Source organism: Hetaerina americana, unplaced genomic scaffold (assembly GCF_022747635.1).
Source record: "Hetaerina americana unplaced genomic scaffold, ioHetAmer1.1.p SCAF_6, whole genome shotgun sequence".
In the NCBI taxonomy this organism is placed as follows: domain Eukaryota; kingdom Metazoa; phylum Arthropoda; class Insecta; order Odonata; family Calopterygidae; genus Hetaerina; species Hetaerina americana.
The window spans coordinates 89,705,002-89,777,090 of NW_027287205.1; the positions used below are offsets into that span (position 1 = coordinate 89,705,002).

Here is a 72,089-nt window from a genome sequence, read left to right on the forward strand (position 1 = left end):
GGGCTGCAAATGTAGAGAGCTCACCTGATGATGAAGTTTTACTTCGAAACCCGGGTCGTGTGAATAAATCGTTTTCGTGTGGAACTACAAAGTTAGTCCTTTCATTTATTTATAATGAATCGGTTCCATAAAGTTATTCCAGAAACCATTAATTATATTATTACTTGATTGTTCTTGTCTGTCTGTCAGTTCTGGCATAATGGCCTCCGTGAGCTCCAAATTGCTGCTTTATGGAATGAGTAATTGTTGAAGGGGGTAATGATAATAATTTATTGTTTTGTTGGTCAAGTACATGACATGGAACATGGCCATAAGGGAATTAGGAGAGAGTGCACTGATAGCTGCTTAAGTTCAGTATAAAAGCAGTCTCAGGAGACTTGCTATTTTATGCCCATGGCTGTAAATGAGTGAGGCTGAGTGATGAGGTCTGTGGCATATCTGGAAATTATATTAGCATGGCCAGTGCTAGGAATACTAATAAATCACACTGAAAATGTTTGAACAAACAGGGGATTCATTCTGTGTGCTATACACAACAGCCCAAGGTCAATGCGGTTAGATATATACCATGGGCACGTCGTGCACAAGAGGGCTCGGCTGGAGTCGTGGCGTGACCTGCCTTCTGCTTGGGTCATGGTTCCTGCCACGTGGGTCTTACATAGGGTGGCATCTCGTGGCACACCCCTGAATCGCACCAACAAATGACAAGTGAAATCCACCGCATCACTGAGAGAAGGAGGCATGAACCGCCGCCAGGCCCCTCCCTCCTTTGATAAAAAGGGAGTGGGTGATTTTTCAGGTGAACATCCTCTTGCCTAGTGACCAAGTCATGGTGGAATCAGGTAAACACCAGCGCTGCTTCTTTTTTACAAGTGAAGAGCAATTAAGAAAGTGTAAACAGGGCAGTGCTGATAGGTTCAATTCCATCCGTGGCCTTCCTGATGGAAGCATTCGCAATTGTTTTTGCAAACCTTATTTGAAAGGAGAGTACCTCAATGACTACACAAGAGCCCTCCCAGAAGGATCTTCATGTATCAAGTAGGCATGAATTTTGGCATGGGATACCACTTTCAAAGTCTCGAGTGAGGCAGTTGGGGAATGTTTCCTGATTGTATGTGTGTGTCCCATTAGCCATTTTTTCGATTATTTTTTCAACATGAGGATACCAGTCAAGAAACTCACTTGTAAATGTCCCCCAAAGGAGCTGGACTAGTGTATTGATTTATGAGATTCTGTTCTGACCTAAAACCATAAACTCAGTGATCAACCGGAAGGTCGGTTTGGTAGGTAATGGTAAAGTTCACCCCGTACTAAGCCCTATACGACGTGTGAAATCCACGCAATTTGCAGGGTAGGGGGGCCAGTTCCTTTCCCTGTGCCGGCTATGGTTACAAGAGACCTAAAATTGGGTGGATTGACTTTATCATGAATTTGTAGAAAAAATGTTTCATTCTCATTCAGCAGTAAGTTTGCCATTTTGGCATGTTTGTTTGATTGTGACCGGCAGAGGTGTTAGCATCTATGACATTTTCTCCCATTATTAATGTACGTGTATCATCATCATAATTTAAAGCTTCACTTTTGGCCGGATAAGTGTGAAGGCCATCAGTGAATGTTACAAATGAAAGTGGGCCTATTCTTGAGTTTGGGAATATTGGATGCAATGCATTAATGTTTGTCTCATTTGTGTAGGCAGTAGTTGGAAATTAATCGAAGGCTTGAAGGAAGGGCAAACGCAAGTGGATGATCCTGCCGTGGGAGACGTCTCCTATTGGTGCCATCCCATCGATGTGCATTTCTCATTGAAGGCGATTCAGGGTACGCCATGCATGCATGTTCATTATAATTTCTTTGCACCCACTCTCTCAGCAATTAAAAAAAATATTTAGGTATAATATTTTGAGAATAAGCATTTAATAATTTGATTGAACTAAAACTTTGCACAGGGTATAATTAAACGGTATACAAGTAAGCTGTTGGGTTGGGCAAATATGTACACCACTAGGTGGATTGAACAATTTAAAATATATTTTTATCCCTCACTGAAAATTCATTTGGATATACTTTCTTCTTAAATGAATATCTTTTGTAACAATCTCAGTCAAGTAGCCATAAGGTAGGTTGCCCTCATGGCTCAACAGCTAGTCTTTTACCTTAATGAAAAACATTATTTGTTTTCTTCAGGCTGGCCTAAGCTTCATCTTCAAGTTTATCACCTGGATGAATTTGGAAGAGTTGAAATATTTGGTTATGGATTTTGTCATATTCCATCATCACCTGGTGTCCATGACATTTCTTGCCTAACTTGGAGGCCTGCAGGTAATTTGGGTCACTTATGCTTTTCTTCCATTGTTTGCCGTAAAACAATTTGGGAAAATGCTGGGAAAAAAACCCATCAATGTGTATTCTTTTATTTAGGACCATTAGCCTATTATTGACATTAGTAAATACATAAATTATTTATCACCAAATAAAATTGACAGAAGGAGAAAATAAAATATTATTTAATCATTAAAAATTTTAAAGCTTTCTGAATGGCTGTTGAATAAAATATCATAAATTTTATATTTATCTAAATTATTATGCAAAGTAAAATTTTATTTTAAATTGTTTAATGCATTTCCCATGGCCTACAACCTTGAAGTGGTGGGGGCTCATGCATTCCGATGACCCCTACAGCTGAGCTAAGGGGTCACGTTAAAGACACTGTTGAGGAAGTTAACGGGCAACCACCTTAATTATTATTCCCAAGGCTATTATGGTGGACGGTATAAAGAATATGAGTCCTGGCAACCACGGGCCTTGGCCCAATCGACCGCGGCCGCGGGGAAGGCAAGGCTTCCGCGGTTGTCATCGCACGAAATCCTTGCAGGGGAAAACTGACAGCAGCCACTCAGAAGAGGCCAAAATAAGTTTTAGGCAGCAGGTTTTAGGTTAGTAATATGGACATGGAATGTTAGGGCAATGTTGGTGGTGGGAAAATTAGAAAATATAAAGGGAGAGAGGAAATATAGATATTTTGGGTCAATGTGAGGTGAGATAGAGAGAGAGAGAGAGGGGATTACTGGAGTGATGGTTATAAAGTAATATACAGCGGAGGGGATGAAAGCCAAAGAGGGGTTGCTATAGTATTGAATAGAGAGGTAGGAAAAAGCTTAGTCAGCATAGAGCAAGCAACGGATAGAATACTGAATTACTAGTAGAGATAAAAGCAGAACCGACGAACTTGCATACCCATGGTTAGGGTGGAATTAATGAATATATTTCAGGAATAAGAAATCAATTGGAGTAATAAGTGACTTATTTGCAACCTGTACATGTCTCAGATTGCCTATGGAATGAGAGTTCGGATGGGCAATGTTAGGAAGAGGTGTGAGGCAGGGTTGTCCATTATCACCGGTGCTGTTCAACGCATAAATGGAGGAAATGATTTAAGAGGAATGGGAAGAACTGGGGGTAGGAATGAAATTCAAAGGGGAAGTGGTTAAATCAGTTAGGTTTGCTGATGACCAAGCTTTAGTTTGTCAGTCAGCCAAGGGTTTGCAAGCATTGCTGAGTGAATCGGAAATTCAGTGCAATGGATACAGGACAAGAATTAATATAAATAAAGCAAAGTTAATGCTTGTCTCTGCATTTCTGGGTTCTCTGTCCACGTTGGTTGTCTTTGGATGACGACAGTTTTGCTGGCCATCCTGCATTCAGGTCAGGGGTATTTTTTGAAGCTTTCTCGTCCACCTTATACACGGCTGGTGGTCAAGTACTGCGCTCTGATTGGATAGTCGTTTTCCATGTATTGTTCAGTGGACATCCATTGTCCATCCATCCATCATCCCTGTTGATATTTAGTGGTATTTTTTAGGATTTCAAGTGCCTCACGGATTCGCCTGGGGAAATAACACTTGGCCTTCCCTATTACTTCTGCCCCCTCGAAATCGATGATGTAACCCGGCTCAATTCAAGCATGCTCTGTGATGACTGTTAAGTTCAATTGTTTCTTTTCCATTGCCCTGTGACGTTCTTTAATCCTTGTTGTAAGTGATCGGCAGGTTTCCCTTATGTAAGATCTACCACTGGGGCATGGCACTGTGTGTACACCTTCTGATAACTCCTTAGGGATGTTGTCTTTTGGTCCATGAAAGAGGCTGTTCATTTTGGTCATGGCATTGTACCTTGTCACCATGTCCTGTTAGTTGAGGATCCTGGCTATCCTTTCAGAGGTCCCCGTGACATATGCAATGGTGACTCGTGCCCTTTGTCATGGGTGGTCAGCTGACGTAATTTATTTTCCACTCTCATGGTCCTTTTTATGGTCATGTCAGTCACGTATCCATTCCTGCATAGTGCAGTCGCCTGGCGCTTTAATTCCGTCTCCAAGGAGTCAGTGTCGGATAAGATGTATGCCAGGTGCATGAGAGTGGACATCAGAGTGGCCTTCTGAGGTGGATGGCGATGCAGGTTGGCTCTGAGGTACCAGTCCGTGTGGTTGCACTTCCTGTAAATGGCATCCCCCAAGTTCCCATTGCTTTTTCTCTCTTTACGATGATGCCAAGAAATGGTATTTGTCCTCCTTTTTCCATCTCCATCATGAACTGGATGCTACTGTGTTGTGTTTCAAGGTATTCCAGAAACCTGTGTGATTCTTCTTCACTGTGAGGCCAGGTGACGAAGATGTCCTCAACGTATTGAAGCCAAAGCATTGCTTTCTTGCCATGAATATTAAGTGCATTCATCTCAAATCGCTCCACGTACAAGTTGGCTACGACTGGTGACCGTGGCGATCACATTGCTGCTCCTTCTGTCTGTTTGTAATAATCAACATTCCACAGGAAGAAAGTATTCCCTGGACAATGTTCCACCAATTTCGGAAAGTCTCCAGTTATGCCCAATTTGGTGAGTCCTCTGGTGATCTCCACAGAGTCTTGGATAGGCATCTTGGTGAATGGTGACAACAAGTCAAAACGGACGATGATGTCTTCCTTATTTACTGAGATTTCCTTCAGGATTTTGACGAAGTGAGCCGAGTTGTTTACGTATGAGGACGTTTTTCCGGCGTGGAATAGTAGTGAGTGGACCAGATGCTTGGCTAGGTGATAGGTTGGCGAGTCAATGTCCTCAATGGTATACCCTCCTTATGTACTTAAGGGCTTTACTTGCGGACTCTGATCGCTGCTCCTACTGCAGGAAACATCAACACCATTGCTGTTGTAGTGCAATAATTTTGTTGAATAACGCTAAGAGGACCAGCAGGAAGATTGAAAATTTCATTGAGTGCCATCCACATGTTGCTTCCAGAGTAGTGGCTCATGGGACACGTTTGTGCACGGTGGGTTCCGAGACGGCTCATTAATATATCCGAATTAGAGGATGCTCATGAGCAGGTTCAGTGTTTGCAGGAGGCTGAGGAGTTTCTTTTTCAAGGTTGCCAATGCCATTTAAACTTGGCTACATTGCTTTTAAGGTGACAGAGCAAATAGCAAAGCTCCAAGAGCAAATCTACATCTACATCATCGCCAACACCAAAAACAGTCAGAGTGATGGGAATTCTAGCTGATACTATTTGTCAAATGGAAAGGAATGGTGTATTCGCACGTCTTATTAGTACAAACAACCGTAAATGGGGCTTGCTATAGTGATGCACTGAGCATTAACTCTCCAAGGCCACATTGCAAAACACCATAGGCTGGATGGTGCACCACGAGATGTTGCTTGAGCGCACATTGCCAACTTTGTTAATGAATGTTTTGCAAAATTCCACATGAAGTGAGTTCCTCTCCCTCTCTGCCCTGTTTGATTTTTCTTCTCTTTCCCAATGTGATGGAAAGTCTTCACGAAAGGCTTTTTTCACCGTGAGAAGCAGGTAAACTGCAGATCTTGCAGCTTGCAATGGCTGCCAGCGATGGAGTCTAATCAGTGAAATTTATACTGTCTACTCTCTCTCCACACTAAGTTGTTAATAAAATATGAAATTAAATTTTTGCCCAATAATTCATGTGAACAAAACTTTCATGATCGGTCATCATTGAACAACCCTTTGATGACTAGCCAACCCATGTGATTGTAATAGCTCAGTATTTGGTGTAAATTGTCTAATTGTGGGTTTTTGCTAAATGGGTATTCATGAAAGAAGAAAGAAATTATAATTAAATTGTCATATCCCACAAATATGAAGTACAGTGAGTATTTAAACTGTATTAAAACTCACTAAAATACATGAAACTAATATAATCCTTTTTATAAATGTGAAGAATTGAGTGCGTATCAAGCATTGTCATCATCAAAGCAAATGTTACTATTGCCACTCTTATAATCTCGAGCGTTCTCTCTAATGTAGTCAGTAAATTACTTAATCACATGATAATGAAGTGCCCTGGATATAATACAAGGTGTGATCAAAAAAAGACAGGACTGATTTTATAACTTGTTTATTTCGACGGATACAGCTTGATGGAACTTGTCGCCCTCAAAGTACATACCTTGGCTGATGACTCACCCTTTGCCAACGTTTCTTCCAGTTTTCAAACCCTGCCTGGTAACCTCCCTTAGGAATCCTCTTCAGGTCCACCGCACAATTAGTTTTTATGTTCCCAATAGAGTTGAATCAGTGCCCTTTCAAGGTTGATTTTAACTTTGGAAGCAATAAAATGTCTGATGGAGCCAGAGTGGGGTGACTGCAGGATCACGGAAGTTCTGGTTCCAGCAAAAACCTCTAAACCACGATCAGCGCCACCCGCGGGATGAATTTTGATGCAACGAGCATCATGCCCAAAATGTCTGTCAAAATTGTCTGACAGGATCCAAAACTAATGTTTACTCACTCCGCTATCTCCCTTAACAGTCCTTAACAGGCGATTTGCCCACACCAAATTGACATGGTTGGGGTTTGTTGAAGTGGGAGGCTGCCCCATTTGCGAATCTTCACCTGTCGAGGTTCTGCCCAGTTTAAAACGACTGTACCACTCAAAACAGTGGCTTCGACTCTTATAGCTTCAATAAACAAAGGCTTGCTGAATCATTTCAAATGTTTCCGTAGCACTCTTGCCAAGTTTGAAAGAAAATTTAACGCACACACGCTGTTCCTCTGGCTCCTTCATTGCTGCTGTTGTACGCAGCGAGGAACAGGTTAAGACACGTACCCCGGCTGTTGCGTAATGACTTGAGGTAAACAAATGCAACACCTCATTTTAGTCATCAGATGTGACGCTAGGTGGAGTACTGTGTCTCGTTTTGATCCATTGAATGGTTTGCGCAGAATAAAATCAGTCCGGTCTTTTTTGATCACACCTTGCACTCCACATTGAAAATTAATTTTACTTGGATAAACCTTTATTTAGCAAAAATAAATAATACTCTGTACATTTGCTGTCATTTTTTTGGAAGCAATACTGCTGTTTTCTATTAAAATGATGAAATCATCTTAGGCTTTCTAACTGTACTAAAATGTATGAAACAAAAATAGGTTTTCCTGCAAGCCTGTGAATGGAACTTCAAGGCATCGTTCTGTTGAATGAGAAGTATTGAGCTGTTGAGTGGTAAAAGGAGAACTTACCAAAGTATTCTTTCAGAAATAGTATGTGTGTGGGGGAAAGGGTTCTCTGCAATGCTTCACAGAGGGTACAATGTGCTTCCAGTGTTCATTTGTGTACCTAAAGTCTATGGAATCTCTTCTTATGATTTAATTCTTTCCAGTTGGCTCTGTGCTTCAGAGGATACGTCGTTATTTCCTTGGTGGTGGGCCGCACCTGAGGAATCCAGACTTGGTCCTGTCAAGTGGCGAGCGTTATCGCCTGAAAACGGAAAGCATGGGAGAAGTGTACATCCAGCTGGGGATCATTATTCGAAACTTCCACACTCTGGGAATCGAGAACTAGCCACAATCAATTCACCTCAAAACAGAGTGAAAGTGCTATGGTCAGGTATGAAAACGTATTTTGTAGCTCTATGATTGTCATTACTTTCAAATTTTCCCAATAATGCCACTGTCACTCCGTTCAACCTTTTTTCAATTCCTATAAATATAAATTTCAATTGGATAATTCACATTTTTATGTTTCATTCTCTGTTTTGAACCTTATTTATATAATGTGATTTAACATTCAACTTAAATCAAATTATTATGAATAATAATGTTTTTGCAGATATTTGTCATGAATTCTGCATTTCTCAGTTAAATAGCTGGAAAATTTTAGCAGTGACACATGGGGTTAATCATGTGTGTATTTAAAAGCAATTTTTGGTGATGTTGGGGGTTTTTCATATGATCCTTGATGGAATTCCAAATTCCATGAACAAATGAAGTAGCATTCAAACTTTAATTAACCTTTAGTCACTAATACTCATTATGACTACATCAGGGTCAAAACAACAAAGACCCATTGATTTTTTCATAACTATTGATTTGTCAGAATCAATGGCTGCACATTCTCCTGTGGCATAGTTCCCACCTTAACGGGCGCACTAGTTCAAATGCATTTGTAAGCCCCAGGGCACGTGAAAGAGGCTATTCTCAGTGGCACTCTTCAGATCCACCTCTAACCTCTTTAGAATGGTCATAGAAGTTACCAAAGGTGACCTTTGAGGCTTGGCTGTGGAGAGGAGGAAATACGTAGGAGAAGAAAAAGGTGTTGAGGGGATTTGTGATATGTATACTGTAGTTGTGCCTTTGTCCTCAAATATTCCAAGTATTCCCTCACGACATGGCCACGCATTAACAGCCAGAGCACTGAACGTACTCCATAGCATTGGCCATGCGCAGATGATGGTGAATAACACACTGAATCTCTCAGAGGTTATTTTTAAGGCTTTAGAAATTCGGCAAAGTTATTTGCTGTATTGATTTCTGGTTTGTTGCGACATTTGCTCAATGTATCTGAACTGCATTCATCCATGCACCTTAGTGCTCCCTGAATTCTTTAAGCCAGTGGTATGCCTTTGCTCCGACCATGTCCTTGTACAATACGCAGCTCTCCATATATTTCCCGAGGCATTGTTTCCTGATAAAACTATAATGTGGTGGTTGAATCCTGATGTGTCTCACTTCCAGGGTGACCACCCAGTCAGCACTAATTGTTGAGTTTCTCAATTGCTCAATATTTCTGAAATACATGAGGAAAAGGGCCAACTATTTTCTAAGAGTCTAGAATTTGACGTGCAAATAGGGAAGAGGATGATGTATGGGAAACACAAATTCCTATCAAGAGTTTCTCCTTTTATGTGTGAGATCAGTTTGTGTGTTCCTGTTTCACGTCAGGGGTGTAAGCTAAGCAAAAACCAAAACTCTAGTCACACCAGCTTTATTGCTATCAACGCAGCATGAAAAACGATCAGTTTTGACCCACAAAAAAATACACCTCAGATTTCAAAAATCTCTGAGAGAAACAATCGGAGAAAATGGTTGTGTGTTTATTGGGAAAGTCAAGAAAAGAATGGGTGTGGGAATGAAAAGGAGATGGAAGTTGTGAATGCGATATGTGTGCAGTGCAGGGGATATGACCCCCTGGAATGCCGGACACATCATCAATATGATGCTCCCCATTTGAAATGGCAGTGCCATCTGATGAGATTATGGACGGAGGCTCATTAAAAATGTTTATTTTTAAAACCTGCACCTTTTGTGGGTTGCTTTCAAAAGAGTCAGCATTGACCTTTTTGTCTAGCCAGTGTACACGTTCAGTGGAATCTTGTAGATCAAGCATAATTTGTCCAGAATCTTTCTTGACCCATGAAACACTTGTTCAGAGAAACAATTTTCCTCGTATGAATTAATTTAAAATACATTAATGCATCCCAAGCCGAAAAAATGCATTCTGTACAAGATTTCTTCAAGGAAATTATGTGTGCATTGCTCAGGATCGGGACTCATCTTCTCTTCTGTCGAGGAATGAGCGAACCTGGAATGCCAATTCTATTTGTAGAAAGCAAAAGAGAATCAAAATACTTAGTTTATTATTTATGATACATTCCTAATTCTTTTTTCATTAGAAATTCATCTGGATACATTTGTTCTTTCCAACCCTTCAAAATTTGGAGAAAATGTGACACAGCATTATCATTAAATGAATTTGTGGCATGCATAGCAAGTGCCTTACTCGATAGATGTTTATCGATATGTGATGCAGCAGTTTCCCGTTACTTCCACATCTCATCTGAACTTGACACTAGAGTGGAGGTTCATGGAGTTACTGAACAGTAAACAAGCAGGCGTAAAATTTCAAGTTGCTGTTTGCATTTGTGCAAAATAGCAGCAGCATAAGGCAGTTCTTCATTGGCTGGGCGATGCATTCCCCTCTGCTTTTATGTAGGTTTCCTTTGGCATATTCTTCAAGGAGAGACCTGTGCTGTCACAAATTTCAATGTCTGGGCCACTTGTGTCAGGCAATGCAAATGACACACTATAGATTGCGAGGAAGTAAGGCAGAATGAAAGAATGGCAGGGAGGGAAAGGGGTTGGATGTAAATGGAAAAGGAGGGAGACGCAGGTCTCAAGTTCAACAATTGTCGAATTTGCAGATGGAAATGTATTCAAGGGGTTTGAGGAGACCTCTTTAGAGGTGTAAGTCTCTGGTGTACATATATAGAGGGGTTGGATTCTATTGAGTGTTCGGCAGTAATAAAATTACCATTTGGCTAAAATTAGTGGTCCTTTCAAATATATTGTGTGGTATGGGGTGTAATGATGTTTTTTGTCGTATCAGTATGAGAGGGTTAGAAGCATAGTGGTGTGCAGTTCCTTGGTCCATCAAAAACCTCCCCCAAGTCAGAGCAAGCAGAGGGTATTTAATTATTTCATGTCTTTTTGGAGCCATTAACAAAGTTTATATGGGGATATATGATCAAAAGCCAAAAAAATCCCCACTTTTAGAAACTTTTCTGTGGTTGCTTAAGTTACATATGGAAATGCATGCATGCATTTCAGTAATTATGATTTGCTCTTTAGCGTCCCTGCATGGAGTCCCATTGCACACATGTGTGCATGCTAGCAATGATGCATTTGTCGTGACACGTATGTATATATCTCTGCACCTCGGGTGCAGGTGTAATAGTCAGTTTCTGATGCATTCACTATTATGATGTTAAACGTGAACATGCTTAATGTTCTCTAACGTAGAGCAGAGCCCGGTTGCGTCCCAGCATGCTGCTGCCCTCGCTGAAAGCATTCACGCTGCCCTGGGTGTGGCTCTTCCTTGTTGTTTCCACGAGAGAAGCTCCAGGCAGTCGGACTGAGAATGGGGCATGCATGGATGAGAAATGTGACCTGTCCACTTATGGCACAGTGCCATCTGGCACCAAAGGGGAAGCAGAATTGGTCAACGTATCCACCTCTTCCATCATAGAAAGTTAGTAAAATGTTAGTTTTCACTTTGTGTTTGTATTTACAGGGAGTTCGGGAATTCAACCATTGAATCAATAGGGGTGGCACAGTGTTGAGTGTATTTAGTCATCACTTGGAAGTGTCCTCTGTTATTCATCGCTGCTTACGACACCACCACCACCACTGATATTACCCCGTGTGGTGGCTTGGTCTAACGTCCTCGTCTGCCAACCCAAAGATCGCGGGTTCGATTCCCGCCTTGATGGGTTTTCCTCCACCTAGGGCTTGGCTGTTTGTAATTGTCTAATTGTTCAAAATCCGATTTAGAGGCCAAAGTGCTGTTTGTGGAATAATGTAGAATAAATAAATCGCAGGGATATCGATCAGGTAAGTTGGAGTTGGAGTCAAATTTTCCACTCGCCTCCTTGTGTAGTCTTGTTTTGAACATGTTATGATTTATGATTTTGTCAATAGAATCAGATAGACATTGTGCTGCTTTGTTCCAGGCCCCAATAGACCTGATTGGAGAATCTTGGATTTTTAAAAATATTTATTTAATGGCTACTTGTGATTATGACTCATCTCCCATAGCCTATATATGGCAGTTAGATGAGTCATTGTTGTTATTTTCATCTGGAGAAGTATTGATAGCTTGAATAGATGCATGAGCCTCAGAAATATTGCTTTATGGATTTGCTGCTGGTGGGAAGGGCATTTGGGATAGGGCCAGGCATTGTTGGAATGGTGTTGGAAGCATCTTTGTAATGATGGTGTGCATTTGATGGTCATTTACCCGCATCCTTTCACTTCCCTCCTAAGACTTGCCAAGGCTTCCATATCTTGAGCAAAACAACAAAGATCTCTCTTATTGTACAACCAAACGTAAGCACATTTTTACGCTCAGTCACCTCTAGAAGATTGTCAGGAGTATTTCCATACACTCCCTTTAAGTAGAAAATGAATTCTTCTATTTAAGAATGGCATTTAGTCAATGCTACCATTGAGTGGAGGCATATTTAAATGATGAATATAAGAACAGCTATTTTATTGCAAATTCCTTAGTTTACCTGTCTTGTTTGTATATTGTAGCTGTATTTTGTCGAATTAGTTTGTAATTATAATGTAAGTATCTTTATTTATTTTCGTACATTGTGGTTTTTCGATGTTATAACAGGTGTTAATCCATGTTCTAATAATTACATGCAGAATTTCTTCAATAATTTTGCTCTTCAGGGACTGACCATTTTTGGATGCATGTTATTATTATTGCAAACTGTTGCCCATGTGAGGGTGAGTAGATGTGCAGTGCAGGGGCCGCCATAGGTGGTGCCCATGACCTCAGGCACCCATGCCCCCGGAAGCGTGGGAACCCTTGATCCCTTTCAGCCGTTTGTCTTGAAGCCTAACCCTTATTCCTTTGGTGTGTGCTAAGGCTGTCTTACTTGTTAGTCATATGGTAGTCATTCGAGTCTTCATTCCCTTCAAATGCTACGTGTTGTCTCACACTCTTCATAAGAAAAGTACTGTACTGCATGCAGCAACCATCTGGAATATGTTTATTTATAAAGGTTGAGGAATTTATGATAGCCCCTTCATCAGCATCCTAAACCCTTAAACCAAAATGGTATACAAGGTGTGTCTGAAAAATTATCCAACCTGCGTTTTTTTAAATTATTTTTTTTGATTGTGAGGGTGTTGTGCTCTGCAAATATGCTGCAAGGGGTCAGGCAACCAACAGAGAATGGCACGTTGAACTATTTAAAAGATTGCGTGATGCCGAGAGAAGGAAATGACCGCTTGAAGAAAATGTGTCTTTGGTCAAGCGAGGTGACTGGCTGGCTTCTTCACCACGATAACGCACCAGCACATTCATCGAACCTTGTGCAGCAATTTTTGGCAAATACAAGATTGTACAGCATTGCCAGCCTCCATACGGTCCCAAAATAGCTCCCTGCATCTTTTGGATGTTGCCAAAATTGAAAATGGTGCTCAGAGGGAAGCGGTTCAACAACAAAGAGACGATTCAGAGTGATGCAATGTGCGAGCTGAAGGCCATTCCAAACTCTGCGTTCGAGGACTGCTTTAAGATGTGGAAGCACCGCTGGGAGCGTGCGGTCCAATCAAATGGGCAAAACTACTTAGCAGGATGCCACGGCCCGGATGACGAAGATTAGCACCAATGTGGAGGAGATTTGAACGCAGGTCGGATAGTTTTCAGACACACCTCGTATCTGTACGCCTGCATTGTTAGTACAGAATTGCCTTGCATTATTCAGTTTCAATGGTGTCAAGAATTGTTTAATTAGTGTCTTCTCATCCTTACTTTGTTACAGGTTACTGGGGCAACATTGAAACCTTTAATTTTTACGATGAGCATTTTGCTCCCTTAAATTTGTAATATTTAAATTATGTTCTATCGGTGACAAATTGTTATTCAGGTACTACAGTCACAACAACCCCAAGTGCAGAGGACACAAGCAGTGAAGTAGTGACGACATCCGACCTTTTCTCGACCACGAGGGACACCAGGGATTTGAGCACCATCTCACCGAATAAATACCCACCCCCAACAGCACCACCTGAATCGCCTTTCCATTCTTCTGTCCCGAGCAAGAGACTCAATCCATTCAATGGGAGCCACCCATTCGGTGATCACTGCCCCTGTGACTTACTGGTGAGTGTAATCTAAGGCGCTCATGATGCTGCATGTCCAACAAAATCTGAGGAGCTGGCAATATTGGGTGGAAATGAACCATGTGAACCAGAGGTCACAAAAAAATGTGCGATTCCACAATTTAAACATTGGTTAGGTTTTGCTTGGATGAGTATCATCAGGGAAGTATGCCGTGTGTTCACGAGTACATGTGCGGAGGTGGGCAGGGAAGGTGATCAAGTGGCCAAGGTGGGTGGGGGTGGAAGGGGAAGTCAGGGTCAACGGGGAACATGAGTGATGGCAAAAGGCACGGTGATTGCCTCGGTAGGGTGAAATCCTCGTGAGGTAACCCAGGGGTCATTGGTTTGATCCCTGCCATGGTGGATTTTCCCCCAGCTAGGGTATGGAATTTTAGGGTTGCCATCTTTTCATGTCAATAGTCTGATGTAAATGTTGAAAATCCGGATGTTTTCAGATTTGTATCAAATAAAAAAAGTATCTTTCACTACTCTTACCTAGGGAATTTCAGCTTAAAAAAGATTTAATTGAAAGCATTGGGACACACACTAGCTCATCTCGTAGCTTCGAGTTACAAGAGTAACTAGTATCTATTGCTTCTCATGCACTAAGCAAAAATAATGTCAGCTTAAGGAAGAGTCTCTTGACGGCAAGGGGATACCAAATTATACAAAGTGCAGCCAAAGGCATGGCATCACAGGAGACTATCACTAATGGATAACTTGGAGCAAATGACGTTAGCCACACGAGGAGTCTATTGATAGCATGGGGATATGCAATACGAGGACAGCACAGACCATTGATTTATCGGGATAGTAAGCCTCCATCAATATTCAGGCACAAGTAGAGCGTGGGGAATTACACCTTATCAAAGTGTCTTTTGACAGCGTGGGGACACCAAGTTGAAGGGCAACAAAGGGGATGGAGTGATTCGCAAGTGTCAATACTCTCAGAGCCCAATGCTTTCATGTTATCAGAGAGGCTCCTGAGAGCACCAGATTACCCAATGGGATTGCAGCACAGGACATCGAGTTGCAGGATACTCGAGTAATAAACGCCACTAATGCTCTCGGAGAGCAAATGGTGTCAGCTTATTGCAATGCATTGACAAAATGGGACCTTTGAATGAGAGGGCTGGAGAGAGCATCGCGTTACAGGAGTCACAAGTATTACTCCAGTATCTCATAAAAATTTGATATTTAATGGATGAGAAAGCAGGTACTGGCAAAACGTAAAGAAGGGAAAAGTATGAATATGTGGCAAAATTGCAACAATATTACTTTTAAAAATCATGTTAACAAATAGAAAAACGTGTTTATTTTTTAACTTGTTGTGAAAAGTACACATTTATAATGAAATTTTGTCATAATATTTATCAAATATGATGTATCACACGCCTCCTGAGTGGCTTGCACAGACATTTTAAAAGATTTTATACTTTTCCATGGACTTAATTTTAAGGTACAATGTGTTTCACCACCTTAGAGCATCACCAGGTACAAACTTTATTTGCAGGCAGCACTGGAATATATATGGCATTATATATATATGTTATTATGGTTGGGGGTGGCATTATATATATATTATTATGGTTGGGGGTGGATGAGGAAGGGTGGGATGTTGAAGGTCTCAGTCTTAATGACTTACTTATTACTCCATCGTTGCCTCAAGCTTTTCAAATGAATTGATCTCTATCATTAAAATTGAAATCAAACAAAATTATTTCAGTTTTAACCACAATTTTTACAACCAAGTAGGTGAACTGGCTTTGGTTTCCCCACTTTTCCCCTCCCAGCCGGACTCTTCCTTAATTCATTATAAGAATATATTTTCAGTATTGCAAATCAACTGCTGAAAAGTGTGGTATATCGGTTCCATTACTGTGATGAAATTCTTTGCCTGTGGATGGGGACATACCACCGGCTAGACTCATTCCTCAATTATCTCAAAGCATTCCATCTGAGTATTTCCTTCTCCATGAAATAAGATGTCAACGGCACGATTAAAGTCCTTGATTTGTCAATTACCTGAATGGATAAAGAGACAAGTTCTCAGTTTACGGAAAGCCCACCCATGTGGATCACATAATTCCCAATGATTCCACCCTCCATTTGTCTCACAAGCATGCAGACCTCCAGTCGACGATCTCCTGCCTCCTATGCTCTTTCCCCCAAAAATTTCAATATAGAACTTATGAAAATTATTAATTTAGCCCCCAACAATGGGTACAACCCTAATCTACCTGATTACACCACATACTGATGAAACCTTGGTTTTTAATAAATATTAGTTGTGTAATGGCTGTGTTTCTCTTATCTATACAATGGAGAAATGCCACCGAGTAATGGTGAATGCAGCATGTAAACTTAATCTAGTTGAAAAATAAATACTCTGTGAAAAGCAGAAAGTAATGGCCATATATATGGAATTGCCTCCTCTCAGTCTGCAGAATCGAAAGACTGCAAGTGGTGCTCGATCCCATTCCTGGGAGATACCTCCTATGAGACTTCCAATCACCCACCCACGTCACTCAAAGTACCCTTTTACCCATCCATTTCTCTCCCCAGACTCATGGGTGAAGACAAATAGTAAAAAACTTCTCAATTCAGGCATTTGTAAACTGAAATGTGGTAGTTGCACCATGTTTACAGGTCATTCAGACAGGAAGAAATTTCATGACACATGCCAGAGAACACGGTAGGTGGCCCAAAAATTAGAATTCCAACTGCCTCTTTGCAAAACCCTTCATAGAACACAACCACAATGGCAGTTCTTCCCTCAAAATGCTGAATATCCTCCTTAAGGGATTAAAAATGGACGCTCTCGAGCGAATTGAGAAAAGGAGGCACTTTGCAGACCCCAAAACGACCCATTGCAATGAGCAATTGTACCCGCAACCCTCCCCACTCCTTTTCAAGAAACCAACCATGAGGGAAAAACAAACCCAACCCCTCAACACTCCTGATCCCACCCTTCCCATGACCCGCCCTGGCACTACCCCCCCACTCTCCTCCCCTGCCCAGGTAACCCTCTCACCTTCAGCATCCCACCCTTCCTCACCCCACACCCACCCACCTCCCTTCTGCCCCTAGTGTATACAAGGTTTGTGTCAAAAGTATCAGTTATAATTTGTTCCTTGCGTGTGCGTGAAGTGCTGAATTCAGACCGTCGGTTAAGTGTGTGCGTGATCACAGGCCATATTAGCTTTGGCAAGAAGGCAGTGCACATCATTATCCCTTAAAATTTGGTGATTGGAAAGATATGCCCTAAACACGTCCTCCTGAAGGTCTTTGGACGGATGACCAAGAGGGCAGAGTCGAGCGTCTGCTTGCGGTGATCTGCAATGGCATCGCGATGATTCCCCAACCCCCTTACAGTCCTGACTTGGCACCAATAAACTATTTCCCATTCCCAAAAGTGAAATCCTCCCTCCCTCAAAGGACACCACCATGGGACCCTAAGTGCCATCAAAGAAACTTGCATGTATGCTCTTAAGGGCCTTCTGGAATGAGCCTACCAGGGAGCCTTAGAGTCGTGGCAAAGCCCCTCTGGCAAAAGTGTACCTGTGCTCAAGGGATGATGCACTTTGAAGATTTTTGAGTCATTGTAGCAATGTGGGAAATAGTACAAACCATGTGTACTCCAGTGCTGCCTGTAAATGAAATTCATACCTGATGATGACGAGATTCTTGGAAATGTATTGTACCTTAACATAAAGTCTGTGGAAAAGTAGAAAATACTTTAATATGGATACCAAATACTTCCATAAAGGGACAACGCAGAGTATATTTCAGAGCAATGTTGTGTATAAGCATTGTGTTTTTCATTTAAAAGATGTTTATCAAAAACACTGATTTCTAAATATGATACATCTGGCAACCTTTGATCGATAATCTGACATTTTTGTGCCCTTATGCCCATTTATGGGTTGCCAACATTCAGTTGTGAATTCATTGATGACATTCAAGTCCAGATTGATGCTAAAGGAAGTAGAATTATATAATAGAAGGCAACAGTGTTCGCAGAACTTTCCCTGTGGGTGGTTTTTATTGTCCTCTGGTTGAGAGCAAGGTGAGGCACGATTGACAGATAACCACACTTGCCTGGACACACATCAGGAAAGTTACCACTGTCCACGTAATGCCAAAAAGCCAAGAGTTTTTATGCCAGGGTTGGTTTGTTTTCCCCCTTGACTTTCATGCGTCAATTAATGCTGATTATTAATTTCTGCATGAATATGAACCTGTGGAAATGTCACGTCAAACATCATTGCTTGCATATGTCATGTTATATATTGATTTATGTTTTATTTATGATTTATATTGTAAGCACATTAAAATTAGTGTGCTAATTATATGCTCGGAGCACACTTCAACATCTTAAATTCTTCTCTTACCCTAATGGCAACCGTGGCCCGGGATTGCCTTCTCTTTGTGTTGACCGATGAGTCATATATATCTCTGATGCTCTTCAAAGGTGGGCCTCTGCGACCCCAACTGCTGCTGTGATGTTCTGGACTGCTCGAATGAGGAGAGGGGGGCATTCTCAGGGTGCTTGCCCCTGCCCTCACCCGTGCCTGACCCCAGGCTCTGCCGCCAATTCAAGTGGGTTGCCAATGCCAACCACACACTTGAGCTGCAGTTGGCCGCAGATGGCCTCCTGGGGGGCCTCCTCTGCATCACCAGGGACAACAACCCTGGTCGCCTGGCGCTCAGCCATAGCACGGTTGGTCCCCATCCTTCTCGGTTCACTTCCATTAGTTCCCATAAGTCTTCTTGATTACTATGTTTAATTAACCTCAAACTCTTACAGTGCTGCTACCTTATGTTCAATATTTATTTGATAATTGGTTTACTGGTAACATCATTAGTATTATTATTATGAATGGTATTTAAGATAGATTTTCAATGGACACAAGCTGTACAAGGATACAATGGTGCATTTTCTTGCCTCCCCTAACGAAGGAACCTGACATCAGACACTTCAAAAAGAAAAACCCATCTTCAATTCAGCATACTTCCTTCCTCCTTACATTCCATCCAACCTCCACATCCTGTTGCTGCCCTTTCCTAGTTTGCCTCACATTCTCCCCTCTGCCACAGTCTTCAACATCCCACTTCCAATCAACATGCTTTTGCATTCAGTTTTCCTGCCTCCTTGTGATTTCTCCCAACAATCCCCTCTCCTCGCCCTCTTCCTCATTTGTTTTTCTTCCTGTCCATTTAAACCTTCTCTCTCTCTACTCACATTTCTTCCATGTTCACCTTTCAAAAGTCTCCAATCTTCGTCTATTATTCTCCTTCAGGGACCATGTTTCCGCACTGGTATAACAACGTTCCATATCAAAGTTTTGATCGACTGTTTCTTAACCTCCTTACTTTACCGAGTATGGACCTCACTGGCTTCATGTTGAGTGCGGATCTGGGTCCCAGAGGACCAAGGATTTTAAAATCAATTTCTGGTGACAATATTTACTACCCAAAAAGAAATAAATAAATATTGAAAAAGGAAAGTAGTTTATACAAAAATGGTTTACATTTCAAAAATGAAATGTGTTAATTGCACATTTGAATGAGCTTTTTGAGAGAGAGAAATTGATTACTTTGAAGGGGACCCTGACCAATAATTCATTAGTTAAGTATTTCCTTTTGTAACAAAAACGTTTGGAAACAATTTGAACAAACATTGTATCAACACCAATCCTGTTAGTATAATAGAAAAAATGTATTCAAGTCTTGAAACTAGTTAATACTTTGAAATGAAATAACTTACTCGGTGTGTGGAATTCCAAAGTAAATTATTTCATTTCAATATGTTATGCAAATTCCATAAAGTTACACCCGAGACAGCAAATAGTTACTAGTTTCCTTGCCTGAAATATCATGCTCATGACGCATGAACAGCATTGACGCATTCAGCATTTATGAAACCAGAGTTAGGTATCTGGTAAACAAGAACAGTCATCTTCTGTGCTGCTGTTGTCGGTTTTCCCTTGCAAAGATTTTGTGAGATGTCACCAACGGAAACCTTGCCTCTCTTATTGGTGGGCACGACACACGGCCAATTGGGCTTAGGGGCCCTTAGTTGCCAGGACTCAAAATCTCTTTAGTGACCATCATATTTTTCTTGGGAATAATAATTGAGGTGGTTTCCCATTGCCTTCCTCAGTGATGTTTTTTACTTAAAACCATCACTCAATGGCAGCCCCACTGGGGTCAGATGCTTTTGCAGTCGCCTCACTGAGGAACAGACGCTGCATGGGCTACCTTTCGTCTGGCTCCTAACCTTTGACCTATCTGGCATGGGTGACCCTACCAGGAGCAATTATTACTATTCCCACCAGCACAGCTCTAGGGGTCATCGGAATGCACAAGGCCTTCCACCGCATCAAGGTTGTAGTCCATGGGAAGGTTCCTGGTATATATCAAGAATTAAAATGTGGCTATAGGCTTTTTTATTTGTTAAATATCCCATGAAAAGTTATAAAAATTAAGTTAAGTTAAATTTTATGAAAATTCATCATTATGTAGTCATTAAATAAATGTTTTTAGAGTGCATTGTAAGAGCTTTTTTTCCTGTGAAATAGAATGTACCTTGATGGAACGTGATTGGTAACCAGTCATGACCTGTGATGTCTTGTGTTTTGGTGATGATAAGACCATTGCCTGCAGCAACAGTTTTGAGAAAATAGAGGTAGAAAGTTATCATTTCATATACCCGCAGTGATATTACGAATACTTGACATATCAGGATTTGTTGTTTGGCATTTATGCAATTGGGCCATGGGTCTCTGTTTATCATAAGTTTCATTTCTCTGAATAACTCAGAATCTGGAAAATATGGCATTGTCCACTGTCAGAACAAAGCCTATTGTATTCGATAAAGGAATTCCCCTGGCAGATGGCCGTTTGTGGTGGGTGCCCATTTTCTTTACTCTGGCTAGTTTGATAAGGGACAAACTTCTTTGTCAATCTTTTCCATATCCTCACACAGCCAGCCAGATCATTGAAAGACTTTCAAGACTTGATTGGGACGGACTCGTTCAGGTGGTCCACTTCTTTGCCCCAGAGATTGCGCTTTGTCGCAAATTCATCCTACAAGGCAGGAGACGTATTGTGGACTGTCCAGAACATGTCACTCACTCCTTTGGGTAAGCATTTGTTTTTCCTGTATAACCACATCCTCTCAGTACTATTCTGCTAGTTGTAGTGGGACCAAGTGCCATTGATGATTGATATCTCCTGATCTTGATAAAACTGGGTAGTACTCAAATGCCCACATTTTCCTGCTCAGATTTGCATTTTTTTACTTAGAGGCAAGGAATAATTTGTTCTTAAATTGTAGAATTCAATTGGCCACAAAAAAATTTTGAATACAGTAATTAAGAGGACTTCTTAAAAAAAAAACAAATTATTTTGTGACCACTTGAAAAATATGACCTTCGGTTGACCATCATTGAGCCAATTATCATTATCATAAAAAAATCTTGCCCAGACCGTTTGGAGTGTTCTGGTTATGAGTGATACTCGGCTGTCAAAACACCTGAATTATGAGAAAAACCTCTAAACAGTCAACATTCAAACATGTCACCCTCAGTATGAATATTTTAATAAATTATTTGGAAGCATTGCCGTTCCTTGAACATCTTGAGGCAAATTATCTTTTTCAAACCCCTCAAGGCTTTACTTTGTTAATTGAGATAATTAAAATACCAGGAATTAGACAAGTAAAGAATAAAGATGATACAAAACTGAAATAAAAATAATTTTAAATAAATGATCAGGAAATGACATGTATTCATTCCTCATATAATTACTTTGAATAAATACCAAACAAAATCAATAGATTGTTTTGGCTGTAATAGTGCTGCCTGTCAATCAAAACAACTGCTTATGACAATGAAAAACTTGGAGAAAAACCTCTCTCCTAAAGAGCATTTGAGCTGGACATCCACCCCCACAGTGCTCATAGCACAGTGGTTGAATATTTGGTGAGTATTTGTGATCTTCGAAAGTATTTTAAACATGAGCATGTCTTTATGAATCCTCTGTCCTTTTATAATAGTATTTTGCAGGGCACTTTTAAAATGTCATGATTTTCAATGATGTCTCCTGAAGACAAATCTCAGTGGTCAGATTCCAAACAGCCTAATATGTATTTTAGGGGATAGTTTAATTGTTTTTAAAATCATTTTTGCTGGATGTCTCCGTCAAGAGAAACTAATTTTACAAATGAATAAGTGGCTGTCAAAACAAGAGAATTAATGATTTTGCTCTGTTGGTTTCCAAGACGTCTCATTGCTGGATCAGTACTTCTTCTGGCGTTGCCATCTGATGCATTGTTTCATGTGGCAACAGTGGAATAGCTTTGAGGAATGTCCGGTGCTATACATTCCTAAAAGAATAATCTGAACATGAAGCAGTGTTTTCATATGCATTCATTTAACTAATTATAACATGGCATTGTTAATAGTAAATTTCTTCTATATTAGTCATGAATTTAAGCAAATGCTTTCCCAATGTTATGCATTTGTGTACAGCTGTTACCTTGGGAAACTTAATTTGTGCATGTAATCATCCTAACTTGAGTTAAATGTAGTGGAATTCAATTGCCACGTCATTATCATATTGTCACATAGAATATCATCAGCCATAATATCCTTAAATATTTCAGAAAATGAGATATATTCATATAAGAATGCTTCTAATGCAGATGGTATAATTTAAACATGCCTGAGAGCAGAGTTTACTGAGCATTTTGTTTACATTATTAAAATTTATTAAAGAAAATGCCCAATTTTCTGAAGTGTAAATTTGATTTATTAGATAAAACCTGATCAACTCCCTTTGTGAGTGCAGATAGATTATTATTATTATTACTTTTTATTTGCCCAGAGATCACAATACAAAAATACCAGGTAGGTGGTGTATGTACATGATATAAGCCACATCAAAAAGGAGTAAAATATATACAGGCTCAATTAAAATACAAAAAAGAAATGATGCTCATAGTTACATGAATGTTTGGCACAAACCCATGAACATTGGCTGTAACATGCACGTGCAATATCAAATTCTGAAAAATCATTGATCACAAACATGAATCAGACCATGACCATTGCTAGAAACTAAAAGTATGAACTTACTGGTCGGGAATATTGTTGAGATATTCGTCAACCTAGTAGAACATATTGCCCTGTAGATATCTTTTTAATTTATGCCTGAATGCAGCAGTTCCCTTTATATCCTTGATACTTTTGGGTAGTTTGTTTTTTATCTGATGCCCGTTTCATTGGGTCCTAATTTCAATGCTTTAGTTCTTATATTCCCACAATGGATGTCATTCCTTCCTCTGGTGTAATGATGATGATAGACAGAGTGAAGAGAATAGTTGCCAATGTTATTTTTTATATATAGCATTAAAAACATAATGTAGATGCACGGCAGTGGTAGCAAATTTAATTCATGGAAAATAGGCTTTGATGGAGCATTGTGAGGTTTCCTGGTGATGATTCTAATAGCTTGCTTCTGCATTTTAAAGATAGTTTGAGAAATAGCAGCTGATCCCCATAATATTATACTGTAGTTTATTTTTGAATACATTTCCCCATAGTATAAATTGAGTGGTACAGTTTTACTTGTAGTTTCATACAGGTGTCTTAATAAGTAGCAAGTTGAACTGAGCTTGTGTTGAAGGGCTTTTACATGAGTATCCCAAGAAATATTTGCACATAGAGAAATACCTAGAAATTTGCATTCTGTCACATGCTCAATTGATTGGTCATTGATTTTTACCAGCAGATCATCTGACACATTCTTATTGAGTGTAAAGTATACTATTTCACTTTTATTTACATTTAAGTCTAGAAGGTTGTCTGTACGCCACTTGTTTATTGCAAGTGTGACAGACTTTGATTTTTCCACAAGGCTTGGATATGTTTGTGTTGATATTATTACATTAGTGCCGTCAGCGTACAACACTGGTATTATTCCATCACTATTCTATAAGCAGTTAGGTAGGTCATTGATGTATATCAGACAGAGGAGTGGGCCAAGGGTTGAGCCTTGTGGAACACCTTTGTTAACTTGGTATGCTTCGGATGAATATTTTGACCCTTCAACTGATAACACCACTTTCTGAGTGCAGTTGTGAATATAGGACTTCATCCAATTTAGAGGAATTCCTTTAATTCCTATTCTATTGAGTTTAATTAGTTGTCTATCATGGTTTACATTATCAAAAGCCTTTGACTAGTCAAAAAACCTTCCAAGAGTTTTGTGTTTAGCATCTAATGAGTTAAGTATGCTGTCAATTGCCTGACACATAGCAGTTGTGGTAGACCTTTCATATCTAAATCCACACTGAGAATTTGAAAGTAGGAAGTTTTTTCGGGATAAGATGTTATTTGCATAAAATAATTGTTATAATATCACTGAAGTAAAAAAAATTGTATCTTTCCACCAAATTTTTATTAGGTACAACTAGTTTTAACTCATTGGTGTCATCCTCAGGTACAAAGTTACTCTTGGAGATTGGTTATATATAAAAAACTATAAACACAGTAATCAACCTAAAGGTCGGTTTGGTAAGTGATGGTAGAATTCGCCTAGTACTAAGCCCGATAGCATGTGAAATTCACATATCAGAGTAGGGGGCCAGGTCCTTCCCTGGTTATAGTTTCCCAGGAAGATCTGGTGCCCAAAAAATCACATAACTTCGATGGAGCTGCAGGTGGCCAGAGAGGCTTGCCCGGGAATCAAACCCAGGCCCTCCAGCCAGTAGCCCAATGCTCTACCCCTGGACTACCGCGATCCAAGAGTTATATATAAAGGCTAAAAAACTGTTTTGAATTTTCACTATTCTGCAAAGATACCATCACAGATCGCATCAGACCCTTTGACTCCTGCCATCTCTTTCCATGGAAAATGTCCACATTTCATTTCATTTCATGATTAACTGGCTGCTCAGTATTACTCTCTTTAGAGGCAATTATCAGATCAGATCATTACTATTAGATCTCCTCAAATCAACCGATCCATTTGTTGAATCCCCACCCCATCCCAAAGCCACTACCATGCCCTGCAATAAACCTAGATGATAAACATGTCCTATTTTCCAAACCGAAATCCCATCCCTCTCCCACCTGCTTTTTAACTCTCTTCCACCAATTCCTTACTCTTCATGTACGTCCAGCAATGTAGTTTACCTTCTGAAGTGCCCACTTTGCCCTGCCTTTTATATTGAACAGTGTACCACACCCCTTCAATATTAGAATCAATGATCACCGGTTCCTCATGTGAGAATTCTTCCCTGATTGGGATGCTCCCTATCCCAAAAACATGCCTCTAAACACAACGATCCCTTTGATATATGCTATAGTGTATCCATTTTAGCTTTCCTCCCACCTTCTGACCCTCCACTCAAACTCAAAACAATAGAGCGGGCATTTATCTGGCTCCTTGAATCCTGAAATTATCCAGGTATTAACTTTAGACATTTAATAACCCCATTCCCCAGATATTTTCATCCCCTTTCCATTCCTAAAACTTTCCATATTATTCCAACACTTCCAAAAATTCCCCTCCCAACTCTTCCCCTGGAAAACTCCCCCCACCTTCCCCTTCAATCCAACGGCCCCTTCTGTTAAAACCTTGTTCTCAGTTCCTTCCTTCTCTCCCTCAAGAAAGGTGGTTTGACCACCGAAAATTCAATCATGTGAGCTTCTTTTCTTTTTTGTGTGTTTCAGTTTTTGATCGCTAGTTCTATCTATCATATGAGTAACTTTATATCGGAGGATGATGGCAATGCATTGAAACTAGTTGTTCCTAATAAAATATTTGGTGAAAATATATATTGTTGATTTTTACTGCAGTGATAATGGATAACCACAAAGTCAAACCTGAAAACATCAAATATATAGGTAGTAAACTTTATTGTCTCTGGCGTAACTATATGGAATTTGCATTACATATTGAAATGAAGTGATAGAATTGACTTTATAAGTGTACACACTTTATTTAAAAATACCACCCAGGTTTTGACGTTGAACATCATCATGAGGTGGTCCTCATAGAAACAAACTCGGTATATATACCTTCTGATCCAGAGAGGGGGGGTTGGTCAGAGAGGGAGGATCTCATGCAATGATCCACTGTTTAACCACTCCCCCTGCCTAAATTCAATGTAAATAAGGAACTTAATTTAAGTAAAACATTAGCAGTAAACAATGACTATTCAGAAGATGTAATTAATAGACTTTACCGGAAGAAACTTACAAAAATAGTCTTAGGCCTCATTTACAACCCCAAACATTGATCCCCCTGCCAAATGGCAACAAATACCCTATCTAGGGACTATCTCTCAAAAAGTAATTAAAATTTTACCTGAAGAAACATTTAAATGTGCCTTTTACATTGGTTCATGCCTTAAGAACCTGATCGCTCACACTAAAGACTAAGTCCCCAAAAACGAGAGGCGTGGAGTGTATGAGTTAAAGCGCTCAGAATGTAACACAAAGTATATTGGGCAAACAGGACGGGAATTTAAAGAAAGGATTAAAGAACACCAAACATGTGTAAAAAAATAAGAATGTAACATCCCTCTTTGCAAAGCACTTCATCGAAAGTGACCACAAAAGTGACTTTGGGACTAAAATTATTCATTTTGAAAATAAAGTTCAAAGGCTCGATGCTTTGGAGCAGATGGAAAGTTTGAAATTGTCCATAGCAAAGATGAACTTGCCAACGAAATTTTGTATCCCTCCCACTCCTAGACCTACCACTCTGCCAAGTCAACGATTGACGCTGAAAGATGTAATTCTCTTTTCCTCCCAGCTACATTTTAATCTTTTTACCCCTCCACTCCCCCTCCCTCGATCAGCAGGTATTTATACCAAGTTTGCTTCTATGAGGACCACCTCATGATGACATTCAACGTAAACACCTGGGTCGTGTTTCAAATAAAGTGTGTGGAATTTCAAAGTCAATTATTTCATTTCATTTCAATACAGGTAGTAGATACATGTAGCTGACAGTGTAATATCATTTTTTATTGAAGTTACTTAAAGAGTATCCAAGCTGCTGATTTATGAGGACATTCTGCAGTGTATTTTATTCAAAAGGGGTATTGTCAACTTTACATAGACTGATTTTACATTTCCGGCTTCCTCTTCACTCTGTAAATTCATTCAAAGTATTCTGCAAATAAGAAGAAGAGCAATGAAAAATATTCTATGAGGTGACTCAAATCCCAGACTGATGAGGACATCCTCTCTCCCCATATAGCACAGATTAGCAAGGATTTACTGTAATTTGAAGCATAGACAAGTGTCATAATGGATATATTATCATCAAAAGGTTAGATGTAGATATGTAATTGTTTGAGGGTCTCCAAGAGGGGGTTGGGCTCGTAGACCTGTTGGTCCATTGTGCTATCCACCTTACTGTCTTCACCCCCACAATCCCCTTCACCCCCTTCTGAAGGCCAGTGTGTCCCTTTTGGGCAAGTCCCTAATATGCCTAGGCTCCAAGAAGGGTGATCCTATGCAGGGACTCCCTGCCCTGGCAAGATCAAGGCATTCACTCAAAGTATGGGATGTGGTATTATTCCTTTCTTTGTGGCACCTGCACCAATCCTCAATCCCTAGAATGTGATGGTGTCTCTTGACTCGACAGGTAGCATTGTCTCGATCAGTCGTAGTAAGCCTCTATCAAATGAAACTAGTTTTTTGGCACAGCTTGGCCCAGGAATATGGGCTTTGGCCTGCCTTACCAAAATGCAGTGTGCAAGTGATGTACAATGTGATTTGCCAATTGCCTTCTTGTTGTTGAAATGCAGGTCACTGCCGCAGGGCTCTCACTGAAGAGAGCATTTACACTCCTTTTATGAAGGTGGACAGGGACTTAAAACAATTCGCACACATACGTTAGCGCATGAAAAAAACCTAAACATGGATCACCTGAGGACATCTAAAATTGTTTGGTATTAAATGAGTGCAGAGTCCTTGTTTCAATGCAAGGTTTTGTTATTCTTGGTGGAGGCTATTTGATTTTCCAAAAAAAAAGAGGACTTCAATTTATTTATTTGCAGATTTGGTAGCCAGTGGTTTCAACAACCTTTGCCAATCAAAGAAGTTGGTGCGATTTCTGGAAGATTGGAAGTCTTGGTGTGTGCTTCCTGTGCCGTATGTGGGAGTGGAGGAGAGTGGGCCGAGGGATTCCAGCCAGAGGGAGGCTGCGTTGGCGGAGAAATGCTCATCACTCGGTGCGGAGTCGTCTTTCAGAAACGCTGGAATTTTGCGTTCACCCCTCCACTGGCTCAACACCACCTCACCCGTGAGTGCGCCAAATCTCTGGATTTTCGTCCAAGGTTACTTGGAGGGGGTGGGGCAGTAAAGCACTGCAGGACCACTCTGGGCACGTGAAATCTTTGCACCAGATATTCTGTCAACTGGAGGCAGGAAATGAATTACCTCATTTCCAAAGTCTTCTGGCCAGGTTCCTTCCTCATAGATTCCACAAATCTATCTGTATACATAATTTCTCCTGTATTTTCCTAAAGCTTTAAGCAGGTCTGCAGGAATGTGGTCTACCCCAGATTATAATAATATTTTGTAATATATGTCTCACACAAATAAAAATTTTCGCTTACATTTTGAAAAATGGTTGCATTGAAATTGCTGCTTGTCACAACTTGACAGAATATATTCATTTAGATCATAAACACACTTCTTGGTTAAATAAAATATGCTCTTTCTCTCTCATCGTCAAGTATGCCTGGACCCAAGCTATCTTCATCTACGTCATATTCTCTTTCTATTTTTAACCTTGTTGGCCTACGTTCTTTACTATACAGTTCTTTGATATATTCCATCCAACTCTCTTGGATCTTTTCTGTTTCAACTATTATCTTACCCGACTTATCTCATATTATGAACACATCTTCCCTTCTTACCTCTCGATAGTGTTTTAAACTTATTGTATAGTTCACCAATTCCACTCTTCCTCTGCAAACTTTCCATATCTTCGTTTTCAGAAGAAGAGTGAAATTGGTAAGCCCATTTATAACACATGAAATGAACTCTCATATCACATCAACACATTACCTCTGTATGGATGTATAATATAAGAACTCTTCAATAAGGCATACTACGGCATATGAGAATATTTTAGTGGTTAACCTAATTCTCTGCTGGATTCTTGTATTTTAATAATTTTCTTGGCAATGGCTGATCAACTTGCCAAGAGTGGTGCCAATGGTTGAAACCAAGTAAATCTCAAATGTAGCGCCAATGGGAGGGGGTGCCAAGGTGTAAATTTCCCTCCGCTCATTGTGGACTCATATTCTTGGTTTAGAAAAGTACCTGTACTAGTTGAGCCATAGTCCATCTTGAAACCTATGGTGAAATGCATCAATGGCATTTGTGAAACCATGTAATTATGCCATGATTACGAAATTTACCGAACAAGAAAAATCATGGGTATGTTATGAAATTCATGTGAAAGTCAATCTAGAAACTTACCAATTAAGATCCAACCTCCATAACTATTCCACAAGAGGTAAATCGAATCTAAATACTACTTATTGTAGATTGTCATCAACTTACAACACATTTCCCAATATGAACATACGACTGTATAACTATCTGCCTACTCAGTTGAAATCAGATGGTATCCAGAGTTTCAAGAATAGGGTATATACCTGGTTACTTGCTCACCCACTCATTCATTGGATGAATTCTTTTGTGACAATTTTCATCACATTTAAGAAAGTATGTTTATATGTTAAATAATACTTATATTGACGACATTTAATATGGTTGTACCATTTTTAAAATGAATAAAGTATTATTATTATTATTAATGTAACCGATCAATATTTATATTGATTACAGGTGAGACATATTAAAAAGGTAGAAAAAGTTCAAAGAAAGGCCGCGAGATATGGACTCGGAAGGTACAAAAGAACAGATATTGTCACAGAAATGTTAGATATACTGAAATGGGAGAGTTTGAAAAATAGAAGAAAAAGGAGTAGGTTAGGTGCGATGTATAGAATTGTTAAAAAGGGCAAAGCGTGGGAAGATTTATGGAAAGAGATAGGAAAGCCTAACTTCAAGGGAAAAAACAGCCATAGTTTCAAAATAAAAATAAGGATGCAAAAAACAAATAATAAAAAATGCTCTTTTTTAAATAGAACTATTATTAATTGGAACCAGCCACCTGGAGGTTTGTTTGAGCCCTTTCCATCCAATTTTAGAAGTTTTAAGTATAAAAGTAAAGCAGCCACTGGGTCATGGTAGTTATTAAAATATTGTTTGTAGGTGATATGGATGGCATTTTGTATGTAATGTGGAAGTTTGTTTGTATGTGATGTGGAAGTGTCATTTTATGTAAGAATATTTTGTCTCCTATCTGTTTTCCTAGTGCGTGTATGTATGTATTTTTCGTTGTAAGAGTGATCATTGACCAAACTTGACCGTTGGCACTAGGACAATGGCCCAATTGCAATGCAATTCTTAAATAATAATAAAAAAAACATGATATGTGCATGGAAATTAGAATAAATCAATTTAAATTTACTATATTACGGTATATTTCAGATAGGAAACTAAGCAAAGTCACTAAAGCTTTTTCTTAACATTCCTCAAGATTCAATGGTTTTTTTCTGAAAAATTGCAAAGGTAATGTAGTGCATAAGGGAGCCATGTTCATTTCCAGCCGATATTCCATGAGCCAACGGACATCATCTCCACCATCACAGTGGAACCACCTAAAGGTTTATGCGATGGATTGGTATCACCTAATCGTATGTCCTTGACAGTATTCAAAATATACTCATTAATTGAAGTGGTTATTGACAAGAAGGGAGTTCACTTGATCTTCCAATTGTGTGCAAACACGGATTCTCTTGGAAGATGTATTGGCACTTTACTTGGCATGGATTTTTTGATTAATGAAGAAATAATGACTATGATGATGAAAAGACTTGGTAGTTCCATGTTAATTTATATTATTTAAAAAGAATGTGGTTTCATTAAATGAAGGACACAATGCATATTTCCACTGTTCTTTATTTATGTCCCACTAGTTTCAATGCTTGGGCATCATTATCTGGTACCTTATGACGTACCTGATAATGATGCCTAAGCACTGAAACTAGTCGTGCGAAAATAAAGAACAGTGTAAATATACATTGTGTCCTTCATTTAATGAGTATGAACTTCCACAAAGTTGAGCCTGGAACAATTAAATACAGAATGTGGTTTAATTGTGCAATGCTATCTTCTTCCAAGCAGACACTGTGCTGATATGATAATGGGATGACGACAAGCCATTGACAGTGGGAGGATGGAACGGGAATGACATTCACTTGTCATTGTCGCATTAGTATCTTACTACTGTCTATTCTGCAGCTTTTGTTTTTCCTGGTGATGGTGTTATGCATCAAAGCCGAGGCCATAATGAAAACAAAAGTATATGTCGTTCACGTGCCTAAGTCTTTTGATTGGCACGCTGAATCTTCCGCCAAATGATGTCTTATACCATCTATCAATGTTTGAACTGGTGGAACTAATCCAAAGTGTGACTTAATGTGTGTGTGTCATTCAAGACTTGCCCAGCAGAGTCCTGTGTTCGTGCCCAGCAGTGGACGTGCTGGAGCCAGGATTTTGATGACTGTGTTGAAGTGGAGGACATCCCGATTGCTGAGCTACGAGGGGATGAGTGCATCAATGCAGTCACAGCCATTCGTCTGGTAGTTGATGTCCTGGGGGTGAACGTCCACTCGGTCCAGGCTTACTTCGTCCTCAGGAGTGTACCCCTCTCTGGGGAAGTGCCCACCATTTCCCGTGGGCATTCAGTTCTCTTCAAGTGGTGGAGCTCAGAGGACGACATTGGAGCAGAGTATGACAAGGATAAGATAGTGTGGAGGCGGAGTGGTAACCCTGGTTACATCGTGGGGGCCCCAGTGATGGCTGGCTGGAAGGAGGTTGTGGTTAGTCTGAATTTGCTCGCTCTCTGAAAGCAGTAGCTGTTCTATCATTCTTGGAGACATGTTTACTTCTTGATTTACAGTACTTATATTGGTAAAAAAGACAAAAATTCATTTGTTCAGTAGTAAAACTGTTGGACTAGACATTCTCTTTCTTGAATCGAGGAAAAAATTGATTCTAATGCAGGCATCCAGCAGCAAATATGAAGTACTGTGGCATTAGTTCCCCCACCACATGCCCTTGCGGTGGCTTGCGGGGTATCATGTAGATGCAGATGTAGTTTTGTATTTATTATATTAATATTCATTTAATTCTTTAACTTACATGGAGAGGGCCAGATCATTAAGGTTTGAGATTTAGCTGAACATGTGGTGCAAAATTTAAGAATCCCATCTTTGCTATCAAGGAAAAATATGCCAGAGACCGAAAGTGAGAAAATTCATAGAAATTTCCATTAAAGATGGATCAGCTCAAATCTATGCCCATTTTGCTGCAGCAAATATATATCAAATAATTCTTTACCAGTACTGTTTAGTATTTTAATCAATATAATATTATATCTTTACCACTAATTTATCAAACTAATAAATTTTCCTTTAGCTTGTCTTTAGTCTTTCCTCGTATTACATTTAAATGATATGTTATTAGAATATTTCAATGAGTAAATTCATCAAAACACCAAGCATATGTTACATAAATAAATAACCATGGAATTTCCCCAAAACTATTCTTTCATCACCAAAAATGTGGATATATTTTTACAAAATAAGATTAAATTGATGCCATTAAAGGCTAAGTGAAATGCATTGATGGTAGCTGTGCATTAAGTAGGCCATGCAGAAAAGCATTTCAAAATTGGAACACACAAATCCCGCTGTACGAACGATCTCAAAGCTGTGCTTTACTGCCATAAGTGATATGGCTAGACACTATAATGAAGGCTTCTTTACCTAAGACACTTCTCCTTTTCAAGTCTTAAGAATCGCCTCACCTATGTCCATAACACTTCCTGATCAGTTCACCTGCTCTAGTTTATATGCCATCCAATTTTAATGTTTATTGACTGAAACTGAAAGAGAGTATTATCTGTGAAGACCTGCAGATGCGTCTTTATCATTAGCTGGCATGGAAGCCATGCATTTAAGTTTTTCCTGAGTTGTTTGATGATAAGCGATTGTACTGAAACATGTCAATGGCTGTGCCCGAGATATCCGTGACTCGTCTGCAGTCGCACCAACTCGTGAATCAAAGGAGCCTTTTGTGGCGTCGTGCACCTTGATCGGCAGGTGCTGGGTGGCGAGGACTCGGGCGAGGATGGCGTGGAGGGTGGGGGCGTGTTGGAGGCCATTCGCGTCACCCCACACCCCGAGGGGTGGCTCACCCTCCTGGGGCCAGTGGCCGGCACTCGCGGTACCTGTGGTGGGCCACGAAGAGTGGTGCGGTTCGGCCATGCTGCACGATGGAGCTGCTCAGTCGCAGTCCTGCCAAAGGACCTCAGAGACACTGACTGGTGCTTGGTGCTCAAGAGAAAAACCCTGTCCCTGCTGCTTGGCCATGGATCCATGGGGAATCTGTCGGAGAGGTATGAGTGCTCCTCCTCTCGGTCCTTGCCCCACTCAACTTTTAAACCCCTCCGGCAAATCTGAATGGATCACAGTGATTTTCCCTGAAACGAGTTGCCACTAAATAAACCCCCTCCTTCCCAACTCATTGAATCTTATGACAACGAAATGTGCTCGTGCCATAGGAAGGCATGTATGTTGACAGAATGTTGGGAGAGGTGCTTGAGGAGCACAAAGGTAATCCCAAAATTGAGTTCTCCAATTTTGTTTAGAAATAGAGGAAATGTTTATTGAAAATAAGCATTTCTTCTATTTCCAGTAATCACAAAGGAAGGAAAAAATGTTCCCAGCTGGTCTCCTCTGGTGAAACAACTTTTTTTTGATGAAATGAAAATTTGAAAAAAATAATTCATGGTACGCATTGGCAATTCTGGCAATGTGTGCCACAAAATGCACTGTTCCTATCTTGTATGACATTGTATGATTACTTTCCCTTTTATCCTTTCCTCTTGTATCCATGTCCATCTCTCATTTGTTGGGTGAAGTAGCATGAAACTGCCCCCGATGTGAAACATGTCTCCTTATCAGATCTGCTCCCCCCTTCCCACATCCCCTCATTGCCCCCTCACCTCGTTCCCATGCTAATTGCCTGTCTGGAAACATTATGTATCTTTCGTCATGCAAACAGCACTTCAATTTACATAGGCGAATGCATTACCCCCTTGTCCTTTTGAATGAACAATCACTGCTACTCCACTGTTATTCTACCTCACTCTCTACTATTGCATTGTATGTATGTATGCATTGTATACACATACTGCCTAGACATCGTTTACGATCTGATGCTAATTCCTATACATCATATATGGTCATCGCATGCAAATTCCCACAACCTTTCCTTCGACCAGTCTTCCTTCCTAACCATCCTAGAATCCCTACCCAATTCAGCCGCCAATATTAAGGGTAAAAAAGAAACTCTACTCTTCCACAATTAAGACAAAATATTTCACGACCATTGTTTTGATGCTGCGCATGACCATCAGGTAACATACTTCAACACTTTTTCAACTTACATAGTCTTACCAATATAGAGGGAAGAACCTGTGAATACACATACATATTACCTTTCTGATCTTTTGAAATTCCTGGCCTCAACTGTCACCTCTGAATAATCCCTTCCCAGCATACCCTGCACATCCCCTGCCCCAGCCTATGCATTTTATTATAATGTAGATATATAGGGTCACGGTAGTCCAGGGGTAGAGTATTGGACCACTGGCTGGAGGGCCTGGGTTCAATTCCCAGGAAAGCCTCTCTTCGCACCCTGAGCTCCACCTAAGCTATGTAATTTTCCAGGTACCAGATCTTCCTGGGACACCATAACCGGCACAGGGAAAGGAACTGGCCCGCCTACCCTGTTGTGTAAATTTCACATGCCGTTGGCCTTAGCACTGGGTGAACTCTACCATCACCTACCAAACCGACCTTCGGGTTGATTACTCTGTTTATGGTATGGTTGTGTGTGTTTAATATATATATATTAAATACACACAACCATACCATAAACAGAGTAATCAACCCGAATACAAATATATATATATATTAAACACACACAACCATACCATAAACAGAGTAATCAACCCGAAGGTCGGTTTGGTAGGTGATGGTAGAGTTCACCCAGTGCTAAGGCCAACGGCATGTGAAATTTACACAACAGGGTAGGCGGGCCAGTTCCTTTCCCTGTGCCGGTATATATATATATATATATATATATATATATATATATATATATATATATATATATATATATATATATATATATATATATATATATATATTTATTTATTTATTTATTTATTTATTTATTTATTTATATATATATATGTATTACAACAACCCAGGCCGCCCTATAGTCTCCTTGCGTAGCTCTCCGACTGAAAGAATTTCCACCTTCGTGGACTACTATCTCCAACCTTTAGTTCACTCCCTACCCTCGTTTATAAAAGACACCTACCACTTCCTCAGATTGCTCCACTCAACTTCCCTCCCTCCTGATACCCATATTGCTATGGCTACTATCGATGTCACCTCCTTATACACATCCATTCCTCTCCAAGAATGCCTTTCTTCCCTACGTTACTTCCTCTCCAAACGCCCTACCCCTCAAATCCCCAGTACCAATTTTCTCATTGATCTTTCCAATTTCATTCTCACCCGCAACTCCTTTTCTTTCAACAATAACCATTACCTCCAAATAAAGGGCTCTTCCATGGGTAGCAGATTCAGCCCTTCATATGCAAACCTCCACCTCGGTGTCCTGGAAGAGAAATTCCTTTCAAACTATCCTCTGCAACCCCTCCTGTGGCTCCGATACATTGACCACATCTTTCTACTATGGCCACACAGCATAGATTCCCTCAATTCCTTCATCTCCCAACTCAATGATTCCTCATCTTTGTCTTTCACCTCGACCATTTCATCCTCTCAGATTACCTTCCTCGATGTTAATATTTCCCTCGGTAACAACAAATTCCTGGCCTCTGTTCACACCAAACCTACTAATAAGTAGCACTACCTTCATTACAGCAGTTGTCACCCCTCCCATACCAAGCGCTCCCTCCCTTACTCCCTCTCTATCCGCGGTCACCGCATTTGCAACCATCCTGAATCCCTTAACGAATACCTCAACAACCTTCACCACTCCCTCCTCCAATGAGGATACCCTGATTCTCTCCTCCATAAAAAAAATACTCAAACATGGCTACACCCCCAAGCCTGCCTCAACCACAGACTCCCAGCCTCTCTCAATCTGCACTACCTACTTCCCAGGCATTCAGTCTCTCAAATTCATCCTCAAAGACCTATTACCCATCCTCAAAAATCAAAACACTTCATCCAACCTTCTTCCCAAATGCCCCTCTGTCACCTTCAAACAGCCCGCAAACCTAGCAGATATCCTCAAATCCACCAGGCCACTCTGAAAATCTCGGAACTATTAAAATGCTTAGGAAAATGTGGGAGGAAGAGGCTATATTGGCTGATCCGTAGTATGAGGAAGGAATCTGACCGGAAGACTTTGTGAGATCGGTTTTATGGTGAGGGTGAAAGAAAGAGAAAAAACACTTTGCACTTCCACACACTTTTAATATGACACGACCATGGTTTCGATGCTGGGCATCATCGAAACCATGGTCGTGAGATATTAAAAGTGTGTGGAAATGCAAAGTGTTTTTTCTCTTTCTTTCACCCTCACCATGAAAGAATTCCACAAAGTTAAGCCGGAAACTCTTAGCTAGATCAGTTTTAGTTCCTATTCCAAAAAAGGTAAAGGCTACATCATGTGAGGACTACAGGACAATAAGTTTGATATCCCACACAGCTAAAGTTGTTCTCAGGATCATAAACAAAAGGATAGAAAGTAGGGCAAATGATTACTTAGGGGATGATCAGTTAGGGTTTAGGAAGGGGAGAGGTAGGCATGATGCCATTGCAGTAATGAGATTATTAATCGAGAGGAATATAGGACACAACCAGGAGGTATTTGCCTGTTTCGTAGATTTCGAAAAAGCATTTGATAGAGTGAATTAGGAAAACTAATGAGTATATTGCAGAAAATAGGAATAGATTGGAGGGAAAGGAGGCTAATCCGCAACCTGTACATGTCTCAGACTGCTCAGGTGCGGGTGGTAAACGGGGAGTCCGGATAGGCAGTGTTGGGAAGAGGTGTAAGGCAGGGTTGCCCATTATCACCCTTGCTGTTCAACCTGTTTGCAGAGGAAATGATTAAAGAGGCATGAGCAGAACTCGAGGTAGGAATGAAAGTGGGCGGGGAATTCATAAAATCAGTTAGGTGTGCTGATGACCAAGCTTTAGTTTGTCAGTGAGCCAAGGGGTTGCAAGCATTGCCGAGTGAATTGGAAATTCAGTGCGACAGGTATGGGATGAGAATCAATATTAATAAAACAAAGGTTATGCGATTTTCTAGAAAGAAAAAGGCTAAGCTAAACATTAACATAGCAGGGTAAAAATTAGAGCAGGTAGAATAGTTTACGTATCTCGGGAGTGTTTTGGACCAACACTGTCAAAGCAGTAGGGACGGAAGGAGAAGAATTGCGCTAGGCAAAGAGGCTTTCACAAGGAGGGGGGAATTGATGATGGGGACTTTGAGTAAGGATGTTAAGAAAAGACTCGTAAAAACTTTTATATGGAGCGTAGATATGTATGGCGCGGAAACGTGGTCATTGAAGCAGGAGGATAGACGTAGACTGGAGGATTTTGAAATGTTGGTGTGTAGAAGAATGGAGAAGGTGAAATGGAGAGAGAAGAAAACAAATGAGGAAGTACTTGGTATGGTGGGCGAACAGAGGGGTTTGTTGGGAGCAATCCTATGGAGGCAGGAAAAGTGGCTGAAGGGGGTATTGACCGGCAGCGGGATGTTGAAGACTGTAATTGAAGAGAGAATGTTAGGCAAACGAGGATAGGAAAGGAATAGGATAGGGATGTTGGACGGGATGAAGGGAGGAAGAAAGTACTCAGAGCTGAAGAGGGACCTGATGTATAGTAGGATGTTGTGTTTTGCTATGGGTCACAAACTATTTAATTAGTAATTATGTCCATGCAAAACCTACCTTAACGGGTAGATGGGTAGATTACCAAATAATTATAGCATATTTATATATACAGACTCACACACACATACATATACATATACATACACACACACACATATATATATATATATATATATATATATATATATATATATATATATATATATATATATATATATATATATATATATATATATATATATATGCCATGAAACGCACTGTTCCTTTCCTGTATAATGTTGTATGAATTCTAACCCACTGTCCTTTCCTCTTGTCTGGTGTCTATTTCTCCTTTGGTGGGTGAAACAGCCCCCTGATGCCATCTCTTGACTAAAGAATTGGGGCGCTTGTCGACATATTAGACCCACGGATCTCAGTGTAAATTGCGTTTCCTCAATAGCTCAAGTGGTTAAGAGCATCCGCCCGGCAAGTGGAAAGATCCGGTGTTCGAGTCCCGGTCAAGGAATATTTTTACTCTTGTGATCCGTTCGATTCCGCCTTCCCCACCTCTATTGTGTTCGCCCTTTATGTGTTCCTATCCCCTTTCCTTATATCTGTTTCTGTATATACGAGTATTTATTCGCCGTTCGGCAGGATTTCATGTTTGAATGTGTGTATATATATATACTATATATATATATATATATATATATATAAATGCCCATAGATAGCATTTTCATGTTGTTCACTAATGTTTGATGCACTTGTATATTGTATGTATATAGTCTTCCATTCACCTGCTGATGGGTTCCCTCCTCCGAAGGTTCGTCGCCATGTTTGGAGACTCGGCCCCAGAGAGGGTGGGGGAGTGGCTTCCACTGGAGGTCGTCCCACACAAGGGGCAGGAGGTGGTGGGCAACAAGGGCCAGGTGGGTGGGGACTGTACCGGCCTGCATGTGAGCATTCACCTGGAGTTGGCAACGGCTCTAGTCGGTTCGGTTGGTAATCCCCAGGCCAAAGTGGTTGGTGCCCTCCTCCGCATGGGGCCCACCGCCCGCCTGCCCCCATCGGCAGGTATGCGTGGGACCCCCTTGGCCCTGACCCTGGTGTCCTCGGTGGCATGGGTGGATGTTACGGGCCCCCCAGGGGTGGCGGTCGTGCCCCTGCCCACCTACCACGTTCGCCTGCCGCACGACTTCTTCCACCCTTTCCTGTCAAACGGAGCACCACGCCAGGCGCCCCCCGGAAGGCAGCCCTCCATTGCAGGGCGCACCACGGACAGGGAGGCTGCCCATCACCAGGGGGCGCTGCTCACTCACAGGACGATCGTCACTCTGTGCATCGTTCTCTGCCAAATGCTCTCCCTTCCGCCGTGAGTTGCACTTCAATGCAATGAAATGCTTTGATCAAGCGTTTATTCCCCACTCATTAAGCTGCCTCGGCAATACTTTCATCATCATTTGGCCCTCCTAAATTATTACTCTCAGATGTATATTTGTGTGTGTGTGTATATATTTGTCATTATAATTATTATTATTTATTGTGCGGTAAAAAAAACAATTTTACGCATTTATTTTATTTTAAATGTCAAGTAATTTGGAGGAAATCTGTGTTTTCCGTAGAGGTTGCTCAGGGATCGTTTGCTCCCTGGGGTTTGAGTGAGACCCCTGCTCGCAATCTTCTCTCCCTGCACCCCTGCCGCTTCTTCCCTGGTGAAGGAAAGCACGCCGTGTTGATTACGTCCACTGTGGCGGGACTAAGGTCTAAGCGGCCCAGTGGCTGGCAGTGTCCCTCTCTCCCGTGCACTAGTCAAAGGCAATTTGAGAGCAGAGCGTTGCACAATGTAGATGAGACCCACAACGTCGAAAGCAATGAAAACCAAGAGGATTGAAAGAGAGATTCAGCCACGTGGGTGAGGAATAGGAAAGGACTGGGTTTGTGGATTTTTTTAAAGTACCATGATTAATATACCAAGGCAGAAATACATATATTAGGAATAGAACGTGTATGGTTGTATTAATACTTTTCACTAAGGACTTGTGTGCAAAACACTATGTTAAGCAAAAATTCAATTCTGCATCTTGAGCGTTGCAGAAAACATTGTTGTAGCTCCAAAGTGATTTAAAAATATCGATGCTACCATGAATAGTGTGATGATATATCTTCTCTCTTTGGAGTCTTTTCTTCAGTTTCAGCTCTAGTTTCACAAAATAATCCACGTCGTGGAGCTTTCCATTGAAATAGGGTGGTAACTCCTCATAGATGGCACTTTTGGTTAGGGTCATAAGGAAGTTTGTTGATTTGTGACCATAGTTATCAAATCTTCCGTTAGGGATACCACTATAGAGGTGGTATGGGTGAAGGGGTTGTGCTCCTTATCAAGGCTGTAATAATTTTTATTTCTTTCTGCCGAACACCTCAGACACTTGTGACAACAATGCCATTTTTTCATAACACCCTCCTATTATGTTATATGACAATCTGATCTCTTTCCTCCTCTCCTATCTGTCCATCCACATTCCCTTCTTTGATTCTCTTCATTAATGGTCATCTCTAAATATATGTGTCCAAACCCTCCTCGTACTTGTCCTTATCTTTATACTTTTCAACAACTTCTTCTCCGTTTCTTACTCTGTCATCCAATTTTAAATAAGCCCCCAAGTTGATTTCTTTTGAGAAGCTCATTTGACTGGTTTCACCCTAATAAGCCAGAAGATACCACATCAAGGGGAAACTGGTGCTATTTATTTTTGAGAAAAGTGTGGGAAAGTAGCACGCCTGCCACTCTTTGGCTTACCCACGCTACTTGACGTCAGTTAAAGTGACCCTGGCTCAGAAGGGCAGGGCTTGCCGTGGGTGGGAATGAAGCATCACAATTGCACAGCCACTTGCGTTTGAGAATAGCTGCCCTGTTTAGAGTTCCCACTTGTCCAATCCATTAATCAGTGACATCAATGAGACCTTTTTGGTAGACTGACTTTATACTCACTCTGCACAAAGGGCTGCATATTTTATACAATGTTATACACAGGTAAGTATTTTCGCCTTTTGAGGTATTTCATTACCTTGTTTTTCAGTTGTTAGCCTTGCATATTATCAAACATATGATGCAGTTTTTAAAAGTAGTTCAATCGTAAAATGAGATGCAATAGTGTTGGCCGGCCATGTACGTAGTCCCTCCCTCTTCAATCAGCGCACGCTCTCCCCAGTGCCAGATGGTCACTCACCCCTATCTCATTGCTCTCTAAAGATCATGTTTCCTCACTTCCATGCCTCAAGATATTTAAGAGCAACTGATTAAATAAATGCATTGACTTGCAGTCAAGTAAAAGTGATAATTGTTGTGTGGTTAATGATGATAGGAAATGTTTCCCAATGCTATTCCTTAGCTAGGCTCACCATTCATTTATCCCTATGTGTGTGCATTTTTCATGCAAAACAATTTGTCGAGTGTTTTCAGTGATAAGGTTGTAACTGGCAATGTGCTCCTTGTGTTGCCTCTTTGTATCACATTGTGTAAAGGATTACACAAACTGAGAAGCAATGCTTGCTTTGCACGTGAGTAGGTAGTAGATATTTCTTGTCGTATAATTATTTTGCCTGCAGTTTTAATTTTGCTGATCATTTGGTTTGCCTTATTACAGTTTTCAATATTTCATGTGGGCATAGTGTTGTCATTTATATATTTTCAATCGCACCAACAGGGAAGAAAACGGAAGTGTCCCCATGACTCAGTAAGGTTTTCCACATGGTGTTCTCATGTGTAATATATTCTACTCTTTCAGGCTTCACTTCGTGGAAGTCTTTAATATCCATGCTAAAAAGGCTTTGTACTTTTCAACTGATTTTTATTATAAGGTGCATTGCGTTTCACCGACTTGCGGCATCATCAGGTAGAAATATTCTAGTACAAACAGTGCGAGAATATAGCATACGCTGAGGACAGAGTGGGGGGCGGGGAGGGGGGATGGAAGGAGGAGGCTGAGAGGGGAGGGGGCGATCGGGTGCATTGAGGGGTTGATTTGACCAATTCCATGGCTAGTTTCTCAGAAAGGAGTGGGGAGGGGGACGGGAACAGTTGCTCGTTACAAAGTGTCAAGCTGGGGTTTGCTAGGTGCCTCCTTGTCTTCATTTGTTAGAGAGCATCCATTTTTAATCCTTTTGGGAGTGTGTGTAATATTTCTGGGACAAAGTCATTGCTGTGGTCGAATTCTAGTCGGTGCTTAGCAAAGGGAGAGTTGGAATTCCTATTTCTGTGAATCCTTGTGTGTTCCTTGGATCATAAACTTGACATTCCTCCCTGTCTAACCAACATAAAAAGTGTTGCAAATATTGCATTTCAGTTTATAAATGGCTGATTTAAGAAGGCTATCCTGCGTGTCTTTACCATTGACTAGAAAACATTGCAGTTTCAGTTTTAACTTTGTGGAATTCCTTCATTATAAGGGTAAAAAGAAACTTAACATTTCCACCATAAAGCTAAGCATAAATAACCATTTTATGGTGGAAATTTTAAGTTTCTTTTTGCCCTCATTGACTAGAAGTTTTGAGAGGGTTAGGGGTGGGTGAAAGGCTGCTTTGAGTGAGGTGGGTAGGCAGTTAGAGATCCTATATGATATATCTCCCAGAAATGGGATCAAAAACCACCTAAAATCTTTAGAGACTGGGGACTGTGCGGAGGAAATACTATTAATGGCCATTGATTTTTGTTTTTTCCGAGTAATACATCAACTGGCCTAAGGTTTTACCTATTGTTGGTAGCGATATTAGTGATGGTCACGAGTTCAAAGTTGAAGTTTTTGGTGGGAAGGGGGGGATGGGTAGGAGGCGGGGGATCATCGAGTGGAGGGCCGCTTGTTTGTGAGAAAAATGGTGGCCGGAATCATTAGGAATTATGTGGTCTGTATACAAGTGGATTTCCTGTAGATTTCAAACTCGTGTCTTTATTCCCTTAAGGTAATTGACAAGTCGAGAAAGTTAAGTGTGCCATTGATGCATTTTTCCATGGAGGAGGAAATATTCGGATGGCGTGTGTTTATGGAATTGAGGAAGGTGTATAACTGGCAGTTTGTTCCTGTCCAAAGGCATAGAATGTTGTCAGCATAAAGGAATCAACACCCCACGTTTTCTACATGCTGATTCCGCACCCCCACTCTGTCCTGAGCATATACGATATTCTCACACTGGTTCTTAAGAAAATTTGTACCTAATGATGCCGCAAGTCAGTGAAACGCATTGTGCCTTATCATAAAAGTCTGTGGAAAAGTACAAAGTCTTTTAGGATGGATGTGTAATATTTTTATCGCGTGCGTCATCCCTGAGTGCACATAAACGGCATTGAGCGATGAAATAACTAATTTTCTCCTTCAACTTTCACGTTTGGAATGGACTGATACTCCGCCCAGGAATTCGCAACATTTTCCAATTGTGCCTTCCACAAATCATTTGGATCTTGAACTTGTCTCTTGGAGTATTTTGGTAATGTTTCACGCAAATTTCCATGCAAATTTAGAGTGCCTGATGAGGAGGTGGGAGGAAGTGAATTGAATATATAATCAGCCAGTGAAACTGGCAGTATGTATTTTCATCATCATCAATGACTCTTTGTGGCCACTAGAAACAATATGTCATTAAGCTTTAAGTAAAATAATGGAGCCAAATTGAGGAGAGCTGTTAAAAACATGAAAAAAATTAATAAAAATATATTTTACATAATCATGAATGACTCAAATTTGTATGTACTTGTAGTTTGTTGTATATTTAATACTTTTAATAAAGCCATTAGAGAGTATGAAGAATTTCAAGGATGTCATATAATTGCTTAATGGAAGCACACTGATACACCCTCCAGTGGGTGTTTCAAAGTCTAGTAAGAATTCAAACAGAAAGCTAGCCTGAAGCTCATGTTTTGGCTTCAGAGCACGTTGCATTAAAATGGTATTGAGCAATGAAATATATTATTTTTTACTCGCAGTGTTGGAATTGACTGAGAAGCATTCATATTCAAGTGAAACTTGCTTTTGATTAGTATGTGATCACTTTCAAATATTTGCCTTATTGTTAGTGTAAGATATTTTTCAGATGCATTTTACATTACATGTGCTGTCGTGTATTAAATATTCTTGGAGGGCTATGCCAATACTTTCTATTATTTTATTTTATTTTCTACGTCCATCTAAGTCATAGTTATGGTCTGGCACCTGCCGGGGAAAAATGAGTGCCACTGTTAGCCTGAACACTCATCACATGCTGTTTCTGTTCAGGGGAACTGTGCTCCTGTGATTGAGTGAAGTTTACGATACCTTCCCTAAAGGACGCCTGCCAAGTATCCATCCTTCCCAAGTATCATTCAAGGTAGGATAATCCATGCCAATTTGGTTAATGGGTAGGGACCAGACAAAATATAGCTCGTGTGTGTTCCTCAGTCGGATGGCTTCAAAGACATCTGACTCCAGAAATGCTTTTGCGGATGGCAATAGGAAATCATGTCAATGACTCCCCTTCAGCAATTATGGCCATAGACCTGAGTAAGAGTTATGGCAGCCAAAGGACCAAGGCCTTTGGGTTGTGTCTCATGCCCAGCGGTGAGAGAGACGAGGTCTCCTTGCTCATCATCTCGCAAAATGCTTGCAAAGTGGAATGAACAGCAGAAGCAGCCATGGAGAAGGCGTAGAAGAGGACTGAACTAGTTACTCAGCAGGAACTTAAAATGTGAGGAGGACAATAAGGGTTGGGAAATGAGAAAATATTAAGTGGGAGAGAGGGGATATAGGTAATATTTTAGAGTTTTGCAAGGTGGAATGGAATGACATCAGAGATTACTGGAGGGATCATTTTATTAGTGGAGGGGATGAGAACCAGTAAGGGGTGGCATTAGTTTTGGACAAAAAGGTAGGAAGAAGCGTAATAATAATAATAATAATTTTATTTCCCCAATTGACAAGTACATAGTATGGTACAGAATATCATACAATTATGTAATTGTATATGGTACATCAAGAAGTACAGTAACTGGATTACTAGCCAGAGAAAAGAAAAATAAAATTACACCTACACACACAATTAAGAATTTACACAACATAAAATTCAGAATTACCCAGAACTGAAGTAGTCCTTCACACTGTAAAAACATTTTTCATTTAAGTACACAAATACTTTATTTTTAAAAATAGAGAATGATTTCTCATTTTTTAAACTAATGGGAAGCCTATTGAATATTTTGATGCACAGAGAACGAGGTCCCTTGGACATCATTGTCATGCTAGCAGTCACTACTCACAGATAATTTCTTGTCCTAGTCCTATAGGCGTGTATGCCATTATTTGATGGGAATAGATGCATGTTCTTTTATACAAAAATTATCGAATTATAAATAAATACACTAGGGATTGTTAAGATGCCAAGGCTTTGAAAGAGAGGTCTGAAGTGGGCTCTATAGGGTTTATTGCACATGGACCTAAGCAATTTCTTTTGAATAATAAATATTTTATTTAACTCAGTTGATGACCCACTTCCCCAGATTATGATACTGTATGATACAAGAGAAAAAAAAGACCATAGTAGAGTGTTTTTAAAACATCCATACTAACAGTGTGTCAGAATTGAAAGACGATAGTACACAGAATTTAATTTTTTACATAGATTTGTCATGTGCAGGTCCCATTTCAGGTATTTATCAAAATATATTCCCAAAAATTTATACTAGTTAATAATTTTACAGTTATTTGACATAGGCTGAGAAGTACTTTTATCAGAAGGGCAGGTTTTTGCAGAGAAAATCATGGCCTGAGTTTTTGTTTCATTGAGAATAAGGTTATTCCCATAGCACCAGATCTAGATGGAGAAGATAGAAAACCTCTCTCAACAAGTGGCTGCGCTCGCCAACAAGCGCGGCCCACACTCGCATCCCCGTTCCCGCGGCCGATCCCCACCCCGTCACCAGTCCTCCATTAATTCCCAGCGAGACCAAGGAATCTGCTGGTACCACCGCCGTTGGGGGAGTAACGCCACTAAGTGTACGCTTCCCTGTTCATACGACGCGGGGAAACGAAGCGGGCAGTCCTTGGGGGCGGCAGGTCACTGCTTAGACCTATCCAACCGTCTTTTTGCCGAATTCCCGGAGTTAACAATTCCATCGGGAGCTCCCCGGCAAGTCGGCAAAGGGGTGTCAAACCAGCAGCCGTCAGGCAGGTAAATAAGGCCAAGTTCAATGAGAATGAGGGTGGAGATCCCGTTACCTTCGAATGCAATGAGTGTGAGAAGGGCGAGTTGAGCTTGCTGTTGGACACGGGGGCCGTCGTAAGTCTAATTAAGGGGAATTTATTGAGGAAAGGCACCAACTATTTCCCCGAGGAGAGAATAGCTCTAAAAGGAATAACGGATGGTCTCATACCCACCGAAGGGAGAGTGAATTTAACATTAAAGTGCCAGGGTAAGGAATCAAACGTTGAGTTTCACATAATAGATGACTCCCGTTTGTCTCTTAGCTTTGATGGAATCATGGGAAGAGATATGCTTGGGGAATTAGGCGCTGTGGCGTATGTGGAGCCAAAGAAGGTATACATGAGGGGACTGATGATGGAGATGGATCAGCGACCGGGAGCAGAAAAGGAAATGAGAAGGAAGCTGACGATTCCCGCCCGCTGCGAACGATTAGTGAAGATCCCGACCCCATCCACAGGGGAAGGACTATTGACAAGAGAGAAATTACGGGAAGGGGTTTATCTGGCTGAGGCTTTGACCGTTGGAATCTCCGGGGAATGTATAGCCAGCATAATTAACACCGCCGAGGCGCAAGTAGACTGTGAAATACCCCCGAAATTATTGTAAAAGATAGAGGAAGAGCCGCTGGTTGGAATTTCACATGTGAAGAGACTGCGTGGGTATCAACTGAAACTACAACCGGAAAAATGTGAATTTTTACAAAGGGAAGTAAACTACTTAGGGCATGTGATTTCAGACGAAGGTGTAAAACCGGATCCTCTGAAGACTAAGGCGGTAGAGGACTTCCCACGACCTACCAACACCAAGGAGATGAAAAGTTTTTTTGGACTGTGTGGCTACTACAGAAGGTTCATCCCTAGATTTTCCCGAATCGCCGCACCCTTGCATGGATTGCTAAAAAACGCGGTTAATTTCAAATGGGAGGACGCGCAGGAAGACGCCTTTCGAAGCCTAAAGGAATGTTTGGCGGAGGAGCCAATCCTCCAATATCCTGATTTCACGCGTCCTTTCACCCTTACTACGGACACTAGCAACAGGGCTCTGGGGGCCGTTTTATCTCAAGATGCATCAGGAAAGGAATTACCAATCGCTTATGCAAGCCGCACATTAAATAAAGCTGAGATAAATTACTCGACATCTGAAAGAGAACTCTTAGCAATTGTGTGTGGGACACAGTATTTCCGACCGTATTTGTATGGCCGAAAATTCACTGTGGTAACCGACCACAAACCACTGACATGGCTAATGAATGTTAAGGATCCAAGCTCGTGGTTGATGCGGAGGCGGATTAAATTAGAAGAATGCGCTTTTAAGATAGTCCTTAAGAAGGGTTCTATGAACACGAACGCCGATGAACTCAGCAGGATATGTGTTGTAGATTCCGGCCAGGAGACTGCGCATGAAACGAGTAAAAGCGACCAAATTCCAGTATGAAAAAGAAGGAAATTATTGCACGAATTTCATGATTCACCCGTGGGGGGACATCAGGGCATGAACCGCACTTACAACAGTATGAAAATGTATTATGAATGGCCAGGAATGAAGCGTGATGTTGTATGTTCGATCTTGTGAGTCATGTCAGAAAAATAAGGTGACTCAAAGGAAAACCAAAATGCCGTTGGTCATCACCACGACCCCGGAGTTCGTTTTCGAAAAATGTAATGTGGACATCGTGGGCCCTTAAACTGCGACCTCTAGTGCAAATAAGTATCTGCTGACATTTCAAGACGACTTGTCCAAGTATACGGAAGCCATTCCGCCATCAGACCAACAGGCATCAACGGCGGCCAGAGCACTGGTGGAAAGGATAATATTGAAGCATGGAGTCCATAAGTTTCTACTATCCGACAAACTTCCTCAGCGAAGTACAGGGTTCGTCCGGAAAATAAGTGTACTGACTCCTGGGCTGGGCGCGCCGCTCCAGGCGCGCCAAGCACCGCTCTGACGGGCTGCGATTGGAGGTTGGCAAGCGACGCTGAAAAAGGCAGTCGGCTCTGAGCTGTGGTGTAGTGAGGAGCTCTGTTAACGCGAACCTCCACGCTCGACCCACGTAACGGAAGGCGATGCCGAAGCAGCGTTATTCCATCAAATTTGCGGTAAAGCTTGGGAAATCGTCTACCGAAACTGTCGGTATGATTAACCAGGCTTACGGGGAGTCAGCCATGTCCAGAAACATGATCTTTCGGTGGCACAAGATGTTCGTGGAGGGCAGAGAAGACGTCGACGACGAGTCTTCGAGAGGTTCCCGATGATGCCTTCGCGGGAGCGTTCCAGGAATGGGAACGCCGCTGGAACCAGTGTATCGACTCACAAGGGTCCTATTTTGAGGAATATTACCTTAAGATATGTAAAAGTGTAATAAATTTTACTTCCTGAGCTCAGTGCACTTATTTTCCGGACGAACCCTGTACTCAAGAGCACCTGTCGCCAGCTAGGAATAAAGAAACTACAGACGACAGCCTATCGGCTGCAATCAAACGGCGCCTTAGAAAGAAGTCATAGGACACTGACGGAATATCTCAGACATTTCATTTCCTCCGAACAAGATAATTGGGATGTTTGGATCCCATACGCCATTTTTGTGTTTAACACAACACCTCGCTCGTCGACAGGTTTCATTCCTTTCGAGATGATGTTCGGTAGAAAGGCGAATCTTCCTACATCGTTGCAAAAGGAATCCTCAGACATAATCTACACCTGCGACGATTACGTAAGGGAACTAAAACAAAGAATGAATGAAACTCACACTATGGCTAAAGAAGTACTACAAAGGGCCAAGGATTTTCATTCCATTAATGCCCTTTCTAGCTCATCGTCAACTAAGTCTGGGCCTACGCTGCCCTCATCTACGTCACATTCTCTTTCTATGTCGAACCTTGTTGGCCTAAGTTCTTTACCATACGGCTTTTCTATATATTCCTTCCATCATTCTTGGATCTTTCCTGTGTCAACTATTTCCTTACCTGCCTTATCTGTAACCGTTAGCATAGATCTCCCTTTCTTACTTCCCGATAAAGATTTAACCTTGCTGTATAGCGCACCAATTTCACTCTTCCTCTGCAAACGTTCCATATCCTCGCACTACGTCTTCCACCATGCTTATTTTGATTTATTTGTTGCCCGCCTCAATTTATTGTTCAACTCTTTTCACTTCCTTCTGCCTAACTATGTGTTTGCATTTCTCCATTTTCTTCTATCATCCATCTTTGTAATCATCTCATCCGTGATCCATGGTTTCCTTGTCCTTTTTCCGTTAACGGTTCCTATAGTTTCTGAGGCGGTTGTTGACATCCCTTTTTTGATATATTTCCATCTTCCCTCAATAGTACTCAGCTCTTTTCCCTCATCCATATTTTATTAAACAGCCTGCTGGTACATTTTCCTTGTCAATCCATTTAATGCTTCTACATTCCATTTTCTAATCCGCCACCCCTGCCTTATCTTTTTGAAACGGACGCTCCACTTCCAAATTACTGAACTGTGATCGGAGTCCGCTTCATTCCTAGGAAACTGTGCGCATTGATACTGTGCCTAGCTATTATATAATCTCGCTAATACCTTTCTGAGTCACCTGGCATTTTACATGAATTGCTGCGTCTTTTGTGGTGTCTAAGCTAAGGTTTGGTGATGACTAACCCCTGTCTCCTGCAGAACGCAACTGCTTTCTCCCCGCGGTCATTCCTCGTGTCTAAACTGTAGTCCCCCACCTCATCACCATCTCTCCCTTCGCCATCCGTCGCATTCCAATCCCCCATCACTATCAAATATTCCCTGCAGGAACATCCGCGATTATGTCCTCTAACTGATAGTACCTGTAATTTCTTCCTCCCTATTATTTTTTGTGGCTTATATACCCGAACAATGACCCTATTTCTCCAGTTTAGCTTTTACCTCTACTAGTAATATTCTGTCCGTTGCTTGCTCTATGTTTACTACGCATCTTCCTACTTTTCTATGCAATATCATGGCAAACCCTCGTGGACCCTCTTCTCCTTCGCTGTATATTACTCTATGACTATATCCCCAGTTATTCCCGCTATCCTTCCATCTCACCACGAATAGGCCAAAAAAATCTAAGTTTCCTCTTTGTTCCTCTTAGCTTATATTTTTAAAAATTTTTCGGGCCTCTTCCTCGACCTAACATTCCATGTCACTATTCGAACTAACGAGGTCGTCTTCTGTGCTATCACTGTCGATTTCACCTTGCAAGGATCCCGCGAGATGACGACCACAGGAGGCCTGCCTCTCCCGTGGGCACAACACGTGGCTGGTTGGTCAGAATCCCGTAGTTACTAAGACTCATTTTCTTTTTAGTGCCCATCATACAATTCCTAGGATAATAGGTCGAGTTTTTCTCCCCTTGCCTTCTTCAATAGTATTTTTAACGTGAAACTATCACTCAAAGGCCGCCCCACTGGGATCAGACGCCTTTGAAGCCGCCTCACTGAGGAACAGACGCTGCGTGGACTACCTTCCGTCTGGCTCCTAACCTTCGACCCATTGCTGTCCCGACAGCACAGCTCTACGGGTTATCAGAACGCACAAGCCCTCCCACTACATTTAGGTTGTAGCCCATGGGGAGGGCACAGTAAATACAATTATCAAATACCTGTATATAATTGCATCTATTAAGTCGGAACATACTTTTTATTGTAAGTATCGCCGTCACGATAAGGCAAGTAATGCGGTACATGGTTGAGGATATGAAATTAATTATTTATTTAACTTGCGTGACTTTTGTTAACCTTAATAAATGACATAGTTTCAGGCGTCACATGGTAGAGATTCTGGATGATAAAAGAAGACATTTTGCTTTCCCACAAAGGACTTTTTTATTTCGACCTAGGTTTCGTTACAGCGTAACATCTTCTGGTCTGAAGATGTTATGCTATAACGGGACCTAGGTCTTAATAAAAAAATTGTACGTGGAAAAGCAGTGTCTTCTATTATCATCTTTTTTAACCTTGCTTCATTCCAAGGAGTGAGTGTGAAAAGGGACGCCGACTGCACGTCTGGCCTCGTACGTGCCCCCCCCCTCCTCTCCACTCGCTCCCATCAATGGACAGAGTCCACGGCCGCCCCCTCCCCATTGTTCTTCCCTCTCCCGGCGACTGCATTCGTCGTGTCTCCGCATTTGTTTGCTGCTGAGTCTTCTTATCGTCCGAGAATGAATCACACCTCTCTTTATCAATCCTCCACTCTCCTTGGCCGCCGTTCCATCCCTCCTTTTGATCTTCACACAAAAGCAATATTAGCACGGCGATCGGTGGTCATCAACCGCCAAGCTTCACCCTCTCCCCCCTTCCGACGGGCGGGCGCCTCTGAGCACGCATCCTCAGAGACACTCCTTGGCCACGGTGCAATTCGCCGTCCATAGATATTAGGGGTCGCCCCCTCCCATTCATATCCCTTCATTCTCGATTTCCTCTGCCCACACCTCCGGCGATGTTATCGGGAGGGAAAAACCCATCGCCCCCCCCCATCCACCTCCGATTCACCTGACCATGATGCTCGTTGCTTTCATTCCTCTCCCCACTACTATACTATTCTCCAGGGCCGATGATTCCACCGGGTCCAAGGTGGGGAATCCCATAAGCCCTTCCTGAGCTCCCGTGAGCCGTAGCAGTCAGTTACTCCTCAACCTCCTTGAAGATTTGTCAACATCCAGAATAGTTGCCATGTAAGTGTGGTGCGAGTTGTGGTCAGTGTTGGCCATTGTTTCGTTTCACCTCTCGTTTGTGTTCCTTCCTTACGTGTCCTGTCCACGACTGGTGGAATCGATTCCGCAACTTGGAGGACCCACGGCGAGTTTTGCAACCGGGCGAAATATAGCGGATTTCGATCCAAATAGTCGTTCCCAGGTTCCCAATTACAACTGCATCGCGATATAAATAAAGATTGTGTTTCAAAATATTGTTTCGATCGTTTGATGGCGTCTCGCTCATTGGGTCACTTTTCTGTGAACCATTTTGGTAAATATCGTATTAGGGAATCGATACATCGCCGATTGTTCATTATCGACGACAAAGCGAAAGAAATAATATTTTAAAGATTAATGTGTAAACGGTTGAAGTCGATTTTTTGTTATTAACGATGAAGTCTATATATTTCCAATGTAGTCAATATCAACTCACGCACGGATGTTGCCGGGCAGCTTTGTTTATCTCTTTATTTGTTTGCGTTATCAGAACGTAACGAACTGCAGTTTTCCCTCGTGCTGACGAAGTCCAACTTCGTCAACAGTGGGAAAACTGTTTAATATGGATTGCGCATTGTAATGTAATATTTTCCGAGATGTTGAGAGGAAGACCACATTAAAAGACTGATGCTACTTGGCAATATGCCGGAATATTAGTGGCGAGCAATTAGAAGCAATGAGTACCGGTCCGGTAGTATGACCGGTACTCATTGATTCGGTATTCACGTGATTTAAATATATTATGAAATGGGGCGCCGGGACTGCCCCTTGAGCCAGGGAACATGTTCGGTTTCTCCTCCCGCAGGACCCCTTCGCTCCTCTTCCTGCTGACCCTTTCCACCGCGGCCACCCCGACCTCGGAGGTCTGCTCCGAGTGCGGTGACACCCACAACGGATTCTGCTGCCGCTTCTTCGGGCTCTGCTGCAGGGGTGAGCGGCTCACAGAGACTTGAGAACTTATTCATATATCTCCACGGCCCCAGCAGTCTCTCCATTCTTTCACGAATTCGAGGTAGCTGAAGGCGGCGCACGTGCTGGGGCACTCGTTCGTCTAGGCGAGGGGGGTGGGGAACCTATGGCACGCGTGCCCAAAGTGGCACACAGAGCAAGAAGGGTGATGGATGGGCACGCGAGTCGAGGGTGCATACACTCTAATTACCCACTCGATTGCCAAAAGGTTCACCACCCCTGGCCTAGGCAAATGAGGGCATCATGTACTGCCCTTTTGTGTATGCACTGCCGTGTTGTGGTGGCATTTCCTTGAATATTTCAGGTTTCTCACTTCATAATTTTGTGTGTGTTGTGGTGTAACCGGCTGTTTCTCCCTGATTCTCTGCTCTACTACAGATTTTCCTGCACTTCTCTTTTGGTGCATGCCGTACCTTACTTGTTCTTCCCTCGTGGTCTCCCTCTTGCGTAGTATCTCTCTTCCCCCCCAAACACTCTCTTTGACCCTTATCTTTGATGGCCCTAACATTTGAAATCCACGTGCTTCCATTTTCAACTCCTTCCCTCTCCCCATTGTTCCTCTTATTGCAGTCTTTTTATTGTAGTTTCGACACCCTCCTCTTCTTCTCATGAAATTCAACTCCACAACTACTGGTCTTCATCTTTCTCTTAGGGACCATTTAGATGATTGTGCAAATATACTACTATACTCGTACTCGTCTATCTACCTGGTTTTGTTGCGTTTGAGTGTTGCATTAATTAGCCTTACTAGTTCTTAAGTACATTTCTAGAGGTACATACTATAAATATCTATTATTATATATAAATATAGTTTTGTGTCTTCTCTGTGTTTGAGTGCCGCTTCTTCATATATATATATATATATATATATATATATATATATATATATATATATGTATATATATATTTTATATACTAGCCCTTAGTAGATGTAAGTGTATTCCTCGCGGTTTTACACATATAGTTTGACCGCTGTCATTTCTCTTCGAGGGTTACCTCCTACTGTATGCCTGGGGGGTTAATTCCTAACGCCACGGCTGCGGTCCAAGGCACGAACTGCTCCATGCTGCGGTTGGTAGTCCATGTCGGCACCAACGATGCTTCCAGGTACGGGTCCGAAAGGATTTTGGGTGCCTTTAGGGTCCTAAAATCCGAAGTGGATCGTGTGCGGGAGGCATCTGGTGTGGACTTACGGCTGTCCATATGCAGCATTGTGCCGCGGACTGACTGCGGTGCTTGCGTTTGGAGTCGTATTGAGTCTCTAAATGGAAGGCTGTGGAAATTCTGTCGGGACATGGGGGCCGAGTTTGTGACTTGAGACCGGTGCTCGGGTCTTGTCGCACTCCCTTGAACCGCTCTGGGGTACACCACACCCCTGAAGCGTCGGTTCGGCTGGCTCATAGGACCTTCGAGCACTGTAGATATTTTTTAGGCAAATGAGTAGGTTAGGCAGTGGAGTAAATTTAAATTTAAAGATAAATTTCCCTGATAACGATATTATAAAGTGTAGGTCAATTAGTGGGTCTCACAATACTAGGTTGCCTAAAGAGATTTTTCGAAGTACGTACAGTGCTAATGAGACAAAAGAAAGAATCACTTATCAGAATATAGACCGATCGTATATTAAGACACCCAAAAGATTTAAAAATAGCATCACCAGAAAGCGGACCGCAACGAACACAAAGAAGGTTCTAGACGAAGAAATAATTTCCGTAGTAGTAATTAACTGCCGAAGTTTAAAAAATAAGATATATTTCCCAAGTCCCTCACAGTTTATAGAAACGACAGACAGAATAGAGCCGGAGGAGGAGTGCTTATCGCGGTTAAAAACTCTACCATCAGTAGAGCTGAGTTATTTCCTGATAACTGTATAGAAAGTGTCTGGTGCTCAGTAAAAATACCCAGTGCCAAAAGAATATATGTCTGTGCGTATTATAGAGCACCCCATGCTGGCGTTAACTCAATACTAGACCTAGAAAGGCAGATAAAAAGCTGTACATCCCACAACAATGAGCATAGATTAATAATCGGTGGCGATTTTAATGTTCCCACAGTAGATTGGGATTGGAACAGTTTTATAAATGGAGGTAAAGACAAGGATTTATGCGAGTCCTTCTTATTGACGTTCACCTCAAATTCCCTACATCAATTAGTCACTTCACCAACAGGGGGAAAGAACATTCTTGATCTATTAGCTACTAATATACCCGAAAGGGTCTTAAATGTAGGAGTTATTGATGGAATCAGTGATCACAGGGCTGTAAACGCTAAATTTTCCCTAAGCGTAGAAAAAGTTAACAAACTTGCGATAACGCGTTTAGCAATACAGAGATTCATACCTAGTAAATATATAAGAGATAATAAGGAACCCCGTTGGTACAACTCTGAAGTTCGGAAATGAAAGCCGCGGAAAGGCCATGCCAGAATGAAAAACGCAGTTAAAGATTCCTTCCCTGATAAAATCAACGAAACCAAACAGAATTACGAAGCATCTAGGTCCACTGCTAAGAAGGCCTTCCGGAAGGCGCTAGCGGAATCCAAAAGGAAAAAATTAGGTGAACATTTAAACGATAACCCAAAGATGTTTTGGTCCTACGTCAGGGATGTGCAGGGAAAAAAGTCCACCGTAAACTCATTGAACAACGAAAAAGGGGATAAAGTAACAAGTAGTTTAGACAAAGCCAACATATTAAACTCATTCTTCCACAGTGTTTTCAACAAATGCTCCCAGAATATACCAGAGAACCTTCCGAAAACATTTCTACAGTCAATGCATGCAATTGACTTTTCCACCCGCGGAATAGAGTTACTCCTTAAAAACATCGACCCCAACAAATCTCCGGTACCTGATGAGATACCGGTTCGCGTGTATAAAGAACTGTCATCTGAAATTGCTCCTTACCTTGATATAATATGTAAGAAATCATTAGCAGAAGAAAGCGTGCCAAGCGGCTGGAAGATAGCTTCTGTAACGTCCATATTAAAAAACGGAGACCGGGAGGGCCCCAGTAATTATAGGCCAATATCGCTCACCTCCATCTCCTGTAAGATTCTTGAGCACATCATTGTTAGTTCCATGATGAGGTACCTCGATAGCCAAGATTTATTGATTAATAGCCAACACGGGTTCCGCAAACGTAGATCCTGCGAAACTCAACTCCCACTCTTTGTTCATGATGTAATGCATTCCGGTGAAAGTAATATTCCAGTTGATGCGATATTTCTAGATTTTATAAAAGCTTTTGATGAAGTCCCTCATTGCAAGTTACTCGCGAAGTTGGAAACTTATGGAATACACGGGAGTGTTCTTTGCTGGATTAGACAATTTTTTAAAAATCGTGTTCAAACAATCGTCCTGGATGGTGTATCATCCGGTACTGTCAAAATCACGTCGGGTGTACCACAGGGAAGTGTCGTAGGCCCCCTCTTGTTTCTTATTTACATAAATGACCTCAGCACCGTGGTTAATAGCAGGCTCCGTCTTTTTGCTGACGATGAGGTGATTTATGGGGACATTCGAAGTCGCGTTAGCTAACGACCTAAATGCAATCCAGAATTGATGCGATGCATGGCAATTGGAATTAAATTTGAAAAAATGCATAGTAATACGTTTTTGGGAAAAGAGTAACACCCCCCCATTTAGTTACAAAGTGAAGCAAACAGAAATCACGAGGGTAGATTCCTTATGGGGACATTCAAAGTCGCAAAGACAGGGTCACGTTAGCTAACGACCTAAATGCAATCCAGACTTGGTGCGATACATGGCAATTGGAATTATATTTGAAAAAATGTGTAGTAATACATTTTTGGGAAAGGAGTAATTTCTTACCATTTAGTTACAAAGTGAAGCAAACAGAAATTGCGAGGGTAGATTCCTTTAAATACTAGTGTGTAACAATTACTCACGATCTGTCCTGGGGAAAGCACATACAAGAAATATGCGGTCGTGCCAATAAAAATTGGGATTTGTAAAAAGAGTGCTGGGTAAATGTGACAAAAAAGTGAAGGAACAGCGTTTTCTTGCCCTAGTCAGGCCCCACCTAGAGTATGTTGCCAATATATGGGATCCTCAAGATATAAACTTGATTTCGGAATTAAATCGAGTTCAGCGGAGGGGCGCTAGATTTGTCAAAAACTGTTATGACCAACGCAGTAGGGTAACTACTTTGCTAGAAAATTTAGGCTGGGATTCCCTTAAAAAGCGGCGTTTAAAATATAGATTAAACTTATTAAAAACATTTAAAGATGGGTCCTTCTCTAATGACATCAAGAACATAATACATACCCCAACATATTACGGACAGAGGGATCATGAATATAAGATTAGAGAGATTGACTGCAAGACTGACAGGCTTAAATGGTCGTTTTAAAAAACCCCCTCATTCCTTTCCTCCTGGTGCTGCACCCCCTGCCACACACCTTTTTGGTGACTTTCAGGGTATTGATGTAGATGTGGATTAAATTTTTGTTTTTTTTAAACTACTGCTTGAGGTTACTAGGGGCCTATGATTAGCCCAGTAATAGGTCTTTGGTAACTTTTCATTCCTGCTTTGCATTGTATGCATGTTGAATTCATCAGATGTTATGATAACATGATCATGAGCAAATAATCAAGGAAATTGGTAGTCACCATTGAGGTTCATTCTCATTACCTTATGTTTATTCTGCCGTATTTCAGCATTTGATCTATAAATGTATGTTTTAAATAGGATTTGAGATAAGCAGCAACCTTTAGTTTGCTATCTCTGTTCTATTTATTGTGGTTGATGTGTGATTTCCTCTTTCAAATTGTGTTTTCATATTGCTATGAGAGTTTCCTCTTGATGATATACATCATTAATCAATACATTCTGGTCTATTTTCTGATAAAGATTCACGAAAGGATTTATATGAAGTACATTTTAAAGTATATAAATGTGAGGTCAATGCGAGATAATTAACAGGAATAGTATTAATCAAAGCAAGAGCAATTCAGGCAAAATGAAATGAAAACTATAAGTTAGAAATAATGAGATATCATATGAGCATCAGTATCAGAGCTCAAGTCTATTAGGAACTGGTTGATCGAGATGCTGGACGTTCTTGTCCAAGAGCAAAGGAGGTGATTGGTCAAAGGTTCATGGATATGACATTGAAACAAGAGTGCAATCTCCACAGTGGATTCATCAAACATCCCCCAGTCACAATGAAAAGAATGAGTTCATTTAAATGTCAAGCATTGCTTGGTGCATTGGAAAGTCACTATGGACAAAAGTAGAATTCTCTTAAAGAGGAGGAAGTCGATCACAAGGATGTTGTGTATGGAAGTCAAGAAAAGGCTGGTTAAAACTTTTGGAAATGTACAAAGTTTGGTTTTAAATTGCATGGAAACATGGTCATTGAAGCAGGATGATAAAAGTAGATCGGAGGCTTTTGAAATGTGGGTTTGGTGAAGAATGGAGAAGGTGAAATGGACCGAAAGGAAAACAAGTGAGGAAGAACTAGGTATGGTGGGCAAAGAATGGGGGTTGTTGGGATAAATCGAAGAGAGGCAAGAAATATGGATTCAGAGCATTTTGATTGGGAATAGGGCTTTGAAGACTGTAATGGAGGGGAGAATGTTAGGCAAACAAGGAAGGGGATAGGGATGTTGGATCGAATGAAGAATGAAGGTTTGGATTTGAAAAATTGTTTATTTAAGTGCTGGATATTAGGTTGTATTTGGTTAGGAGAGGCAAAGAAATGCTGTTGTAAAGTCTGTGTTCAACGAAAACCTACCTGAAAAACATGAAATCTTGATTTGAGAGATGGTTGAGGCAAATACTTTGTGGAAATCCATTTGTAAAGCATTAAGAAAGAAAAAAATAAATTCCTGTTGAAAGTCTTTGATTCTTTCTTTGGGCTTTGGAAATCTTGATAGTAATAATAATAATGTGAAAACTACCTAGAAGAGAGTCTGCACCATGAAAGGATCAGGAATAACCAGGACTAAAGTTGATTATTTTGCTAATTTAAGTATTTAACATGCTATTTTTTCAAATGGGAGCTTTGAGATTTTTATGAGGCAGCAAAACATTCTTTTGATGTGCTGGTTTGAATTAGTCACAGAGTTGCCATTTCTTATGTAACTCCTCTATGTCACCTGATGTACTGAACCAGTTCAGTAGTATCCTGGTATAGTTTCCTCATCGTCACATTGACTTAAGGATGCATGACAGAAATACCTTTGGCACAAATACCTTATGATAAATGAAAAGCAAGATAGTTATAGATTCTTTAGTGCATAAAAGGGCAACCTTTTTATTACTTGTTTGGGTACATGGTTACAGATAACTCCCACTGCATCACTGCTTGTCATAATAGGTGACTTAAAAGGCAAGGCTCCGATAGGGTAGTATCTGAATAGCCTGAAGACATTCCTCTTGGGAGTGGCCTTACCAGCTCCTCCACAATCTGTGCAAGTATGCCGGTGTGGAAGAAGGAAATTCAGGTGGTTGAATTTCCTTTCACCTTGCTAGGTTTCAAATGCTGGGCAGGGGCATGGGTAAATATCCTAACTTGGCCCTAGATTCTGCAAAATGGGCCACTGGGAGGTAGCCACTCCCAGTTAATCAGCCTCCATCTCATCTGCAGGTTTTGGTGGCAAGTGTGGGAGTGGCCAAGGGGGTATGGAGGGCCAATGCAGTGGAGGTCTAACCTGAAACTGGCCCCCAGAGTTATAGTGCTATATCCATCTATTGGAGGTAGTTCTAGTGTCCACACTCAAATGCAGTGCAGCATATTATAAGTGCAGTTCTGTGAAGGGCGAGGAGCCATGGAATCAATACAATTATAGTATGGGTGAAAAAAAATGTCCTCTCTCCAATCAATGCCTCTGGGATAAGGGAAGGGGATGTAATGTTTATGTCGGGTGAAAGTGCTATCTTTTGATGAGACGCAAGAAAACATGCTTGACGGAGGTGTCTCCCTTCCTCATTTGCAAGGTTTTGTATTCTGCTGTTCCAAGAGAACTAAAGGCTGCTAAGAAACTGTCATATGGTGCACAGCTCATTGAAACAGCAACTGATGTGCATAGCAAAAGAGCTCCCAGGGATGGCAATGAACCATGGCAGCACAGTGTCTGTGGAGGTGCACTGCACCTAGAACATTTCTCATTGAGTCATTATGACCTATTATATGTGGGAGTTGATGAAATGCAGTAAGAAATGGCCTCTGGAGACATGAAGAATTGCTGCAGACTTACCATTAATAGGCACCACCTCTGCCATCCTGGCATTATTCCTCAACAATTTTCATTACAGGGCATTTATGGTTTATGAAGCTATAATACTGTATCTTTTCATCCCATACATGTTTTCAATCACAGTATTTTAACCACATCACCACCAGATGTGAGGGCAAGGACGAACATGAGGTCGAAAAAGGGGCCTCCAAACCATCTTGACGCAATTGTGAGGGGACACTCTCTGTATCCCTCAAGTTACCCAAAGAAGAAGAAGGAATGGTGTCATGTGGATTAAGATGGCCAAAAAAATCTCTTATCTGGAAGCAAGGAAAAAGTTCCATAAACTAGGAGCCCTCCATTCCTTAGGCCCTTTTCATCAGTTGAGAACTCCCTCATCTCAAAGTGTACCCTTCCAGTGCAGAAAGAGAATTTTACAGTGGAAGCAGGATGAACCACGGAAGAAGAGCAAAGTAGATAAGAACATTCTATTTAAGAGGAGAAGAGCCAATGCACTTCTGCGATAAAAACAAAAACATCCATGACCAGAGTCGCAGCCAACAAGCGCAAGGAGACTACCTCCTTTGGATGGTCCCTCTGGGTTAGGGGGAATTCCCTAAACAGAAGTTTGTGGAAGAGGGCAAAAGCCATCTGGGGCCCAAGTCCCCTTGGCAAGAATAAAGGGGAAGATGTTCCACATGAAGCAAAAATAAACGCCACACTGGGGTAGAACTGCACGTTTTTTAAACCTTATCATATTTTATTTTGTATAACTTTTTTACCATGGATTATATGGTATTGAGGGACATCTGACAGTTTTTAACCCTTTGTTTTAATTCCTCTTGTATCTGTCTACTGGGGACCCCTTTTTAAGTTACTGATAGGGACATTTTAAGTGGTTTTCAGGTTTTTAGATTTGAAGACACTGGCAGACAAGGGTGGTGTTGCCGTTCTGGTGGTCAATTATGCGTACGCCTCCCAAGTGCATATCCACCGCACATCGTAAGCAGTGGTGGAGACAGCTTGGAGTGTCACGTTGTGCAAGTGTTACCTCCTGCAGGGTTTCCCTGGTTCCTCAACGCAACTCAAGAAAGGACTCGGCCGTCAGCCGCCCAAGTTTACTAATTAGTGTTAAAGCGATCCTCGATGGGGAATCCCAGGGTCCAACGTAACTGGAGAGGACGAAGTTTTGCCAAATCATCGGAGATTTTCACTTAGTTTAATTGAGTAATAACGAAAGAACCCAATTCGATGCTTCTGCCGGTGACTACTCTGCCATTGAACTTACAATTGGCTTGAGCGGTCTTGGCCACGAACGTTGGCCTATCAATGCACAATTATTCCTCCGGGAACGATCGATTGCCAATTGTGCTCGTCCGGGATTTCTCCCCCGACCCCCACTTCCATGACCCCGGAACAAAGAATGTGCCGAACCGATTCGGATGTGTATTTTCAAAATGTACCCCACCGCTTTGAGAATGGGCTGCCTTGAGAATGTATTGAGTAAAAAAAGCTCACTCTAATTAAATTAAAACGGTGAGTAGTCATACATTTTTGGAAAAAAAGCAATTCCCTTCCGAACGCCTACTGCATTGGGAACACCGAAATGGAGTGTGTAGACTCGATCAAATACCTAGGCGTTGCCCTCACTCACGATCTCTCCTGGGAGAAACACGTACTATGGGGAATATATGTGGACAAGCTAACAAAACATTAGGATTCTAATTGCCAAGTGCTGCACCAGCGTTGTTTAGGGTTAAGGTCAACTGATAAAGCTGCTGCGTCCTCAAGATCCCGGATATCACGGTAAACCAATGCATCGTCGGCAAATAAACGCATCTTACCAGTGAATACACAGACAATGTCGTTGACGTGAAGTAGGAATAAAAGAGTTCCGATAACTCTTCCCTGGGGAACATCTAAAGTAACTTCTACTAAATTTGGGCTAACTCCATCTATCACTACTCTTTGTACCCGACCATTCAAAAAGTATTAGATTCCAACCGAGGATATTTTTATCTTCTGTCATATGCTTCTAGTTCTGAGAGTAGTTTGCTATGAGGTACTTTGTCGAAGGCTTTTTAAAAATACAGAAAAATCGCGTCCACTGGAAAATTGCTCTCTCCCGAAATAAGAACATCATGATCAAAAAGCGCAAGTTGTCTCTCGCAGGGTCCGCCCTCCCGGAAACCATGCCGACTCCACATCTACAATCCTTGACTATCGAGGCGTCTCCCGATGGAACCAGCAACTGCATGTTCCACAACCCCGCGGACGTGAGGGAAACAGGTCTGCAATCGCTCGGCTACCCCCCCCCCCCCCCCGTCTGTCAGAGTTCAAAACGTTTCTCACTTTGGCCTTCTGAGCATCGGTTCGAGCGGTCGTCGGGCGTCCGACGCGGTGCTCGTCTTCGACGAGCTCCCGGCCTTCCTTAAACATTTTGCACTGCTCAAAACCTCTAGTGCGGCTAAAGGCATCATCCCCATTATCCTGTTTAATGAGTTCAAGGGTCTCCGACGCGGATTTCCCGAGTTTAATGCAAAACTTCACAGCGGAGCGTTGCTCGACGGTGCGCTCCATGCTGGCGCGACGACACCACAAACAATCACACGTCGCAATAATCCACCTCGTGTCTCAACGCATGCCCGGAGGCGACTGAACTAAAGTGCGCCTGAGTGGTGGCGGACCCCTCTACCGCGCCGACCGGGCAGACCTCCATCCACTGCTCCGTTGAGGCTACAACGAACCAGTCACTATACTTATTGTACGGACCCTGTATTCTATTTCATGTGGAACTCTCGGACCGGTAATCCGCCCGGCGGAAATCGGTTGCAGCGAAGGGCGGAGCATCCTCGCGCTTGTGCCACATTGACACCATTTGCCCACGTGACGCCCGTTCCCACAAGTCGGTTGACGAGGTCTCAAGAAAACAAGTTGAATGCGACGTGAGGCCTTCAAGACTAAGCCTTCCATGAGAAGTAACTTTGCCAAGTGCTGGAAAATGCCCACATCCATCGGGGGCCGTCTGCGAAAATTTTATCATGCTCAACGCACATTCAAGACTGGTGTTGGGGGTGTCTCAACAAACGCCGAGTTATTCCTCACACTGACTTTTTTATTCGAATATTTCCCCTATATTAGTTGGCGAACCCAAGGTTCTTATTTCCACCTTCGCATATGCGTGTTATATGTATGACGCTCTTAATTCGGTGATAACCATAGCATAATAAATGGCCGATTAATGATTTCCGAAAAGATAATTCCAAACATGCGTCAGTAATCAAGTGAACTGATTTAATTATTTCTTTTGTTGTTGTATTTATAATGACTGTTTGATGGTGTTAATGAGTTTGGTGTCATACACGTAAGTTTGTGAATATGAAATAACCATTATAATTCTATGAATTTTTTATGGACAACTGCGACGCATGAAGGGAGAAGCATTGTCTAGGCGAGGAAGAGAAAGAGAAAAAAAATTATCTCTGTATTGAATACGGAAGGTGTGTGTGGAGTTAATGAATGGTTGATTTCAATGGTCCATCGAAAACGTCTCCCTTAGCTGGTAGACTAAGAACAATGACGTCATTCTGGGAAATGTGCCGATCACTAAGAGTTATTTTGTGTCTTTGTCGGAAACAATTTTATAATTTTTGTATTTCTGCATTCCTGATAATAAAATCAAACGCCCCGCACCCGTTTCCCAACCAGACTCCACTCCCCATCCTCCTGGGTGAAACACATTCATATGGGTCTATGTGGACAAGCTATCAAAAACTTGGGATTTATTAGAAGAGTTCTCGGTAAATGTGATGAAAAGGCCAAAGAGAAATGTTCTTTTTCGCTGTTTAGGCCTCATTTGGAATATACTCGAAGTATATTATGGGATCCTCACGAATTTCGATTGATTGCCGAATTGGATCGCGTGCAGCGTAGAGGAGCTGGATTTGTAAAACGTTGTTATCATAAATTTAGCAGCGTATCCAAAATATTAAGGGAACTGGGTTGTAAATCACTCACGGAGTGAATATTAAATGACAAGATTGAAGTTCTTGCACAAATTGGAAGGATATCTCTTTAGCGGATTTGATGTTGAAAATGTATCATTACCCCCATCGTACTACGGGAGGAGAGATCATTTTAATAAAATTAGAGAGATTAAGTGAAGAACAGATAGATTTTAGATGTCATTTTTCCCACGAACGAAAAGAAATCAGAATAACATTTTCCGACCGCGGTAAAGTCATATTCGGGTGAACATTTTCTGGTGTGTATTCCCCCCTGCCACACACCCTAGCGATGGCTTGCGGGGTACATGAATAAATAAATCAGAGAGCGCTTGGCGAGTATCATTTCGAGGACTTTTGTATCGACTGGTCACCTACGGAAATGGGCCACTGGTCGACGCTGAATTGATGGTTGATCAAGCGATCCGTGGGTAAGTAATTAGTGTTACTAACGTAGGTCAGTTGGTTTCGGATAGACCTGATTGGGCGTCTTTTGCTTCTACTTATGCTTAATTTGCTGGCCTGCTTCGCTCCCTCTCCCCGCCAGAACTCCCTCGGAACCTGTGTCCGCCGGCGCCGGGCCCCGATGCCTGCTTCAGTCCGTGCGACGTCGCCTCCGACTGCCAGGGGGCGCGACCCGGCAGAATGGTTTGCTGCGCCATCGCCGATTGCGGCGGACGAAGAAACTGCGTCCAGGTCGCCGCCGACGAAGGTGGCGTGAGTAGAGGCTGATGGACATCGCGACGGGTCGGCGTCATTTCCTCGTTTCCTCTCATTATTCCGTCGTCGCCTCGTCGGTCAATCCCTAAGCACGCCTCCCACCATGTCTCCACTTGGGAAAGGCTATAGCGCCTCTATTCTAACATCCACCCACCCTCTCAACCTCCACTCAAACTTAAAACAATAGAGCAAGCATACATTTGTCTCATTGACGCCAGGAATGACTCGGGAATTAATATCAGCCGTTAATGATCGCACCCTCCAGATTATTTCATTCCCCTACTCATCTCCCAACTCTAACCCTCCCAAATCTCTCCCCGCCTCACCCATTCATACATCGTCCTCTTCCGGTTAGTCACTCACCTCAATTCCTTGTGTCCGCAGGGGAAGGCGGCCGTGCCACCGAAAATTTCAGAATACGTTTGACTGCCCTTATTTGTGTCTTTCTACTACTTTCTACAACTACTTTTTAACTGTGTTGGCCAAGGCCATTTCGCTGCTTCGTTTGATTTATCATTCAAACCCGTAAACATTTCCTTATATCTACCTGTATATCCGGGGGAACGAATATTTGTTCACCATTTGGCGAGTTCGCGTTTTTTAATGTGTATATGTGCGTGTGTATGTGTATACAAAAGTAATGCAATTGAATGTCCCGCGCGGCTGCTATTTGTCGAAGTGAAATCAAATTACTTGGAGTGGGTGGGGAAGACACTAAGCTTTGCCGCGAAATAAGTCTCAGTGCTCTCCAAGCTGTGGAAGCGGCAGGACGTCAGTTATTGTAAACCTCCGCGCGCCGACATTGCCACGAGAGACCAACCGAGCGGAAATTTCAAGTGAACTTTTGAAACGTATTGAAAATGAAACTGATTATCTGGACAACGCCATCACTGGCGATGAAACCTGGGCTTTTGAATACGACCCAGAAACAAAACGCCAAAGTTTTGAGTGGCACATTGACCAGTCGCTCGAGCCCAAAAAGGCAAGAATGAACATATAAAAAACGAAAACAATGCTCATTGTCTTTTTGACAGTAAAGGAGTAGATCATAAGGATTTTTTTCCTCAAGGACACACAGTTAAAGCTGCTTACCAGGTGGATATGATACTCCAAAGGCTCCAAAAAAGTGTCATCAGGACGAGAAAAGACATCCGCTCCCTGGCAACTCCATCACGACAACGCGCCTTGCCACAACACGCTACGAGTCCGCGAGTTCCAGGCCAAACGCCGAGTGCCAACTCTGCCCCACCCCCCTTCTATAGTCCCGACGTCGCCCCAGCAGACTTCTTTTTTGTTCCCTCGGATTAAGGCAGCCCCGAAAGAAACCCGATTTTCGTCAATAGAAGAGGTCCAATCAGCCGTGACGAAGACCTTGCGATAGGTCCCCGAAGATGCCTTCCAGGGCTCGTACTGGTCATGGCGGAGTCGCTGGAAAAAATACGTATAAGCCCATGGGCAGTAATTTGAATAATTTTAAAGTTTTGTACAAATATGACGAATAAATTACTTTTTAAGGAAGGCGCAAAGAGCAAACTGCCGTCCAACATTCCTATCCTCTAACTATATTCCACCTACCTCGGTCTTCCACATTCCATCTCCAATCCAAATGCTATCCAACTATTTTTCCTGCCTCCTTTGGATTTCTCCTGGCTGTCTCAACCCCTCCTCCTCCTCCTCCATACATACCCAGCACTTCCTCATTTGTTTACCCTCTTACCGTCCAAATCACTTTTGAGGAGGTACTTTGGTACTTTGACGAAGGCTTTCTAAAAATTTATAGAAATCGCGTCCACTGGAACATTGCTCTCTACCGAAATAACAATATCATGAACAAAAAGCGCAAGTTGTGTCTCCCATTGTTGTGTTTTCCAATCTCTGCAAACCTAAAAATATAAATCCATCGGCTTCAAGACCCAGATCTCTGTTATAAAAATAAAGGCATGTACTTATTACTATCCCACTTTATCTATTATTTACTATCTCTTTTAGCCCACTCCAGGGCGGACCCTCACTGAATAGTTGTGCGACCGCATCAGAAGTTAGACAGAAGAGTAGGGTAAGCAGAAAAAGGGGTAAGTTATTACCGCAACACAAATTGTTTGAAAAACCGATGATTCTCTAGGAATATGTAAAATGACGGAAAAATTGGAGAAAATTAAATTAAATAGGAACAGATTTATCGTCCAAAAGCTGACTACCAATCATTCGGCAAAAGCATCGATACAGCCGATTATCGATCAATTGGTGCATCCCTATTGGTTACTTATTTGGATTCTCGACAGAAGAGGCTGTATGCAGTAATGGCGGGGAGTATGTATGTATATAGTAATAGTATTTCGGGTACCAGATCTTCCTGGTAAACCTTAACCGGCACAGGGAAAGGAACTGGCACCCTAAATACCCTGCTGATGTGTGAATAGCTCACGCCGTATAGGGCTTAGTACCGGGTGAACTCTATCATCACCCCCCAAACCAACCTTCGGGTTGATTAATGTGTTTATGGTTTTTTTATATAGTGATAGCGCGTGCTAATTATTGCAGTGAGGAGTGGATGTGATTATCGCCTTTTGCTCGCATAAACTGACTCATCTTTCTCTGTAAAGTGAAGTGAAATGCCCCGGCTTCGCATCCTGAATGTGTCACATTGCCTCCATGGAGTCGACTATGGTGCTCCTTGGTAATCACTGTCCTATGCATTTTCTCCTTCTCAAACTAAATCAGTAACAATGTAAACATGTCAGAGTGTAAAACTCATTTGCACTCTGTCGCGGCATCTCCCGCAGTTTCTTTGAATTTGCCAAATTAGTTAATAGACAAAGTTGGCAGCTGCCATCATATGGCATTTTAAACAAGTTGTAATATACTAAATTACCTAATGAGAGTGTTACACATTTTTTATTGTTGGCACGAATCATAATGCAAAATGTAAAGAAATGTTGCGGAAAAATACTATATTTTACTGCAAATACTGATTAAATTCCCAGATAAAAAAAAGTTTACAAATTTATTTTGATGGCGTATGCATTTGATTTTAAATTTTCAAATAGCAACATCCGACATCTGCATAAATTTCGCGCCATCCACCGGAAAGGTAAGTGGCATGTGATGCAAATACCAGGTTGAATGGGTCGAGTAAGGGTGTTTGAATGGTAAAGACAACGGAAAAAGAATTCATTAAACATACCCGAAAGGACGTGCAAAGGACGATACGGCACATGCTAGCGGGGCACAGTTCCAGGGAGATGTTAAATTCACCCGCCACGTAAGTCCTTTGGTTCGCGCACCAGGAGGGAAAAAAATGAACCCGATGACCTTACACGATGTACGACGACATACCATAATCAAGAGGGTATTTGTGGAGATACTAATGCGATTCGACGATGGTAGGGATCCAAAGTATTTTATTATTCGGCATTCAAAAGGAATGCGCTTGACACAGCAATACTTTGCAATCCCTCCTCCCCGTCCGCGGGCCTCTTCATCCCTAAACATGCACCCCTTTCAACCAGTGTTACAATGTTTCCGTCCTAGAATTCCTTCCCACATCCGATAACCCTATAGAATTAAAAACTCTTGATATGGCATTCATTTGGCTCTGTATGGCCTATCAGCATCCGGGCCTCAATTTCGGTCACTAATGGGAATGGCCTGAATTGTCACTTTGTGGAGGCGATGCATATCGGAGAGTTGAATACTTTATTTTTCCGCGTGAGTTTTGGTGTGCGTGGCCTTTGTTTCGACTTGCAGGATCTTGATCACGACTTTGTAAGTTGAAATCTGGTTCTCGGATGTTGCAATAGTTACGGTGAGCAGATTGTTTTCTTTTCCGATTTTGAGTCAATTCGACCTCCTCCCCCTGCCTCCTTCCTATTCTCCGCTCCCCTCAGCCTCTCCTCTCCCTTCCCTCTCCCCAACAATTCCTCTCACCCATCCTCCACCTCTTGTTCTCCCCTTCCCTTTCTCTCGCACCCTTCACCTCTACTATTCTCGCAATCATTACTTTTCTATCTTCCGATGAAGACGGAGCAGAATTCCGTCGAAATGATCAAGATATAACGTGTGAGTGTTCTTTATATATATATATATATATATATATATATATATATATATATATATATATATATATATATATATATATATATTATTAAGTAATCTACCGGTTAAGGTAGGTTTTTGGATGGACACAGCTACTAAATAAATATTTTGTAATTCCTTACAAAATACAAAACCCAGTAGCCAAATCTACATCAGATCCCTCTTCATCTCTGAGTACTTTCTTCCTCCCTTCATCCCGTCCAACATCCCTATCCTTTTCCTTCCGTTTCCTCGTTTGCCTAACATTCTCCCCTCAATTACAGTCTTCAACATCCCACTGCCGGTCAATACCGCCTTCATCCAGTTTTCCTGCCTCCACAGGATTTCTCCCAATAAACCCCTCTCTTCGCCCACCATACCAAGTACTTCCTCGTTTGTTTTCTTCTCTGTCCATTTCACCTTCTCCATTCTTCTCCACACCCACATTTCAAAAGCCTCCAGTCTACGTCTATCCTCCTGCTTCAATGACCACGTTTCCGCACCGTGCATAGCTACGCTCCATATCAAAGTTTTTACGAGTTTTTTCTTAATATTCTTACTCAATGTCCCTGTCATCAACTCTCTCCTCCTTGTGAAAGCCTCTTTGCCTAGCGCAATTCTTCGCCTTATGTCCCTACTACTTTGACCGTGTTGGTCCAAAACACTTCCGAGATACGTAAACTGTTCTACCTGTTCTAGTTTTTGCCCTCCTATTTTAATGTTTAGCTTATCCTTTTTCTTCTCTAGAAAATCGCATAACCTTTGTTTTATTAATATTGATTCTCATCCCATACCTGTTGCACTAAATTTCCAATTTGCTCAGCAATGCCTGCAACCCGTTGGCTCACTGACAAACTAAAGCTTGGTCATCAGGAAAACCTAACTGATTTTACGAATTCCCCGCCCACTTTCATTCCTTCCTCCAATCCCTCCCATGCTTCTAAAATCATTTCCTTCACACATGCATTGCACAGTACGGGCGATAATGGATGACCCCTGCCTTACACCTCTTCCTAACACTGCCCATCCGGGCTCCCCGTTCCCCACTCGCACCTGAGCAGTCTGAGACATGTATAGGTTGCGGATTAGCCTCTTTCCCTCCAATCTGTTCCAATTTTCTGCAATATACTCATTAGGTTTTCCCAATTCACCCTATCAAACGCTTTTTCGAAATCAGGCAATTCGAAACAGGCAAATACCTCCTGGTTGTATTCTATATTTCTCTCGATTAACAATCTCATTACTGAAATGGCATCACGCGTACCTCTCCTCTTCCTGAACCCAAACTGATCATCCCCTAAGTAATCCTTTGCCCTACTCTCTATCCTTTTGTTGATGATCCTGAGTACCACTCCAGCTGCATGGGAAATAAAACTTATTGTCCTGTAGTCATCACATGATGTAGCCTTTACCTTTTTCGGAATAGGAATTAACATTGATATCAAAATGTTTTCCGGCCAGATTCCTTCCTCATAGATACTACGAATCAGTCCATATAGGTATCCTCGTTATTCCTGGTTTTGCTAATTCGTCCAATTTAAGAAAGGAACAGCTTAACTCACATTTTAAGCCATCATAGTCCGTTTTATTGAATAAATAAATTTTTCTCTTAGGTTTGTTAACTTTTTCTACGCTTAGGGAAAATTTAGCGTTTACAGCCCTGTGATCAATGATTCCATCAATAACTCCTACATTTAAGACCCTTTCGGGTATCTTAGTAGCTAATAGATCAAGAATGTTCTTTCCCCTTGTTGGTGAAGTGACTAATTGATGTAGGGAATTTGAGGTGAACGTCAATAAGAGGGACTCGCATAAATCCTTGTCTTTACCTCCATTTATAAAACTGTTCCAATCCCAATCTACTGTGGGAACATTAAAATCGCCACCGATTATTAGTCTATGCTCATTGTTGTGGGATGTAAAGCTTTTTTAAAGGGAGAGATCATGTCAATAAAATTAGATAGATTTAGTTTACAATGGATACGTTTTTATGATGTCATTTTTTGAACGAACGAGAGGGTATCGTATTAACATTGTTCTACCGCGGTAGGTACATACGCGGGTAAAAATCAGTTTCGTCTGTATTAGCCCCGTGCTACACACCCTAGTGGGGTGTGTAGCACGCAAGGTATTAAAATATCAATATATCAAATAAGAAATGTAAATAAAAAAGACCGTCTTTCGAAAAATTAGTCTTTCATCTTTCCCATCTAATGCTTGATGTGTTACTGAAATTTGAAAATAGGTAACCATCAAATGAAATATATTCATCTTTTAAGAATATTTTTGAATCTTTCATAATTGCGGAACATAATAGCGCAACAGAATCAAACGGTGTCTGGAACTGCGAGAGGGAGTCAAATATACCAAATATCAAATTAGAATACATCAGAATTTCCCCATTATATTTCCGATGAACTACTCTAATTCATGGGTATTATTATTTATTATTAGGTAATCTACCGGTTAAGGTAGGTTTTTGGATGGACAAAATTACTAATTCAACAATTTGAAACCCCCAGCAAAACACAACATCCCCCTCTACATTAGGTCCCTTTTCATCCCTGAGTACTTTCTTCCTCCCTTCATCCCGTCCAACATCCCTCTCCTGTTCCTTCCCTTTCTTCGTTCGCCTAACATTCTCCCCTCTATTACCGTCTTCAACATCCCACTGCCGGTGAATACCCCCTTCATCCACTTTTCCTGCCTCCATAGGATTTATCCCAACAAACCCCTCTCTTCGCCCACCATACCAAGTACTTCCTCGTTTGTTTTCTTCTCTGTCCATTTCACCTTCTCCATTCTTCTCCACACCCACATTTCAAAAGCCTCCAATCTACATCTATCCTCCTGCTTCAATGACCACGTTTCCGCGCCGTACATAGCTACGCTCCATATCAAAGTTCTATCAGTCAGCCAAGAGGTTGCAGACATTGTGAAATGAATTGAAAATTCAGTATAATAAAAATGGGATACGAATAAATGCAGATAAAAGAAAGGCACTGCAGTTTTCACAACCTTTGTTTTATTAATATTGATTCTCATCCCATACCTGTCGCACTGAATTTCCAATTCACTCAGCAATGCTTGCAAATCCCTTGGCTGACTGACAAACTA

General features: G+C 41.5%; 1 protein-coding gene across 1 annotated transcript; it reads left to right on the forward strand.

Moving 5' to 3' along the window:
• The first annotated feature begins 7,820 nt into the window (after nucleotides 1-7,820).
• Nucleotides 7,821-46,912, forward strand: LOC139695484 (tectonic-1-like). The gene is made up of 10 exons (XM_071594270.1): nucleotides 7,821-7,913; nucleotides 11,110-11,333; nucleotides 13,747-13,982; nucleotides 18,456-18,704; nucleotides 20,973-21,129; nucleotides 28,068-28,312; nucleotides 31,590-31,973; nucleotides 33,258-33,553; nucleotides 38,907-39,455; nucleotides 46,225-46,912. The coding sequence occupies exons 1-10, from the start codon at nucleotides 7,906-7,908 to the stop codon at nucleotides 46,910-46,912; spliced, it is 3,036 nt and encodes a 1,011-aa protein (XP_071450371.1). The 5' UTR covers nucleotides 7,821-7,905.
• Nucleotides 46,913-72,089: the final 25,177 nt, after the last annotated feature.

What these genes read in the sequence shown, in the direction of transcription:
- LOC139695484 (XM_071594270.1), top strand. An exon ending in TGGCGCTCAGCCATAGCACG is followed by an intron (nt 18,705 to 20,972) that starts GTTGGTCCCCAT and finishes ATCCTCACACAG; the next exon opens with CCAGCCAGATCATTGAAAGA. An exon ending in CTGGCTGGAAGGAGGTTGTG is followed by an intron (nt 31,974 to 33,257) that starts GTTAGTCTGAAT and finishes CTTGATCGGCAG; the next exon opens with GTGCTGGGTGGCGAGGACTC.